At 49.0% G+C, this 72,089-nt stretch overlaps 1 protein-coding gene across 1 annotated transcript; it reads left to right on the forward strand.

The window, feature by feature from the left end:
* Positions 1-11,163: 11,163 nt before the first annotated feature.
* LOC123407381 (protein HESO1-like) lies at positions 11,164-37,898 on the forward strand. Its single transcript, XM_045100504.1, has 10 exons — positions 11,164-11,388; positions 11,774-11,805; positions 12,409-12,594; positions 13,549-13,728; positions 35,179-35,363; positions 35,477-35,572; positions 35,763-35,808; positions 35,935-36,041; positions 36,622-36,723; positions 36,810-37,898. The coding sequence occupies exons 1-10, from the start codon at positions 11,315-11,317 to the stop codon at positions 37,494-37,496; spliced, it is 1,695 nt and encodes a 564-aa protein (XP_044956439.1). The 5' UTR covers positions 11,164-11,314; the 3' UTR covers positions 37,497-37,898.
* Positions 37,899-72,089: the final 34,191 nt, after the last annotated feature.

Here is a 72,089-nt window from a genome sequence, read left to right on the forward strand (position 1 = left end):
CGGAGGGGGGCGGTCGGGGAGGAGGAGGGCGCGACGGTGGAGGAGAGGGCGGTGGTGGCAGAGGGGGTGGGGGTGGAGAAGGGGCGAGCTCCGACGGCGGTGGTGGAGGAGGAGGTCCCGGGGAGGAGGAGGGGGCGTGGTGGGGGAGGGGGCGTAGGGAGGAGGAGGGCGCAGGGAGGAGGAGGGCGCGCCGGTGCAGGGAGGAGGAGGGCGTGGCTACGCAGGGAGGCCGGAGGAGGGTGTGGCGGCGCCGGGAGGCTGGAGGAGGAGGGGGGTGGCGGCGCAGGGAGGCCGGAGGATGGCGTGGCGGCGCAAGGAGGCCGGAGGAGGAGGGGGCGGCAGCGCAGGGAGGCCGGAGGAGGGCGTGGCTGCACAGGGAGGCCGGAGGAGGAGGGGGCGGCGGCGTAGGGAGGCCGGAGGAGGGCGCGGCGGTGGTGGTGGTTTCAGGGGGGGTGAGAGAGAGGGGTGTGGGGTGGCCGTTAGGGGAGATGAGAGGCGCGTGGGGGTGGGGCTAACGGCCGTTAGGGCGCACCCTCTTTGCCGTCCGCCTCCCGACAGCACAGAGGAGAAAAGCGGACGTCAAAGAGAGAGGTTGTTAGGGGGAGAGAGGGGGTGCGGGGTGGGCCAGCCGAGCTCTTTGTCGTTTGCCTGAGTGATGTTTGCCGTGAGCCAGCTGACGGCAAAGAGCTAGCTGATGGCAAATAGTACCTTTGCCATCAGCCTTCTCTTTGTCGTCTGGTTTCTGGTAGCTAATGGCAAAGAGGGTCTTTGCCATCAGCCAGCAGACGGCAAAGAAGCAGCAGATGGCAAAATCTCTGATTCTAGTAGTGCTTGCTATATAATTCTCGTTAAAGATTTTTTGCAGGCAAGCTTCTCTCTAAATGGGAAGGTCCTTACATTGTTGAGGAAGTATATCGTTCTGGTGCCATCAAGATCAACAACACGGAAGGTAATTTTTCGAGATTGGTAAATGGGCAAAGAATCAAGCATTATATCTCACGTACTCCCATAAATGTTGAAAGCAATATTATCAATACCATAACTCCGGAGGAGTACATAAGGGATATTTATCAGCCTATTTCAGACTCCGAAAACGAAGAGGTATGTGATTCGGTAAGTAAACCGACTCCAAAACTTTTCCAGTAGGAATTTTTCTCCGTTTTGGAATTTTTAGAAAAATAGAAAAATTTAAAGTAGTCCGGAAAGCGCACGAGGAGGCGACAAGCCTGCCACGCGCGGGCCACCCCCTGGTCGCGCCTGGGGGCGTGTGACCACCTCGTGTGCCTCCCGGACTCTGTTTTCTTGCGGAGTACTCCTTTTGGCCGGGAAAAAATCATTATATATTCTCCCGAAAGGTCTGATCCTCGTATCACGCAATTTTCCTCTGTTTTCGTTTCGAGCCTGTTTCTGCCGCACATTTAGGGCAAGGATGTCTTATCAAGATTCAGAGGGGGCGAGCTATGTGGCAGATTACCTTCTAACCCCAAGACCTATGGGGACTTGGATCATTATGGTTGGACCACTGATGAGGAAGAAGATTATGATCCCAAGGGGAAGGAAGGAACAAGTTCCGATGAAGAGGAAGCTCCTCTACCTCAATCCGGAAACACACATGTGGAGTTCAAGAAGTCGAGCCTCCCTAACTCAAGGAAGAAGCCTAAGATTTTGTTTACCGCATCTCGTCTTTTACAGGAGAGTAAGCAAGAATTATGCCAAAGGGTGTTGAGGCTTGAAGAGGAAATTAACGATCTGAAGGAACAGAACTTTGTGCTCAAGAGGAAATTAAACAAGTTCAAGAACTCTGCAACAACTCCACCACCATCACCTTCAAAGTAAGACAACTAAGCACGTGTATGGGCAATCCCCTTGGCTTGTGCCAAGCTTGGGGGAGTTGCCCCGGTATCGTATCACCATCACATCTGTTGCCTTTACCTTTTCTTAGTTTGATCCTTTTTGGTTTTATCTTTCTCTAGTAGAATAAAGTTCTTAGCGTTTTAGGCTTGAGTTTTGCTTTGTGTCACCCCCGATGTATTCGAGTTCGTGAGTCAGATAATAAAGAGTGTTTTAGTTAAGGGCCTTGCTTCATGCCATGATCTAAAGAAAATAATGATAAAAGAACAAAAGCATGAAAGATTATGTAATGATCTTATGGGAAGTGATGGCTCCACATATAAAAAGAATGATGATTGAAACTTGTTGTGGGTGGACAAACGTAGACCTTGGTCATTGTTGCAATTAATCATCAGTAATAAATAAAGAGAGGTTCACATATAAATATATCATCTTTGGCACCATCTATGATTGTGAACACTCATTAAACTATTGCATGCTTAGAAGTAGATGTTGGACAAGGAACACAACATAATGAATTATGTTTGCTTGGTTCCGAACAATGTTATATGACTAGAGATCCCTTAGCATGTGACGATTGCTTCCACCTCATATCAGCTAAAACTTCCGCACTAAGCAGAGATACTACTTGTGCATCCATAAACCTTCAACCCAGTTTTGCCATGAGAGTCCACCATACCTACCTATAGATTGAAGTAGATCCTTCAAGTAAGTTGTCATCGGTGCAAGCAATAAAAAATGCTCCCTAAATATATATGATCTACTAGTGTGTCGAAAATAAGCTTTGTACGAACCTGTGATGAGGAAGACATAAAAGCGACAGACTGCATAATAAAGTTCTTTATCACAGGAGGCAATATAAAGTGACGTTCCTTCACACTAAGAGGTCACACATCAAAACCTCAAAAGTGCATGACAACCTCTGCTTCCCTCTGTGAAGGGCCTATCTTGCACCTTTAATTTTTGCCCTTGAAAGAGTCATGGTGATCTACACCAATTCCTTATTCCGCCTTTATCTTGGCTAAAGTCATATGCTAGGGAAAGATCTATATTCATATGTCAACTTGGAAGTAAGTATTCATGAATTATTATTGTTGACATTACCCTTGAGGTAAATAGTTGGGAGGCGAAACTATAAGCCCCTATCTTTCGCTGTGTTCGACTGAAACTTTGATCTCATGAGTACCACGTGGGTTGTAACAATTGTAGAAGACGAAAGGATGATTGAGTATGTGGATTTTCTTTACAAGCTCTTATTTGACTCTTTCTGATGTTATGATAAATTGCAATTGCTTCAATGACTAAAGGCTATTGATTGTTAATTCTCAATAAGGTTCTTGATCCATACTTTACTTTGTGAAGAAATTATCACCTTAGCATGAGAGATTATATGATGATATTATTGTTCTAATTATGATCACCTCTCTCTCTCTTGTTACGTCTGTATCTTGTTTTGTCGACACCTCTCTCTCTCTCTCTCAAAACATGTGGGCATGTTTATTGATCTTGGTTTCTGCTTGAGGACAAGCGAAGTCTAAGCTTGGGGGAGTTGATACGTCCATTTTGCATCATGCTTTTATGTTGATATTTATCCCTTTATGGGCTGTTATTACACTTCACGGTACAATACTTATGCCTTTTCTCTCTTATTTTGCAAGGTTTACATGAAGGGGGAGAATGCCGACAGCTGGAATTCTGGCCTGAAAAAGGAGCAAGTTTGAGATACCTATTCTCCACAACTCCAAAAGCCGTGAAAATCAACGAGGAATTATTTTGGAATTTATAAAAAATACTAGGGGAAGAAGTACCAGAGGGGAGCCACCAGGAGGCCACAAGCCTGCTAGGTGCGGCCTACCCCCTGGTCGCGCCTAGGGGGCTTGTGGGCAGGGCCCTCTGGCTCCCCTCTTTTGCTATAAGGAGGGTTTTGTTCCAGAAAAAATCGAGAGGAGGCTTTCGGGAGGAATCGCCGCCGCCACGAGGCGGAACTTGAGCAGAACCAATATAGAGCTCCGGCAGGGTCGTCCTGCGGGGGAAACTTCCCTTGCGGAGGGGGAAATCGTCGCCATCGTCATCACCAACACTCCTCTCATCGGAGGGGACTCATCACGATCAACATCTTCATTAGCACCATCTCATCTCCATACCCTAGTTCATCTCTTGTAACCAATCTCCGTCTCGCGACTCCGATTGGTACTTGTAAGGTTGCTAGTAGTGTTAATTACTCTTTGTAGTTGATGCTAGTTGGATTACTCGGTGGAAGATTATATGTTCAGATCCTTGATGCTATTCAATACCTCTCTGGTCATGAATATAATTATGCTTTGTGAGTAGTCACTTTTGTTCCTGAGGACATGGGATAAGTCATGCTATAAGTAGTCATGTGAATTTGGTATTCGTTCGATATTTTGATGCGTTGTATGTTGTTTTTCCTCTAGTGGTGTTATGTGAACGTCGACTACATAACACTTCACCATTATTTGGGCCTAGAGGAAGGCATTGGGAAGTATTAAGTAGATTATGGGTTGCTAGAGTGACAGAAGCTGAAACCCTAGTTTATGCGTTGCTTCGTAAGGGGCTGATTTGGATCCACTAGTTTAATGCTATGGTTAGACTTTGTCTTAATTCTTCTTTCGTAGTTGCGGATGCTTGCGAGAGGGGTTAATCATAAGTGGGATGTTTGTCCAAGTAAGGGCAGAACCCAAGCACCGGTCCACCCACATATCAAACTATCAAAATAGCGGACGCGAATCATATGAACATGATGAAAACTAGCTTGACAAAAATTCCCATGTGTCCTCGAGAGCGCTTTACTTCCTATAAGAGTTTGTCCAGACTTGTCCCTTGCTACAAAAGGGATTGGGCCATTTTGCTGCACGTTTGTTACTATTGTTACTTGCTACTTGCTACGAATCTTCTTATCACAACTATCTGTTACCGATAATTTCAATGCTTGCAGAGAATACCTTGCTGAAAACCACTTGTCAGATCCTTCTGCTCCTCGTTGGGTTCGACACTCTTACTTATTGAAAGGACTACGATAGATCCCCTACACTTGTGGGTCATCAATGGTCAAGTCAGTCGACAGATCCAATCCATAAAACGGAGTAAAGCTAATACTTATCATACCTGGCCGAGGAGGAGACTTATCCATGACGTCCAAGTCCATATGGTCCTCTCCACACCCGACAGGAGTCCACACCGAAGTAGCAGCACTGACGAGCAAATTACACTCGGTTACCAGAAACTTGGAAAGTCAAAATGGCGAAATGAAAAGGATAAATACTCACGCTGAGGCGACCGACACGACAATTCTCATTCGCGGCAAGGCCTTCCGAAGCTTGGGCGCGTCAGGCTTTGGCTGCTTCGCAACCTTCTTCGCAGAGTCAGTTGCAGCGGCTCGATCACGCTTCACATTTCTGCTGCTGGAGGCGACTGTTTTGCTCGGAGCAGCCGCTGGGTCGTGGCGTTGTTTGGATCGCGGCTCACGGCGTGGAGGAGGTTATTCTTCTTCTTCTGTGTCATCTCAGGCATTTTCGCTTTCTTCGTTATCATCAACATATTCACTCTCGGCACTGCCGCCTTCACTTTCCACCCCGAGATCAAACCGCTCCCCGTTGGGTACAGGAGAGTGCAAGTTCGTCCATTCCTACGAAGAACAAAGACAATAGAGTCAATCGGACAAGTATGTAGTAACTCGACGAAGACATGAACACAATCGGAAAAGATATTACATACTACTTTCCGCAGATTATTCTCAGCAGAATATGGCGCGACTCATTCGGATCCCACGGGGTTGTCGCAAGGCCCGTGATGCTCTTGATCCACTGTCTTACCGTTTCTTCAGAAACTTCCTCAGGGTGCGACCGAGTGGAATCCTCACAACCAGAGTAATGACACATGGCATGGTTCCTCTCCTGAAGGGGCTCGATGCGTCGATTGAGGAACGTCTCCAGCAGGTCCATTCCAGTCAGTCCATTCCTGACCAAGCTGATCACCTCACCCACCAACATCTCCATTCTTCCTTCTCATCCTCGAATACAGTCAGTATTCTAGGGGCAGTCGGGCGATCTAAGGTGAAAGGAGGAAGGCCAGTCGACATGTTCGGGGATGCGATATCATTGCAGTAGAACCATGTCGACTGCCAGTTTCGGACCGATTCAGGAAGGGTCATTTGGGGATAAGTGCTCCTACCCCTTTTCTGGATGCCTAAACCGCCACACAACTGGCTGACATTGGTCCGAGTGTCCCATGGATTCGCTTTTTTCACCGTTTGGGACCGAGCAGTGAATATGTGCTTGAATAACCCCCAGAGAGGAGGGGCAGCCCAGGAAACACTCGCACAGAGTGATAAACGCAAAAAGGTACGCGACGGTATTCAGTGGAAGGTGGTGAAGTTGTATCCCGAAGTAAAAGAGGAAGCCCCGGAAAAAAGGAGGTGGAGGCAGAGAAAAACCTCGTTCGACATGTGTGAGGAGAAGGACCCGCTCCCCCTCGCGAGGTGCCGGCTCAAGCTCCCCCTCCGGTAATCTCCAAGAGTTCTCGACCACCATCCCGTTCTCCATGATATCCAGGACGTCCTCCTTCGTCACGGTGGACGGGAGAAAATCCCCCTGTATCCACCCTGGCGGCACTGCAGCCCGACCTGGCTTTCTCCCCTTGCTGCCCTTCTTGGCGTGCTCGAGCTTGGAGGTTTTGCTCTTCGGCATGGCTGCGATGGTGAAGGAAAGCCTTAGCAAAGTTTGTGGGACGAAGGTGGAGGAGAAGCAAGAAGAGATCAAAGATCAAGGCGCAGCCGTAACCCTAGCCCCAGCCGCATTTATATAGCCGACTGACTGAGTCACCGACTGGTGGGTCCCCAGATCTCAGCTTATCCTGATATCAAAGGAGACGTGATGCATGGAGATGATGATGGCGCAATAATCGATGCGTCGTTACTCCACTTGCCCTGATAGTTGCGTCACCCCGTGAGGCGTGCGGAAACCAAAATTTCGAATCCCGTGAGATCCAGGCCTGCCGCAGTGATCCGTCATATCAAAAGATCCCGTCAGTCACTCGGAATAATTCCAAGCATCTAAAATCACTCGGGCACACTTCGCAACATAATCGATCAAGGCGAATGACGAAGATTTCAGTTGAGCCGAAGTTTTTATCAATCCTAGGAAAATGACCAAGGTCAGCACGACTCGACAAGAACTCACATCGACCCCTTCGTCACTCGAACCCTGATCCATTCGGGGGCTAATGATGGGGATATGTGTTGGAAATATGCCCTAGAGGCAATAATAAATTAGTTATTATTATATTTCTTTGTTCGTGATAATCGTTTATTATCCATGCTATAATTGTATTGATTGGAAACACAAATACATTTGTGGATACATAGACAAAACACTGTCCCTGGTAAGCCTCTAGTTGACTAGCTCGTTGATCAAAGATGGTCAACGTTTCCTAACCATAGACAAGTGTTGTCACTTGATAACGGGATCACATCATTAGGAGAATCATGTGATGGACAAGACCCAAACTATGAATGTAGCATATTGATCGTGTCATTTTATTGCTATAGTTTTCTGCGTGTCAAGTATTTGTTCCTATGACCATGAGATCATATAACTCACTGACACCATAGGAATGCCTTGTGTGTATCAAACGGCACAACGTAACTGGGTGACTATAAAGGTGCTCTACATGTATCTCTGAATGTGTCCGTTGAGTTAGTATGGATCTAGACTGGGATTTGTCACTCCGTGTGACGGAGGGGTATCTCGGGGCCCACTCGGTAATACAACATCACACAGAAGCCTTGCAAGCAATGTGACTAAGTGTAATTCACGGGATCTTGTATTACAGAACGAGTAAAGAGACTTGCCGGTAACGAGATTGAAATAGGTATGCAGATACCGACGATCGAATCTCGGGCAAGTAACATACCGAAGGACAAAGGGAATGACATACGGGATTATATGAATCCTTGACACTGAGGTTCAACCGATAAGTTACTAGGAGAATATGTAGGATCCAATATGGGCATCCAGGTCCCGCTATTGGATATTGACTGAGGAGTACCTCGGGGCATGTCTACATAGTTCTCGAACCCGCGGGGTCTGCACACTTAAGGTTCGGCGATGTTTTAGTATTGTTGAGTTATATGTGTGGTTACAAAATGTTGTTCGGAGTCCCTGATGAGATCACGGACGTCACGAGGGTTTCCGAAATGGTCCGGAGACGAATATTGATATATAGGATGACCTCATTTGGTTACCGGAAGGTTTTCGGGCATTACCGGGAATGTACCGGGAGTGACGAATGGGTTCCGGATGTTCATCGGGAGGGGGCCAGCCCACCCGGGGAAGCCCATGGGCCCTAGGGGTGGCGCACCAGCCCTTAGTGGGTTGGTGAGACAGCCCAAGTAGGCCCTATGCACCAAGGATAAGAAATCAAAGAGAAAGGAAAAAAAAGGAGGTGGGAATGAGGAGAAGGACTCCACCTTCCAATCCTAGTTGGACTAGGATTGGAGGAGGACTCCTCCTATCCCTAGTCGGTGCACCAAGGGGGCCTTAGCCCTCAATGCAAGTCTCCCCTCCCCTCCTCCTATATATAGTGGGGTTTTAGGGCTGATTTGAGACAACTTTTGCCACGGCAGCCCGACCACAAACACCACGATTTTTCCTCTAGATCGTATTTCTGCGGAGCTCGGGCGGAGCCATGCAGGAGTAGATCCTCCACCACCACCGGAGTGCCGTCACGCTGCCGGAGAACTCATCTACTTATCCGTCTTGCTTGCTGGATCAAGAGGGCTGAGATCATCGTCGAGCTGTACGTGTGCTGAACGCGGAGGTGCCGTCCGTTCGGCACTAGATCGGAGCGGATCGTGGGACGGATCGCGGGACGGTTCGTGGGACGTTCACAGGGCGGATCGAGGGACGTGAGGACGTTCCACTGCATCAACCGCGTTTCTTAACGCTTCCTGTTGTGCGATCTACAAGGGTACATAGATCCAAATCTCTTCTTGTAGATGGACATCACCATGATAGGTCTTCGTGCGCGTAGGAATTTTTTTGTTTCCTATGCGATGTTCCCCAACAATATGTACCTAGGGTAGAGTCATAGGCGTGATCTGAATGTCCTACCCAAGAGTACCTCATTATTAGGCCAAGGGTCACATAGAACATTCCAACTAGATGGACATGGCACCTAAAAAGTCACTCGGTACGTAAACACTTGGACTACACTCCCATCTACTCGACGACCTGTATCCATTTGGACGGATTCCAGTCGACATCAAAGACCAGAAGTCACCTACGAAGGCCAACGGACATACGTTCAGCCAATGGTCTTTAGTAGCATTTATTACTTGCATACGTTATCAGTAACGTATATCTTTAACTCATATTGATCGAGCCCTTAGATGTCGAGGCCTTGATGAGGGGTAGCGCACTCTATATAAGACACCCCTCCCTTCTAGCACAAGGGTTCGCACCCTCTGTATTACACAATCCACACTGCAAGAGCTCCCGAGCACTGAGACATAGGGTTGTTACCTACAAGAGAAGGGCCTGAACTCATACATCTTGTGTACAAGCTTGTCTTAGCTAGGACTCTGCCCTCTCCATTCGTACCCTACACCTCTACTATCAGGTTCATTCCCACGACATCGGGGTCCACCGGGAAGGGCCACCAGCCCCAAACTGCTACATGGGCCTAAAGGTGGATGGGAACTAGCCCACACGTGGGCCGGTGCGCCACCACAAGCAGCCCAAGGCGCAACAAGGGTTGGAGAAGGCAAAACCCTAGGCATGGGGAGGCCACCTTGGGCCTCAAGGACCACCCTAGGGTGCCTCCACCTTGGCCGCCACCCCAAGGGCCATCTAGGGTTGCCGCACCCTTAGGGCGGGAAACCCTAAGTGTGGGCACCCTCCTGCCTCTCCTCCTATATACAGTGAGGGTTTTGGGGCTGATTTGAGACAAATTTTCTCTCTCTCGGTGTCTCCCTACTCCTCCTCGTCCTCCGTAGTGCTTGGCGAAGCCCTGTCGGAGTGCCACGTAGCTCCACCGTCACCACATCGTCATGCTGCCGGAGCTCTCCCACAACCTCTCCTCCCTTGGACCGGACGCGCGCGAGACGTGCGATCCCGTTTGATCGAAGGTAGCCAGCATACCGTGACGTCCTTGTTCCCTCTAGATTTCATCTCTCTCCCATGTGCACCTCAAGTATGACCAGATCCCACTCGCTAGCGGTCCCCCCCCCCCGCGGAGCTGCAAGGGGCCAGTGGAGCCAACTCCCTCTCACACCCGGAGCCAACTCCCGAGCCAGTGTCCTTCACTCGATTTCCCTCTCTCAATTGCATATACTGCTGCTCCGTGAACAACCGAAGCTGCAAGGGGCATGGCTCGCGGAGTTGCGTCGGAGCTGCATCCATGGACAACAACGCACATCACTTTCTTTTGACGCATCTCGCTATGAGCTGCAACCAGTGTCGCCAAAAGCTACAACCGTCCGCTGGAATTGATGGAACCAGCAAGTAAAAAAGTTGGAACAGACTACTACCGGAGCTGCATTCACAAGCAATGGTCCGACGGCAGCGACCTGTTTGCTACAACCGTCGTCATTTTTTGCTACTACAGGCGAGTGAATTTGCTACATCCTTCACGGCGAGCTGCATTGCTACGACCCGATAGAGCTACAACCATGACGTAAAGATGCTACAACCATTTTTCCAATTTGCTACATCCGGCTTTGTTTTGTCGAAACTAGTTGAACATGTGCGCGACGGAGCCGCATCCATTGAAAAGAATGTTACAACCATAAGTTGTTTTGCTCGAAGAACGACCGGACGACCACACAAGGTCATCAGAGTTGCTACCACCGTGCTACATCCATGTTCAGCAGAGTCGCGTTCGCTACCACCAGAGCTGCGACCGTCATCACAAGGAGCTGCACCCACAGGACACGCTGCTGCATGCACGAAGACGATGAGAAATACAGGAGACTAGGCCGGTGATGGCAACGACCGACCGCGGGGGCGAGGACCGGTGGTGAGGGGCGGTGCTTTAAGGCCGGGCTGCGTCCTCGTCCATGGCGACGTGATGCTGTTTCAAAGAAGAAGACACAAGGGAAAGAAGGAGGAAGATCGTACGACTACGACTAGATACATCGTACGTTGTTGGTGTGACCGGCCCAAAATTTAGACCGACACGCGGGTGCGTATCAGTGATTTTTATGAAATACTTTCGTCCACGGGTGAATCGTGTCCATTTTGAGCGTTTCCGTTTCGCCTTCACTCGTGCTGAGCACCGATGTGACCGGAGCCGTGGGGTCCACCCGTCAGCGACTTGCTGGCTATTCGTAGGCTTTGCGGTTTTGTTGACCTTTCCACCGGTAACCTCCTTACCCTGCCCTGCCGGCTCGCCAGCGTCGCCGATCCCGCCGGCTTCCGGCCACCGACTCTCTCCGTCCCACTCCATGGCGTCGGCGACCGTTACGCCTCTTTCCGCGCCCGAACCCGACGCCTTAGCTCGCCTCGACAACCTTCCCCGGTCAGCTTCGGCCCCCTCTTCGCCCCCTTTGCTTGTTTATTGCCGTCCATATCCTGGATTGAATTTTGATGAGGCTTCCGTTTGTTAGATTAAATTCTAGCCAAGACTAAACTGTAGCCACAGGAAGGCAGGATTTTACTTGTTTGGTCTATAAAAAAAGTGTTTTTTACTTGTTTAATTAGATTCCAAGTCAGATTTTAGGTGAACTTTAGATACACTCTGTTATTTGAAACAAAGATGTGTCCTTGCGCTTGAGAAATTGCTGCCACGAGTTACTGTTATCATATACGGAGTATGAATATGTACTAGGTTGGTGAATGGTGATGAAGAAATTTTCTGTTCTGTGATGTGTAACGTGAACTTCCTTTTCTCTGGAATCCTGCAGGCCCAGCGTGGCAATTTCATGGGATACTCAAGGTACTATCTCTCTTTCTTGTGGCTCTCCGAAGCATAGCAAACGGAAGATTCTATTCAGTGTTCATCCTTTATTATCTATTTATGGAGTATACCGTGGCGGAGACCAACATGGGCATGTAATCCATCGTCTAGAATTATGTGATGCAGTTTGAAAGGCCTTCCTTCTGCCACTTTAGAAAGCCCTGTTAATTAGTCGGTAGGTCGGTCATGAACCCCAATTCTATTGGATGGTAAAGTACAGGCTGACGTATGGTATATCCTTTTAATTGTGTGGATCCAGTAGTATATACTAAAGTAGCTCATTAACTCATGGAATCTAACGAGCCATAGTAGGTTTGTTGTGCACTTATTTTAATTTTCTATTTTCCTTTGGCGAAGTTATTTTCCTTGTCGCTTCTTCAGACTTTCCAAGTATGTACAAATGTAATGTCTTTCCGTTTAAAGCACAAATGTAACCTCGCTGAGCATTGAAATTCCAAAACAGTTGGGGTGATATCTTTTAGCATACTTGTGACCTGCGATTGGGCCTTCAGCTGCATGATTTGCTGTTGCCATTTACATTAGGTGTGGTACCGTGTGATTTCAATTTTGGATTACGTGCAGCTCTATGCAAGCATGCGGAAACCTGCGAGTTGGGATCGGAGGCTTTCCTGATTGATCCCGCTCTGCTTCCAACCCTAGAAGGTCTACTTCTAGAAACATATGCTATGTTGCGCCCAAAGCCAGTTGACTATGAGCAACGACGTACTATGATAGACGTCTTCAACAAAATTGCCAAAGATATTTTTGGTAAGAGATGTTCCTGTCTGTTACCATTTGGGTCAATAAATTATGCTACTCGCCCCGATCCATATATTAATTTACGCTGCTTAAGCAGCGTCAATTTATATGGATCGGAGGGAGTATTGAACTTGCTCTATTTTCAATTATTACGCCTAATCGTTGTTAACATGTAAAATTTAGTACTCCCTCCGTCCGGAATTATTTGTCGCACAAATTGATAAAAAAGGATGTACCTAGAACTAAAATACATCTAGATACATCCATCCCTATGACAAGTATTTCCGGACGGAGGAAGTAGATATCTGTAGGGATTGGAATCATCACAATCATGCCTGGTTTTGTAGCTAATTTGCTATGAACAATGACAAAGTTAGTATTTATTTGCTGCTAAAAACGCACCTTTCAACAGTTTGGTCCTCTCCAACCTGTTTTAGTTGCACTTGGCCCCCCCTAATACATATTTTCTGGCTCTGCCACTGCTGGCAGTTAAGCAATGATGCAAATACTTAGGTAACAGTGTCTCACTGTTTCAGATACTTGCCAGCTAAGATGAATATGTGACAACTGTAGATTTCACCATGTACTTCATTTATGGATAGCTTATGCCTTGATGAGTTGATGTACTAGGAAATCTATTGGTAGGACATGAAGAGTCCTTTTGTTGTACATTATAGAGCATGAGGAAAAAGTACATTCTGAAGTCTGAACATACATCTTTTGTGCCTGTTGGATTAGTGGTATTTGGTTTTGATTTTTAAGTGTATTAAATTCCATCTGAGTCAACCTCTTCCTTGAGGTAGTTGATTAGTTAATGCCAGTACATATTCTCCAAATTTTTATATGTAACAGGCTAACACTATCCAGATATTATTCTTACTAGGAATGTTTTGTCTCCCATATGAATATATGACTTGCGTGATGGTGTGACCTCACCTATTTCTTGTTGATGTTTCATTTCAGGTAAAAAAGATGAATTTCCAGTTGTGGAACCTTTTGGGTCATTCACAATGGATCTATTTACTACTAAAAGTGATCTTGATCTCTCTGTCAACTTTAGCAATGATATGGATGGTCAATTTGCTCGCAAGGACAAGATTTCTGTTATTAGAAAGTTCGCAAAAGTCCTACAGAAGCATCAGAGTAATTACTACTGTCTTATCTATATATCTCTCCTAGCATTTGTATGTCCACTCATCTTTCATTGGAGATTCAAGTTTATTAAACATGCATTTATAAATTGTCATTCAATCTTATTTACAAAATTATGTATTGAACCTATAGATTTATAAAAGGGACGCAGACTGGCATAGCGATTGCATACATTATGTATGAAGATCTTGAGGTTGCCATAAATTTCTCTAAATGTACATAGCTACAGAAGTAACCGTAAGAGAAACTGCTCATGCAATAAAATGATGCTCATCTTCTACTTAGCTTGCACCGACATGTGTGGGCAACAGTTTTATGATGTATTATGGGCACTGCAATATAACATTTTCTGAAAGCACCACCACATAAACACTATTAGGTGCATGTCAAAATCGTTTTGAAGGAAAAATTCAGAATTGTAATCATGTAATGCATATGATTGACAACCTTAGTTTGGTGCCTACGTGAGTTTCATATTTAGCCCTGCAGAATGTTAATCTGGATTCATCCCGTTGAAAGCCAAAATGTTCTAAATGCAAAGTCGTTATACGCAGTAAGCTTGCCCTGGAATGTTTAGTTATTGCTGTGACTTTACTTTTGGTGCAAAAGGTAAGTGGGGGGGGGGTGATGTACTTGTTATGACCGGTACAACGTACCAACGGAGGAGGCCCAATGGGCAGGGTTAGTTACGGGCTTAGCCCAAGTTATCTTAGATATCTTAGAGTCCAAGTTATATTAGAGTCCAAGTTATGTTAGAGTCCAAGTTATCTAGGGTTTAGTGGAGGCTGTCCTCCTATATAAACACATGTACCCCTTCGATATTAAGCAGACAATAAACAGTATTCTGTTGTCGTCTCCCTCAGGAGACGGGAGCCCCAAACCCTAGCCGCCTCTCTCTCTCTCTCTCACGCCGCGCCGGCGCCCAACCGCCGGCGCCGGCGTCCCCAACCTCGCAGCCCGCACTTCCACCCCTACAACCTACGTCCGAGACCTGGTAGAACCCTAGCCTCTACCAATTTGGTATCAGGTAGCTTGGGTTCGAAGAGTTTGTCGGACCTTCTCACCACCACCGCCGCCGCCACCACCGCCTTCCCCGCCATCACGCAGCAGCCGCCGCCGCCGGCCACCTCGGGTCTTGCCGCCTCCGGTATCGCGGCCCTGGCGGCCGAAGCCGCCCCCGTCCTCTCCCCGCGGAGATGTCCTCGGCGATCCGTGACCTCACCCTGGCGGTCTTGAACCTCCGGACTTTCCTCCAGGCTCCATACGCAACCCCGCCACCACCGCCTCCGCCGGCGGCGCCCTTCGCGCCACCGCCCCCGGCCACCGTCGCGCCCCAGGGCCTGCCGATCACCCAGGTCCGGTGGCCGCCGTCCCCGCTACCGACGTGGATCGACACGTCGACCTACACGACGACGCCGCTATAGCCGACGGTGTTGCAGCCACCCGCCCCCACCTTCGCGGGGTTCGGCGGGTACACTGACCCGTACGCCGGGAGCTCCGTGGTGCCGTAGCACTCTCCTTTCGCCGCGCTGGGTCGTCACGAGGGCGCCTACGCGGCCTCGCCACACGTGCAACAGCCGCCCCGCTTCACCAAGCTGGAGTTCGCCACCTACGACGGCACCATCGACCCCCTGAACTGGCTCAATCAGTGCGACCAGTTTTTCAGGGGGCAGTGGACCATGGCGTCCGACCGCACGTGGATCGCCTCCTACCACCTCCGTGGCGCCGCCCAGCCGTGGTACTACGCCCTCGAGCAGGACGAGGGCGGGATGCCTCCGTGGGAGCGCTTTCGCGACCTCTGTCTCGTCCGGTTCGGCCCCCCATACGTGGGAGCCGCCTGGCCGAGCTCGGTCGCCTTCCCTTCACCACCTCGGTGCAGGACTTCGCCGACCGCTTCCAGACGTTGGCCTGCCATGCGCCTGACGTCACGGCTCGCCAACGCGCCGAGCTCTTCGTAGGCGGCCTTCCCGACCACATCCGCATCGACGTCGAGATGCGCGACCCCCAGGACCTGCAGACGGCCATATATTACGCACGCACGTACGAGCAGCGCGCCAACGACCTGCAGCAGGCGTTTCCGGGCCGCGACACGCGTCCCCCGCCCCGCCCCGGCGGCCGCCACCCCGACACGCCCCGCCCTCCCGGCCACTACTGCGGCTGCCCCCGCGCCGACACGCCCCTTCCGGCGCTTGACGTCGGCCGAGCAGCTCGAGCGGCGCCGCAAGGGCCTGTGCTTCAACTACGACGAGCCGTATGCGCCGGGTCATACGTGCGCCCGCCTGTTCTACTTGGAGACCGTCAACGATGCGGAGGTGGAGGCCCTCATCGCGGAGCTCGACGCCACCACACTCTCCAAGGCCGGCGTCACGACCTACGGGCCGGTCGATGCGACCGCCTTCGTCGTCTCCCTTCATGCCATGGCTGGCATCAAGACGGCAAAGACGATGTTGCTTCCGGTGACGATCAACGGGGAGCGTCTCACCGCGCTCATGGACATGGGTTCGACGCACAACTTCCTGTCCGGGGACGCCACGCGCCGCCTCGCACTCCAACCGGCGGGCTCGGAGAAGTTCAGCGTCACCATCGCCAACGGGGACCGCCTTGCTTGCCACGGGGTGGCGCGGCAGGTTCCCGTCCTCATCGGCGACGAGCCGTTCTCCATCGACTGCGTCGGCATCGACCTGGGCTGCTACGACTTTATCCTCGGCATCGACTTCCTGTCCACTCTCGGCCCCATCCTTTGGGACCTCCATGTGCTGTCCCTCATCTTTTGGCGCGAGGGCGGCCGTTGCGTTCAGTGGACAGGCATCGGCGGCTCCGGCGCCGCGACTCCGCAACTCCAGTTGATGGCGGCCGCACTGGAGGAGGCGCATCCCCTCCTGGCCGACCTCCTGCAGCAGCACAACGACATCTTCGATGAGCCACAGGGCCTCCCTCCCGTGCGGCCCTGTGACCACCGCATCCACTTGCTGCCGGACACGGCACCTGTCGCCGTGCGCCCGTACCGGTACCCTCAACTGAAGAAAGACGAGCTCGAGCGTCAGGTGGCGGTCATGCTCGCGCAGGGCATCATCCGGATTTTGACATCGCCGTTCTCTGTCCCGGTGCTCCTTGTGCGCAAGCCCGACGGCACATGGCGCTTCTGCATTGACTACCGCGCCCTCAACGCCCTGACGTCCAAGGACAAGTTCCCCATCCCCGTCGTGGATGAGCTCTTGGACGAGCTACACGGAGCGCGCTTCTTCAGCAAGCTTGACCTTTGCTCGGGCTACCATCAGGTGCGCATGCACCCCGACGACATCGAGAAGATGGCGTTCCGCACTCACCATGGCCACTTCGAGTTCCTGGTGATGCCGTTCGGCCTCTCCAACGCGCCGGCGACCTTCCAGGCCCTAATGAACGACGTGCTCAGCCCATACTTGCGCCGCTTTGTGCTTGTTTTCTTTGATGACATTCTTATCTACAGTGCATCTTGGGCGGAGCACCTACAACACGTGGCCATCATCTTCAACGAGCTTCGAGCGCATCGTCTTCACCTCAAGCGCTCGAAGTGCTCGTTCGGCACGACCTCCGTCGCGTACCTGGGGCACGTCATCTCGGCGGACGGGGTAGCGATGGACGCGGACAAGGTCGCCGCCGTCACCGCGTGGTCGACCCCGCGGTCACCGCGGGCGCTCCGCGGCTTCTTGGGCCTCGCCGGCTACTACCGGAAGTACATCCGGGACTTCGGCCTCATCGCCGCGCCGCTGACGCGTCTCCTTCGACGCGACGCCTTCTCCTGGGACGAGGAGGCGACTACGACATTCGAGGCTCTCCAGCAGGCGCTCACGACGGGACCCGTCCTCCAGATGCCGGACTTTGATATGTCGTTCGTGGTGGATTGCGACGCCTCTGGCATCGGCTTCGGCGCCGTCCTCCACCAGGGCGAGGGACCGCTCGCCTTCCTCAGCCGCCCCTTCGCCGCTCGCCATCACAAGCTCGCGGCCTACGAGCGCGAGCTTATTGGGCTGGTTCAGGCGGTGCGCCACTGGCGGCCTTATCTTTGGGGCCGGTCATTCCGTGTGCGCACGGACCACTACAGCCTCAAGTTCTTGCTGGACCAGCGCCTCTCCACCGTTCCGCAGCACCAGTGGATCAACATGCTCTTCGGCTTCGACTTCACCGTCGAGTACCGCCCCGGCCGTCTCAACACGGTTGCCGACGCCTTGTCCCACCGCGACACTGAGGATGTCGCGGACGACGTCGCCATGGCTGGTACTATCATGTGCATCCGCTCTGGGCCATCTTTCGCCTTCATCGACGACATTCACCGGGCAACTTCGACAGCCGCGGACGCGCAGGGCCTGCGCCAGCGCCTTGACGCTGGCGAGCTGGACGCGCCCTGGCGCTTGGACGAGGGGCTGCTCCTACATGGCCGCCGCATCTTCGTGCCCAACCATGGCGACCAGCGCCACCAGGTCTTGACCTTGGCGCACTCCGCAGGGCACGAGGGCGTGCAGAAGACTCTCCATCGTCTCCGTGCTGATTTTTACATCCCCGGTGATGGCGCGATGGTCCGCGACTGGGTGCGGTCGTGCGTGACGTGCCAGCGGAACAAGACGGAGACACTTCGACCCGCGGGTCTACTGCAGCCGCTGGACGTACCCTCCCAGGTGTGGGCGGATATTTCCGTGGACTTCATCGAGGGCCTTCCCAAGGTGGGCGGCAAGTCCGTCATCCTCACGGTGGTTGACCGCTTCTCCAAGTACGCGCGCTTCATCGCCTTGGGTCATCCATATACAGCCGCCTCCGTGGCGCGGGCCTTCTTCGACGGCATCGTCCGCCTCCACGGTTTTCCTTCGTCCATCGTCAGCGATCGTGATCCCGTGTTCACGGGACATGTCTGGCGGGATCTCTTTCGACTGGCGGGCGTGAAGCTCCGCATGAGCACGGCGTTCCACCCTCAGACAGACGGCCAATCCGAGGTGGTCAACAAGGTGATCGCCATGTACCTGCGCTGTGTTACTGGTGATCGTCCATGAGCTTGGGTGGACTGCTTGGCGTGGGCGGAGTACTGCTACAACACCTCCTATCACTCCGCCCTGTGCACCACGCCTTTCGAGGTGGTCTACGGCGCCCACCTCCGGCGATGCTCCCTTACGAGCCTCAGACGGCTCGGTCCGAGACGACGGGCGACTTACTCCGCACCCGCGACGACATTCTGGCTGAGGCGCGCCAGCGTCTTCTCCAAGCACAGCAGCTGGCTCGGAAGTACTACGATGCTCATCATCGCGAGGCGGAGTTCGCGGTGGGCGATTGGGTGTGGCTGCGCCTCCTCCACAGGACCACGCAGTCTCTGGACCCGCGCTCCAAGCGCAAATTGGGACCTCGCTACGCCGGTCCCTTTCGTGTGCTGGAGCGTGTCGGCACACTCGCATACCGCTTGGAGCTGCCAGCTGGTTCTCGCCTCCACGACGTCTTCCATGTCGGCTTACTGAAGGCCTACCGCGGGGACCCTCCTGCAGCGACGCCGGCCCTTCCTCCTACTTCGGATGGCCGCCTCCTTCCAGCTTCCGCACATGTGGCGAAGGTGCTGTAGGCGCAGCAGCGTCGCGGCGTCTGGCATGTCTTGGTACAGTGGACCGGCCTGCCAGAGGAGGAAGCGACTTGGGATAAACTCGACGATTTCCGCCAGCAGTTTCCAGATGTTCAGCTCGAGGACGAGCTGTTTGAGAAGGGGGGGGGAGAGATGTTATGACCGGTACAACGTACCAACGGAGGAGGCCCAATGGGCAGGGTAGTTACGGGCTTAGCCCAAGTTATCTTAGATATCTTAGGGTCCAAGTTATATTAGAGTCGAAGTTATCTAGGGTTTAGTGGAGGCTGTCCTCCTATATAAACACATGTACCCCTTCGATATTAAGCAGACAATAAACATTATTCTGTTGTCGTCTCCCTCAGGAGACGGGAGCCCCAAACCCTAGCCGCCTCTCTCTCTCTCTCTCTCACGCCGCGCCGGCGCCCAACCGCCGGCGCCGGCGTCCCCAACCTCGCAGCCCGCACTTCCACCCCTACAACCTACGTCCGAGACCTGGTAGAACCCTAGCCTCTACCAGTACTCATGCTATCAAAAGAATGTCAAATTAGTTTGTTCCTTTCACCCAGCTGTTCTGTATCTCTATGATCTAACTATTCAATTCTACTAATAATTACCACAACTTTGCTAATAGGAGGTGCATTGTTTCGATATAGAATCCTATATACCTGAGAGAGTGATCCCCATCACTTCTATTTATCTCAACATGCAACTATGTCACCGGAGGAGATCGTCGGACTATGTTTCCGCTGCCTTGACCACCGCCACCGCGTCCGGGACTGCACCAATGACATCCGCTGCAGGCGCTGCCTCACCTCCGGCCATGAATCCTGCGGCTGCCATGACTTCCACCGGAGGTCCGGCCGCACCCCGCCAGCCGCTCCCCCTCCCCCTCCCCGCGCCACCTCTCCGCCCCGGCAACCGCCTCTGCTCCCAGCCCCGGCTGCGCAAATGCCCACCGCTGCACCAGTGCGGGTCATCATGGCGCACTCCGTCGAGATGGAAGAAGTCGATGAGGTGCTCTCCCGAGCATTGGTCGCCTCTATCACGGGCAACAGGCTGTGGGTGTCCCCTAGCAACGTCTCTGAGCTGCTGTGCAGCATCTTCAAGCTTGAGGATGGCGACTTCACCGTCCACGCGCATCACCCTGAGGATTTTCTCATCATCTTCGGCTCCAGGACGTCCATGTATCGCATGCGAGGTGACCACTTCGTCAACTGCACGCACTTCACCTTGTCGCTCCGCCCATGGTGCAAACTCGCCCATGCTGGCTGCGGTGGGTTTGCATACCGCGTCGAGCTTGAGCTCCGCGGTGTCCCTGCCCATGCCTGGTACTTGGCGACGGCGGAGCACATCTTGGGGACGAACATCTGGATCGAGCGTCTCCACCCGTAGTCCAGCTCCCGTGCCGATCTTGCCATGTTTCGGCTTGCCGGCCGCACGCATGACCCGGCCAGGATCAGTCGCGCCGCCATGCTCGAGATCGTTGAGCAAATTCCTAGCCACACCGGCTCCTCCCCGACCGTCCGTACCCTCGTCTACCCCATCACCATTGCCCTCACCCGCTCGCAAATTGGCCACGCGTTTGCTCGCGGAACCCAAGCTATCGGCAACGATGGAGATGGTGACGCTGGTGCAGATCGCGGCCCCGAAGCAGACCTTGGCCCAGACGCGGGGCGCCATCGACGCCGTGGCCGCAAGCGCCGCCGCCACGACACACAGCCTGCGGGACGCGTCGACGGCATGGCCATGGACTCCCTGGCTTGGCACGCTGACCGCCGCTCCCTCTGGTCGGATGGCGTGGCCATGGCTTCCACCTGGGGCTCTCTCGGGGCGGCGGTGGCGCCGTCCGTACGCCGGGGCGACAAGGAGACGCGGCCCTGGCCGGGCATGCATGGGCCACGACGGCCCCGTCATCGTGCCCGAAAAGGAAAGGCGAAAAGGAACAAGAGGATGCTTTCGGCAGAGGCAGCTGGCCCTAAAGCTGCATGCCACACAGAAGCAGCTGTCGCCAAAGCTGCATGCAACGCAGTGGACGTGGGCCCTGCGGGATCCACTGCATGCTTGGACGCGCACGCTGCCACCACCCCATTGGGGGGGAACACCCCAAAACTCCACCACGATAGGCTCTCCGAGCCTCCTGTCGCGCGCGAGGACGCCTCTGTGGGGCTGCGGTTTGATTTCGCCAGCCCCAGCTGTCGTCGGGATCTGATCCCTGCCACCTCGGTCAGCGAAGTACCAGACTCCTTGCCGCCAGGGCCGCCCTCGCCAGCCAGCGTTGCTACTTTGTCGGGGCAAAGTGGAGCTTCACAACTGTCAGTGCCTTAGGCCGTTTTGGTGCCTTCTGTTGATCAGTCGGGCGACCCAGTCGCGCAGATCTCGCACCAGCCGCCATGCCCGTGCCCCCCACCAACAGCCCAGTACCACTGAGGGAGAATGGGCCTGCAGGGATGGCGCCCCAGCCCACCACTGAGGGAGAATGGGCCTGCAGGGATGGCGCCCCAGCCCACCGTGATCCTGGAACGGCCCATGACGGCCCACGACGATCGCTTCTACTCCCGTACGGGACACGCCTGTTGTCCCCGATCCGGACTCGCAGCGGAGAGCGCCTGCTGAACGTCCCCCCCTGTGCTCCACTCCAGGTCGCTTCGCCTCCCCACCGATCACCTTGCGCCGCTCCACGAATCGTGCCAACCCTGTTAGATCCTGGACACTTGGTGACTTCCTGGCTGCGGTCACCAAGCAGATCGAAGTTGCGTTGCTTGCGCCGGGGAAGAAGCCACGCCGGCACCTGAACTTCACTCCATGCCGTGGCCGCTCGGCTTGCTCTACATCTTCTACCACGAGAGCGCCACCTACAGCAGCACGAAGGGCACAAGTCCAAGTTTTTTAATCCTCAGGATCGTGGGCATTGACCAGAAGATCACGACCTCGGAGATGAAGGCGTACAATGGAACCTTTGCCGCGCCACTGCCGCTCTCTGTCATCTCGGCCATCGCCGCGCTTGTTGGCCGTGAGCTCCCCGCCGATGTGACTTCCCCCGCGGCGGTCCCCACGAACAGCTTTGCTGCCGGCGAGACTTAGACTTTTCAGGTTGCAATCTTTCCCCGTCGATCATGTTCTTCATGGATCACGGCACAAAGATTGTAACATGGAATGTCCGCGGGCTAAACGCCCATGCCCGACGATTTGTCGTTAGATCGTTGCTGGACACCATCGTGCGGACATTGTTTGCCTTCAGGAAACAAAGATGGCCTTAATTTGCTCGTCGGTGATTCTTGACACTCTTGGGTCTGAGTTTGATGAGTACGTCTTCCTCCCCGTGAACGACACCCGAGGTGGTATCCTCCTCGCCTGGAAAAGCAGGGTTGTGATCATCACTGACCCGGCTTTCTTCGCGAACATGCTCACGACAAAGATCACCATGGGCTCGACCCCACCCTGGTGTCTGACGGTGGTCTAGGGACCACAAGACGACACCGATAAAATTGCGTTCCTATAGGAGCTGCGTGACGTCTGTAGCAACTGCCTCGGGCCATGGATGATTTGCGGGGATTTTAACCTCATCTACCGCGACGAAGACAAGAGCAATGTCAACCTGAACAGGCGCATGATGGGGAGGTTCCGCAGGCTCATCAACGATCTCACGTTGAAGGAAATCTATCTCCACGGTCGTCGGTACACTTGGTCGAATGAGCAATCCCCCCCTCCACCCTCGTGCACCTTGACTGCACCTTGGATTGGGAAGACGCCCATGCAACATGCCACCTTCTATGCCTTGCATCGGTGGTTTCTGATCACAGTCCATTGCTTTTGGACTGCACCCTTGTCCCGGCTGTGCATCGCCGATTCCATTTTGAGGAATTCTGGCTACGTCTCGACGTCTTCCACTAGACGGTGACCGATGCCTGGAACTCTGTGCACGACGTTGACCCGTTCCGTCGTCTGATGCGCCGCTTGCAAGCCACGGCTAGGAAACTGACGAGCTGGAGCTCCCGTTCTGTCGGAAACATTAGAGATAAGCTAGCCATGTCGCGCGAGCTCATCTCGCGTTTTGACAAAGTTCAAGAAGACCGGCTGCTGAAAGCGCACGAGGAGTGGTTTCGAAAACAACTCAAGATTTCCTATCTCGGGCTGACCTCTATGGAACGCACGATCGCTCGACAACGAACTAGGATCGCCAGCCTGAAGGACGGTGACGCCAACACTAGATTTTTCCACCGGCAATGCTCCTTCCGCAGGCAGAAGAACCGGATCTCTGGCCATGCCGTGGACGGCCAGGTGCTATCCGAGCATGAGGGCATGGCGGAAGCTGCATATGCACACTTTGATGCACTCTTGGGCACTGCCAGCAACCGGGATTGCTCTCTCGACCTGTCCGAGCTCATCACTGTTAGGAATATGCAACTTGTATTCCCATGAGGCCATAGGCCGGTATATACACATGTACAGGTGGTGGACTATATGCAGGAAACCCCTTATATATTGGGATAAATACAAAAGGGTACATGACTTATATTATAACTCTAACACCCCCCCTCAAACTCATGGTGGATGAACAACACTGAGTTTGGAGAGATAAAAGCCATGTTGTGCTCTAGTCTGGGCCTTCGTCAGGAAATCCGCCAACTGTAACTCGGAAGGCACATACTGAAGAGCAATGACCTGATCCTGCACAGCAGCGCGCACATAGAAAGCATCAACACCAATATGCTTGGTGAGCTCATGCTTCACATGATCGCACGCAATGCTAATAGCACCTGTACTGTCAGATAAGAGCATAGTCGGTGTAGTGACAGAAACACCAAAATCCTGAAGTAACCACCGTAACCAAGTCACCTCTGCCGTCAAAAGAGTCATCGCTCGCAACTCAGCCTCTGCACTCGAACGGGAAACTGCAATCTGTTTCTTCGTCTTCCAGGCAATGAGAGAACCACCAAGAAAAACACAGTAAGCAGAAAGTGAACGGCGATCTGAAGGATCACTAGCCCACGTAGCATCCGAATAGGCCTGAAGCTGTAAAGAAGTGGAGCGAGGAAAGAATAGACGGTGAGAGATCGTGCCCCGAAGATATCGGAGAACACGGAGGAGATGACTATAGTGAACCGATGTGGGAGCGTAGACGAACTGACTCAGAATATGAACCGGATAAGAGATATCCGGACGAGTGACAGCTAGATAGACAAGACTGCCAACAAGATGACGATAACGCGTCGGGTCAGGCAGGGGATTACCATCAGTAGCACGGAGGTGAACATTGAGCTCCATAGGAGTCTCAACAATGCGCTCGTCAGTAAGAGCAGCACGAGCAAGAAGATCCTGGATATACTTTTCCTAGGATATAAAAAAGCCATCAGAAGTAGAAGAGACTTCAATCCCAAGAAAGTAGCGAAGAGGTCCAAGATCAGACATAAGAAACTGCTCACTAAGATGGGCCTTTACAAAGGCAATATACTCGGGGTCATTCCCAGTGATGATCATGTCATCAACATAGAGAAGAAGAAGAGTCCGACCACGAGGAGAAAGGTGAATAAACAATGCTGGATCATGAGCACTCGCTGAAAAACCAGCAGCAGTCACCACAGAGGCAAAACGCTCAAACCAGGCGCGAGGGGCTTGCTTAAGGCCATAGAGAGAGCGACGAAGACGACATACCATGCCATCAGGAACAAAATACCCAGGTGGTGGCTGCATGTACACCTCCTCACGCAGCTCACCATTAAGAAAGGCATTCTTAACATCAAGCTGAGATATAGACCAGTGGCGTGCAGAGGCCACGACAAGAAGCGTACGAACAGTGGTCATATGGGCCACAGGAGCAAAAGTCTCGTCATAATCACGACCATGCTCCTGCTGAAAACCACGAGCCACAAGACGAGCTTTGTGACGCTCAAGAGAACCATCGGAGCGAGTCTTAACCTTGTAGACCCACTTACAAGTGATGGGACGGACTCCGGGAGGAAGTGAAACAAGATGCCACGTACCAGTGCGTTCAAGAGCAACAATCTCCTCTGCCATCGCAAACTGCCATTCAGGATGAACAACAGCCTGATGATAGGAAGTCGGCTCAAGAACAGCAGCACCAACGGTGGGAAATCCAAGGCGATCAACAGGCGGACGAGGGCGAGAACGCAAGGCATAGGGAGGAAACCGGTGGGAGATGGTGGTAGCAAATCGACAGGAGGTGGAGAAGCAGAGGGAGCGGAACGAATAGGCAAAGGCTCGATGGGGTGAGAGGTGTATCAGGAAAAGTGAGGAAAGAGATATCCTCCACTGAAAAGGTCGAGGAAGATGGGTGTGGGTAGAAGGGACGAGACTCGTCAAAAGTCACATCCCGAGAGATACGCATCCGACGACCGATAGGATCCCAACAACGATAGCCCTTATGCTCATCACTGTAACCTAAGAAGACACACTCAACAGACTAAGCGGTCAGTTTGTTGCGTTCGCGAGGGGCAAGAAGAACATAGCAAACACAACCAAACAGGCGAAGCATCGAATAATCGGGAGAACGATAAAAAATACGCTCAAAAGGAACACCACCCTGTAGAGCAGCCGAAGGTTGTAGATTGATGAGATAGGTGGAGGTGGAGACGGCCTCAGCCCAGAAATGAGGCGGGAGAGAGGCAACAATCATCATCGCACGAGCCGTCTCAAGAAGGTGACGATGCTTGCGCTCGCCACACCATTCTGAGCATGAGCACCAGGACAAGAGAACTGAGCAAGTGTACCCTGCTCAGCGAGAAATCCACGCAACATCTTGGAGATATACTCTCCAGCAGAGTCAGTACGGAACACACGAATAGGCGTAGAGAACTGAGTGTGAACCATGGCAGCAAAACGCTTATAGATAGATAATACCTCACTACGAAAAGACATAAAATAGATCCACGTGTATCGAGAGAAATCATCTATAAAGATAATATAGTAGCGATGGTCTCCCTTCGAGGAAAAGGGAGCTGGACCCCAAACATCGGAGTGAACAAGGTCAAAAGGACGCTGAGATACAGTCTCGCTATGAGGATAAGGTACCTGAACCTGTTTACCAAGCCGGCAGCCCTGACAGTCTAAAGACACACCACCGGAGACGGATCCAAGAAGACCACGTCGGAATAAGGATGAGAGACGAGAGCCACATAAATGACCCATACCATGATGCCACTGTTGAAAAGAGCTGGTAGACAAGGCAACAAAGGAGGAGAGACTAGGTGCGGTGGCAGCGGATGGAAGGTGAAGCCAGTCAAGCTCCCAGAGACCCTGAGAGTCACGGCGCCGGGGGCCAGCACCAAGAAGAGCACCAGTGTGACGGTCCAGAACTGAACATGAGTCAAAGTCAAGAATGACCCGACAATCAGAGTCAACAATCTGGCCACCAGAAAGGAGCTGCATGGTAAGCCGAGGAACATGAGCAACATCGGGAACATGAAAAGATGAAGTGCTAAGAGTGCCTCGGCCAGTAACCGGGAGAGAAGTATCATCAGCAGTAAGAACATGAACAGGAGAATCAAGAGGTCGAGTAGATGACAGAGTGGATGAATCAGGAGTCATATGAAAAGATGCTCCAGTATCAAGAACCCACGGAGATGTACCTGCGTGTGTAGAAGGTGGTCTCACAATGTCAGAAGAGTCCGTAGCAGAACCAACAGAACCTGTCGATGAAGAAACAACAGATGGAGCTAGCAGACATTGAAATCGTCCAATCTCCTGCTTAGTCAGGGGCGCAATTGAAGATGTCGATGTAGACGCACCCGACAACGGAGAGTCGAAGGCAAGCAGCAGGGCGCGAAGTCGCGCAATCTCGTCCTCGGTGAAGTACACAACTGAAGTAGGCGGCGTAATGGCACGAGGAGAGAAGCAACCACCACCACCTGTGGAAGCCGCTAAATGTGGCGGGGTAGCATGTCCAGTATGGTCGGCAAAGACCGGTGAAGAAGACGAGGCCGTGTGCAGACAAGCACCAAGCGCCAAGGGAAGACGCGTGGACGAAGAGCAGTCCATGGAGTCATAGGCACCATGACAACCGGTGAAAGTCGCGAGAGGTGTCGGGGAAGAGCGACATGCACCGATGGAAGTCGTGAGAGGAGTCGGTGTAGAGCGACAATCACCATATGTAAAGCTCGCAGGAGCAACAGAAGAACTACCAGCACAACCGTCAGGAGTCACGGGAAGCAGGGGACTGCAACGTTGCGTGCTGGTGTAGACCTTTTTTTTTTGGGAACCGACGCGAGTCAGCAGATCAGATCGACCTGGGCAGAATCACCAGCAGGGCCGACGGCAAGATCCAGCAAGGCGCAGCGGAGCGCGGAGGCGGGGCGTGCGTAGCCGGCTAAAGAGCAGCACGAGCGTGGAGGGCCAACGCGTGGACTTGGCCGCGCGCGCCTCGCAGCGACGCAACAGTGACCAAGGGGCGGCGCAGGCGGCCGGGCAGACGTGCAGCGGCTGGAGGCGACGGCGGCTGGAGGCGGAGAAGAGCTCAGGACGAGCCGCCCCTGCTCAGATCGAGCAGCAGAACGAGCCGCCCCTGCTGCGATCGAGAGGAGATCGAGCAGGACAAGGCGGCGGCGGAAGATTGGGACGAGGCAGGCGCTGGCACGAGGAGGAGCCGCTGCCTGACGGGAACGAGCCAGAGGGGAGAGCGCCGGCGTGGAGCGGATCAACAGCACGAGTTGCGGCGTGCAAAAGTTAACCTAGCTCTAATACCATGTTTGGAATATGCAACTTGTATTTCCATGAGGCCATAGGCCGGTATATATACATGTACAGGTGATGGACTATATGGAGGAAACCCCTTATATATTGGGATAAATACAAAAGGGTACATGACTTATATTATAACTCTAACAATCACACCTTGCGATCTGAGCGACCTTGATGCTCCCTTCGACGCCGAGGAGATCTGGGACGCGGTCAAACGGTTGCCTGCACTCCAGGCCCCGACGGCTTTACCGCAGAATTCATCCGTGCTTGTTGGGGCACGGTGCGACAGGACTTTGTTGATGCATTCCAGCAGCTTTACGAGTTGAGGGGCCGCGGTTTTTGTAGCCTTAACCAGGCACCAGGCACTTATCACCCTCGTTCCGAAGCATGCGGATGCCGGATCGCTCAATGACTACCGGCCAATAAGCCTGATCCACCTAGTGGCCAAGATCTTCGCCAAAGTACTCTCACTGCGCCTCGCCCCCAAGCTGGATCGCCTTGTCAGTCGATGTCAGAACGCGTTCATCACTGGACGGAGCTTGCACGATAACTTCATCTTGGTCAAGCAGTCGGCCCGTCTCCTCCACCAGCTAGGGGCTCCGCGCGCCATGCTCAAGTTGGACCTCACGCGCGCTTTCGACTCCCTGTCCCGGCCCTTCCTCTTCGAGGTCCTGCTCCAACATGGGTTTGGGAACAGATTCTTGGAGTGGATAGCTATCCTCCTATCCTCGGCGAGCACACACGTATTGATGAATGGAGAGCCGGGACCCCCATTTGGCACTGGCAGGGTCTACGCCAAGGAGATTCCATGTCGCCACAGCTCTTCGTGCTCGCCGTGGACACCCTGGGAAGGCTCATCAAGCGCGCGATCGAGCTGGGTATTATGGCCCAATTACATCCCAGAAGATCTATCCCCGCGGTGTCACTGTACGTGGATGACGTGGTGCTTTTCTGCCATTGCAAGACCAGCGACATCATGGCTGTGAAAGAGATCTTGGCGCTCTTTGGCTGCGCCTCCGGCCTACGCGTTAATTACGCCGAGAGCTCTGCCTCGCTGCTGCATTGTGACTCAGACGAGGTGACGGAAGCACTCGCGCACTTGGGCTGCCCCATCTGGAGCTGCCAATCACGCACCTTGGGATCCCCCTTACGATCAGGCGACCTACAGCGGCCCAGCTGCAGCCACTCGTTGATGGGATCACCGGACGTCTCCCCGCTTGGAAAGCTGACTTGATGACAAAACCCGGGCGCCTGGCTCTGGTGAAATCTGTCCTAGGTGCCATCCCTGTCCATCAACTCCTCGCCTTCGTGCCGCTGAAAAAGACCCTAAAGCAAATCGAGAAGATCCAGCGTGGCTTTCTTTGGGCTGGGCGCGCAGCCGCCAACGGTGGCCACTGCCATGTCAACTGGCATCGCGTCTGCCGCCCTACCTCCCTCGGTGGCCTAGGAGTCCAAGACCTCGAGCGCATTGGCCTTGCGCTGCGGCTTCAATGGCTTTGGTTCTCACGCACCAACCATGACCGGGCTTGGCATGGCCTAGACCTGCAATTCTCGATCGAGGAAAGAGCGCTCTTCTTCGCCTCCACCACGATGATCATTGGGAGCGGCCCTACAGGCTTTTTTGGGAGGACCGCTGGATCAATGGGCAGTCAATCTCTGAGATCGCCTCTGACCTTTACAGTTGCATTCCCAAGCGTCAACGCAAGATCCGGACCGTCGCCAAAGGACTACAGGGCCACAGCTGGGCTGGCGACATTCAAGGGACCGTCGGCATCAACGAAATTGGCCAATACATTCAGGTCTGGCAGACAATCGAACATTTCGCCCTCTCAGATGCCCCTGACCAGCTGGTGTGGAAATGGACGACATCCGGCACCTATACGGCCCACTCATGCTACCTCGCCACATTTCAGGGCTCCACTACCTGCTTCGCCTGGAAGCTCATTTGGAAGAGTTGGGCATCGCCGCGCGTAAATTGTTTCCACTGGTTAGGTAACCTGGATAGGTGCTGGACTGTTGATCGCCTCGCTAGGCGGGGCCTCCAGCACCAGGCCCGATGCCCATTATGCGACCAAGCTCCCGAGACGATGCGCCACCTACTCCTGGAATGCCCTTTCGCCAAGCAGACTTGGCATGAGATTCTTGCCTGGCTCAGGATTACCACCGCAGACCAAGCGATGAAGGCACGCTCATGGACTGGTGGCTGCGCGCCAAGCAAAGCACACCTACAACGACGTGGAAAGGTCTTGCTTCCATCGCCCTCCTCACGCCGTGGATGATTTGGAAGATGCGCAACGAGTACATATTCGACGGTGCCCAGCCCCTCGTCCATGTCCTGGTCTCTAAGATCAAGGACGAAGCCGAACAATGGGCACGCGCTGGTGCCCGCGGCCTCAGGGTCATCATGCCAACCACCTGGGATGTACATTAAATTTATATTCATGTCCCTTCCTGAACTCACTCTCCTAGGAGGGTTGTAACCAAACTCTATCTTTTCAATGCAACTAGATGATGCCCCGCACGTTGCAGCGGGTACTTTGGTAAAATAAATGCGTAAATAATTGCTACAAAATAACCAAAACTAATATGAAGCACATATATGATTAAAAAATAATTTACAAATATGAAGCATATAAAAATATTTTTTTAAGTTGTAGCCAAATAATGTCAAATGTGAAGGCTGCACTACATTAGTATATGAAATCGTTCAACACATGTATTTTCAATACAAAATAGGATAAAAAATAATAATTTAGGACTAACATGCATGTATTGGTGATGTGACAACGTTGCATGCATGCATAAATAAATACACAAGGTGTAACTTGTACTAACATGCATGACTTGCTTGTGTGGCATGTTTGCATGTCTAGCAAAATTAGGTAATGGGTTCAAACTATTTAGAAATAGAAGATGAAGCGCAAAATCTCTTGTGTTTTCTCGAAAAAAACCCCGACCATTACAATACTTATATTCCATATTTATCTTATAAAATCTATACAATAATCAAATATCCATGTTCCAACTTGATCAAATATATAGCAAATAATTCCTGCAACAACATGCGGGGTATCATCTAGTTCCATCAATACCTGGGGTCATAATTTATTATGTTATAATGTCCAGTTTATGTAAAAAATCATCAAAGGTTTTAATTTTTATTCATTTCTTGGCGGATGAGACGACCGACGCACCACCGCCACCGGCGGCAACTGGGGACACGGCCACAGATTCTACGACGACGGCATGCGTCGTCTCTCTCCACGCCCTAGCCGGCATCCGTGCTGAGCGGACCATGTTGCTGCCGGTGACGCTCCATGGCGAGCAGCTGGTGGCCCTGCTGGATACGGGCTCCACTCATAACTTCCTGCCCGAGGCAACCATGCGTCGTCTAGCTATTCCGACAACGGGCGGGGAGCGCCTTCGGATCACGGTGGCCAACGGTGACCGCCTCCAGTGTCATGGACTCGCCCGCAACGTTCCCATCACCATCGGGGGCGAACACTTTTCTATTACCTGTGCAGGCATCGACCTCGGCTGCTTCGACTTCATCCTCGGTGTGGACTTTCTCCGGACCCTCGGGCCCATCGTGTGGGACTTCGACGCGCTCACGATGACATTCTGGCGGCTGGGCCGCAAAATCCGGTGGGACGGCATTGGGGGCGCTACGCCAGCCGTGCCACATCTCCAGCTGGCCGCCGTATCCTCCGAGGCCGAGCACCCTCTGCTGGATCCCCTTCTGCAGCAGCATAGCGCCCTCTTCGACGAGCCACGGGGACTTCCACCTGCTCGGGTGTACGACCATCGCATTCACCTTGTGCCGGGCTCCACTCCCGTGGCGGTGCGGCCTTACCGCTACCCTCAGCTACAGAAAGATGAGTTGGAGAGACAGTGTGCCCTTATGCTCGCAGCGGGCATCATCCGGATCTCGACGTCACCCTTCTCCGCGTCGGTGCTTCTCGTCCGCAAGACAGACGACACGTGGTGTTTCTGCATCGACTACCGCGGCCTGAACGCGCTCACGCTCAAGGACAAGTTCCCGATACCGGTGGTCGACGAGCTCTTGGATGAGCTTCATGGGGCGCGCTTCTTCACCAAACTCGATCTCCGGTCGGGCTATCACCAGGTGCGTATGCATCCGGACGACATCGCCAAGACGGCGTTTCGCACCCACCGTGGCCACTTCGAGTTCTTGGTGATGCCTTTCGGCCTCGCCAATGCCCCGGCGACCTTCCAGGCCCTGATGAACGACGTTCTGCGACCCTACTTACGGCGGTTTGTGCTTGTTTTCTTTGATGATATTCTTATCTTCAGCGCCACCTAGGCCGAGCACATCCAGCACGTCGCCATCGTCTTTAACGAGCTTCGGGCGCACGACCTCCACCTTAAGCGCTCGAAGTGCTCGTTCGGGACACCTACCGTTGCCTACCTCGGCCATGTCATCTCGGCCGACGGGGTGGCTATGGACGCCGACAAGGTGGCAGCTGTCTCCGCCTGGCCGACGCCTCACTCGCCGCGGGCTCTCCGCGGGTTCCTCGGCCTCGCAGGATACTACCGAAAATTTATCCGGGAGTTCGGGCTCATCGCGGCACCTCTCACGCGGTTGCTCCGCCGCGATGCTTTTGCCTGGGATGACGAGGCGACAGCGGCATTCGAGGCCCTCAAAGGGGCCCTCACGACGGGTCCCGTCCTCCAGATGCCCGACTTCGACCGCCCGTTCGTGGTGGACTGTGACGCTTCGGGCGCGGGCTTCGGCGCCGTGCTTCATCAGGGCGAGGGGCCCCTTGCTTTCTTCAGCCAGCCTTTTGCTCCGCGCCATCTTAAGCTGGCGGCGTACGAGCGGGAGCTCATTGGCTTGGTGCAGGCCGTGCGCCATTGGCGGCCGTACTTGTGGGGACGGGTCTTCCACATCCGCACGGACCATTACAGCCTGAAGTTCTTACTGGACCAACGGTTGTCGACTGTGCCGCAGCACCAGTGGATCAGCAAGCTCTTCGGCTTCGACTTCTCCGTCGAGTATCGTCCGGGCCGCCTTAACACCGTGGCCGACGCGCTGTCCCGTCGCGACTCCGATCTCGCTCCTTCCACCGACGAGTCCGCTGGGGCGTCCCTGTGCGTCCGCTCCGGGCCGACGTTCGGCCTCTTCGCCGACATTCGCCGCGCAACTGCAACAGCCGACGACGCCGTTCTTCTCCAGCAGCAACTCACGGCCGGAGACCTGGAGGAGCCTTGGTGCTTCGCTGACGGACTGCTTCTCCATGGGCGCCGGATCTTTGTTCCGGCGCATGATGATCTCCGTCACCAGGTGTTACAGCTCGCCCACTCGGCGGGTCATGAGGGTGTGCAGAAAACCCTACATCGTCTTCGCGCTGACTTCTACATCCCCGGCGATCGCGCCCTGGTCCGCGACTGGGTTCGGTCTTGTCAGACATGCCAGCGCAACAAGACGGAGACCCTGAGACCGGCTGGGTTACTTCAGCCCTTGGAGGTGCCGTCTCAGGTCTGGGCGGATATTTCCATGGACTTCATCGAGGGCCTCCCCAAGGTGGGCGGCAAGTCGGTCATCCTCACGGTGGTCGACCGCTTTTCTAAGTATGCCCACTTCATCGCGCTCGGTCATCCGTACACGGCGGCGTCCGTGGCCCGGGCCTTCTTCGACGGCATCGTTCGCCTACACAGGTTCCCAGCTTCGATCGTCAGTGATCGGGACCCAGTGTTCACGGGACATGTCTGGCGCGACCTCTTCAGGATGGCGGGCGTCCAGCTCCGCCTGAGTACGGCATTTCATCCTCAGACGGACGGTCAGTTCGAGGTGGTTAACAAGGTCATTGCCATGTATTTGCGTTGTGTGACAGGTGATCGGCCTCGAGCTTGGGTGGACTGGCTCTCTTGGGCGGAGTACTGCTACAACACTTCCTATCACTCCGCCCTTCGTGCTACGCCGTTTGAGGTGGTATATGGTCGTCCACCCCCGCCTATACTTCCGGTGGACCCGGAGACGGCTCGGACGGAGGTTGCGGGTGACCTTATCCGCACCCGTGACGAGATGCTTGCTGAGGTCCGTCAGCGTCTCCTTCAGGCCCAGCAGCTGGCCAAGCACTACTACGACGATCACCATCGCGAGGCGGAATTCGCCGTGGGTGATTGGGTGTGGCTGCGTCTTCTCCACCGCTCTACGCAGTCACTCGACCCGCGCGCGAAGCGAAAGCTCGGCCCTCGCTACGCTGGGCCCTTCCCTATCGTGGAGCGCATTGGGAAGGTGGCCTATCGTCTTCAGCTGCCAGACCGCGCTCGTATCCACGACGTCTTCCATGTGGGGCTGCTCAAGCCTTTCCGTGGCGAGCCACCGGCGGCCCCTCCGGCGCTTCCTCCAACCGCCGATGGTCGCATTCTTCCGGAACCAGCCAAGGTGTTGCAGGCACAGCTTCGACGTGGAGTGTGGTTCGTCCTCGTTCAGTGGGCGGGTCTTCCGGAGGAGGAGGCTACGTGGGAGCAGCGTGAGGAATTCCGCCAACACTATCCAAACTTTCAGCTCGAGGACGAGCTGTTTGCGCAGGCGGGGAGAGATGTTATGACCGGCTTGGTCTATAGCCGGCAGAGGCCCACCGGGCGTTAATATTAGGGGCTTGGCCCGCAAGTTATCTTAGGCAAATTATTTTAGGAAAGTTATCTTAGGCTCGAGTTATAAATACTAGTTGTAAGACATCAATTGAGATCAAGCAATAAAGATATTATCTTCTGTTGCCCGGCTCCCCAAGGAGCCGGAACCCTAGCCACCGCCGCGCCCAACCCTAGCCGCGACGGCGCCCTCTCGCCGGCGCGCCCGCTCCAGCCCTCGCTCCCCTCCTCCTTGCCCATACAATCTACGCCGGAGGCCCGGTAGGAACCCTAGTCCTACCAGTTGTCTTCTTGTATAAACTGCAAGATATGACATGTCCAAAAATGTAAAATCAGAAGAATTATAATTGGTTATATTGAAAAAGTTTCTTTCGGGGTGAGGCTGCCTGTCATTTACAATTTAATAGCATCAGCATTGCTTGGACAGATGTCAGCAAACTGTTTAGTCCATTTCGTGTTGGGCATGTGACCAACTGCTTATTACTCGAAGCCTTTTGTTGCTACTGTCAATGTCGTCCTTGCTTCTTATCTTTCTTGTTTGTCAATTTCAGGCCGTGGTCGTTGTTATGGGGTATTACCTGTTGTAAGTGCTTTAGTTCCTGTACTGAAGGTTACTGATAAGGGAACTGGGGTTGAATGTGATATTTCAGTCGAAAACAAAGATGGCATGTCAAGATCGATGATATTTAAACTTGTTTCTTCAATTGATGAAAGATTTCAGATACTTTGTTATCTGGTATTTCAATCCTCTGTCTTGATGTTTATTTTTGGAAAATCTTACTACCATCATGGTCCCCTTGAGGTTATCTATCTAAAAGATATGACAATCATTTTCTGTTTATTCTGTAGATGAAGTTCTGGGCTAAGACACATGATGTTAATTGTCCCAAAGATCGAACGATGAGCTCGATGGTAATTATCTCCTTAGTTGCTTTCCATTTACAGGTAAAGTGAGATTGTTACCTTTATTTGATTTTCTGTTCAAACTTCACGATTGGAGTACATTGGATATAGCTTGGCTGTTGTATACAATTTTCCATTAGAGGGGCCCAGGCTGAGACTTGAGGCTTAAATATTTTTCTTTTTGAAAATAAATAAATTAGTGCACTTATGAATTGTAAAATATTGAGTGCAGACCCGGCATCCTCCAATATTACCTGCATTTTCTGGCTTACTGAAAGGTACCTCCTCTATTGAAGTACATGTATTTTTTTTAGCTCTTTGCAACTACATTTGCTGTTGTCATATTTTTATCATCTGATTATTGATTAAGAACTAACAGTCAGATATTTTATGCCCTTTTATAGATGGTGCAGACTTTGCAAGTGTTCAGAGAAACGTTGTGCTATTCAAGGGGTTTGGGAGCACTAATAAAGAATCTGTTGCTGAACTTTTTGTATCACTAATGAGTAAAGTGAGTTCTTTATAGTTTTCTTCAATTTTTGATAGGAAGATATCAGGTGCAAAGCACAATTTGGTGCACCTATGCTTTTTTGTCGATGAATGTATTTTGACAATGTTCCTATTGTACTTCCAGTTTTAAGTGTAGCCTTGGCCCCCTGCAGCAAACCTCTCCACTTGATCTTAACTCCAGCATGTGTTCAGCCTTTAAACTCACCTGACCCTGCTGGAATGGGATGACACTGTTCAGTTGAGCTATGACATTGTTGTCATTAGCCATTCAGAACATTTTCCTGTGAAATATAGTGATCAAGTAACCTGATTATTCAATATAGTGACCCTCCTCAGAGAACATGATTAAACCACCTGATTCCATCCTGCAGTGTATAGCTTTGTCCTAGTTCAACTCACAGCTGTTTGTAGCTCCTTTTTTTCTGGCTATGTGCACGTGGCTACGTATGGGCACCTTGCAGAAAATAAATAAAAATGCAATTGTTCATTCATGCAACATAGCTCGCGTCCTAGTTTCATTGTGGCCTCATCTTGACTTTTCAATGGTTAACATGCTCAAAATATACTCTTGTCTTGTGCAGCTAGTAGCAGTAAAGGATTTATGGGAGCAAGGGCTTTGTGCCAGCAATTTTGATGGATTCTGGATCTCGAAGACCTGGAAGAGAGGAATTGGTAACTTGAGTGTAAGTCTCATGTGAATCCGGATTGTGACTTTTCAACAAATCCTGCAGAGCATTTTTTATTTGATTTGATACGTTCCTTTTTGCAGGTGGAAGACTTCTTGGACAGATCTCAGAATTTTGCCAGATCAGTAGGGAAGATGGAGATGCAGAACATCTGTGAATGCCTAAAGGATACTGTTTCCAAATTGACTGATTTCTTTAGGGGTAACATTGATGCACCAACACTGAAGATCCTCATTTTCGGGGCGTTAAATCAGGATGTGCCAGTCAGCCACCCCAGTCCAAAACATGTGAAGAGTAAGAGGAAGAGGGACTTGCGAGATGACCCTGGAAACAGTGAGAAGCAGCAAAAGAAAGGGAAGCACGCCGCACAACGTGGCCATGCTGCTAACAGCACTGCTGCTATTTTACCAACTCCCACTGTATTTATGCCTCCACATGTGCATCAAGTAGGTTCTACCCAACCATTTAGTCAGGTTGTGCATCCGTCTCAGCTTCCAATTCCTCCTCAGCTTGCCTACGGGTTGCCACAAGCACACTTTCATCCAACTCCTCATATACTAGGACAACCTTATGGTAGTTTCATCTACTCGACGGATCCTGGGATTCGACTGCAGCAGCAAGCCCAGCATATGTTTGTTCCTTTGCCGGTCCACCAGCCAGTGATTAATAGGTCGTTTCACCCCCATGGTTTCAACAGGGCGCATCAGACCCAGTATGATGACAATAGCTGGTTACCTTACGGAACCAATCCAAATTACAGGAGGGTATGACAAGTGCAGCAGCTTGAGTTGGGCGGCGTAGCTAGCTTATCGGTGGGAAATTGTGGTGTTGATCTGTTGTAGAATGAAATGTGCATTAGCATTCATGTAACAAGTAGTAGTTTCGTCCAAAGTGACAGCGAAAAGGAAACCGAAAGCATTTCTATGTTGGTCTGCAGTGAGCAGATAGTAAGGTTATTCTAGACTTGGTAATTGCTCAGTGTTGAAATATTTTTGGTTAGGAGCCTGGGTGAAGATTTAAGATGGCCAGGTAGATAGCACTGCAGCAAAGAACAAACTAGAGTAGCCACTGCTAATTGTTTGCCCATGAATGTTTTGTAATGAATTAATCTATGAGTTCATATGAAGCAACTATTGTAATGAAGCTGCATCAGCTTGATTGATTCTATGCTATCACCATCCTCACTATTGTCATTGCATCACCCTCATTATTGTCATCGCAGACAAAACTAATGCAGTTACAGCATTAGCTAATTTAGTGTTTTTTTCAATCTAAGTAATTTAGTGTTAATCCATCTGCAATCTGGGAGAAGGACAAGACTGGTCGAATATGCGTGCAATTTGCGGCTAGCTAGCTAGCTCGTTGGTTATCAACAAGACAACAAGTCCATTACCTTTTTCTTTTCTTTGAGAACAAATCCATTCCGCCCGTTGTATGCATAATCCGGCGGCCCACCATAATTGATAGTCCGATCCAGACGAAGACGACGATAATTGATAGTCCGATCAAGACGACGAGAAAACTTCACGAGGGGTTAGATAGATTCATCCAATGTAGCCGAAACATGGTGCTTTCCAACGAAAGGGACACATACTTAGTGCCCGTGTCGTGTTAAGTCAATAGACATATGAAAGTCTTGCCTTTCAGTAGCTCTCTTGTTTTTGGTCCTGAAGATACAAAACACGTGTTATTTCTGTTAGTAACAAAAGAAATGATGTAACTGTCCCTCTCTTTCATTGATAGTGATGTTTATATACAAGTTTGAGAGACGCGATCAAAGGACGCGTCCGTTACAGACATATGTGATGGTTAGCATTAGTGCTAACCGCCTGACAGATAACAAGGGGAGATTTACCCCATAATTAACACAGTTAATTAATTTTAACACTCCCCCTAATCTATACTTGTTCATATAGCATCATCATCTTGAAAAGCTCCTCAAAAACCCTGTGGAAAAAAATGTGAGGAGATATGTGTATGATATGTTGCCAAAACTCCTTCAAAACCCAGTAGGGAAAAATAAGGAGAAAATGATGCAACATATAATCATTATTGCCTCTTTTAACTCAATATGAGAAAACTCATAGAACTAAGAGGACAATAAATATGTCATGTATGCTTCCCTAAAAACCCCGGTGTGGAAAACTGAAAGTATGACATATGATCTCATGTTGATATTACCTCATTAAAGACCTTTATGAGAACCTGTATAGTAAATTCATGAAGGGAAAAAGAGTATAATACGATGCATTGAACATGAACAATTCAGAAAGATACTCCCTGTGATTCTTGCAAATTTCAAAGCCGTCATATACCAATTCCGTGAACATAGTTCTGGAATGTAAAAGTTGGTAGAGACTTTGCAAGCAAATCAGTCACATGATTTGATTTGCAAGATATGCAATATAGTGTTATTGCTTATTGTGAAACATGTTTGCATCCGGACAACACAAGAAACATTATCGTTGAGATTATAGTTGGTGGATGTAGCCATGAGGACTATTTCACAGACTCTTCATGAGAGGGCTACCACACCTAGTAGGAACACCAAGCTTGTCTACGATCCGACATAGTTGGGATCTAATCGATGTATCCAATGATATCGGTGTTCACATTTGTGTGAAACTGAAAAACTAGGACAAGATGTTTAATGCTTTGGAGATATCGAAAGATATTCTTGAGTACCAATCAATTGTGTTTGGTGGATCCAATGACATTATGGAACATTGAGTCCCAATATCTCATTTCCATCATCTCTTGGTTTATATAGATCTTTCTCTACGTCTAGAGAATGAACTACCATGAGAGTTATGGATGGATAAGATTTGTCTATAATGAATTTCTCCAATATATTTTGGATATAGATAACATAGTATACCATAATGTATGAATGAAGGTGCTCAAGTGTAGTAACGGGCGGTATTTTGGTTTACCCAAATCCTCCATTTTAGACTCCGTCATTTAGATGATTACATGTGTCGTCATTGCATACACACAAACATGGATAATCATCACTGTAGGAGTAATCCTTGTGCACAAGGAACTCACTACGTTGGTTGTACCATATGTACCGACAACAATAAGTCGTATGGTGACTTACTGATTTTTACACAATATATGTTGCGTTCGCATTTCGATTCAGAAGTGAGATTCTACCAGGAATCAATCATATATGTCTAAATCTAGTGATCCACATGGATATGTGATCTATACATCTATCATCTGCATATATAGTTGATTTTGTACCGCTGTGACGCCCTCAATTTGATCGTACGCTAATCATACACACAAATGCGTATGACCAAGCTCAAGGACTCACGGAAAGATATCACAACACAACTCTAGACACAAATAAAACATACAAGCTTCATATTACAAGCCAGGGGCCTCGAGGGCTAGAATACAGAAGCTCGATAAACACACGAGTCAGCGGAAGCAACAATATATGAGTACATACATTAAACATGGGGTGCCTTAGAGAAGGCTAGCACAAAAGATACAACGATTGAACGAGGCGAGGCCTCCTGCCTGGGAGCCTCCTAACTACTCCTGGTCTTCAGCGGCCTCCACGTAGTAGTAGGCACCGTCGGGGTAGCAGTCCTCGTCGGCGGGATACTCCATCTCCTGGGCTCCATCATCTGGTCGCAACAACGGATCAAGGGGACAAACGGGGAGCAAAGCAACGGTGAGTACTCATCCAAAGTACTCGCAAGACTGACATCAGAACTAAGCTAAGTATGCATCAATATCAAAGGAAGGGGTTTAAATATGGACTAACTACAGCAATGTGAGAAAGAGAGGGAAGGCCTAGTCCTATCGAAGACTAGCATCTTCAAGGGTCTTGCAGCAATAAACGAGAGTAGAACAAGATAACACAATTAATAGTCGTATTGTTGCAGCAATATTAATATGAGGTCACGCCCACAGATCCTTCCTCGACTCCCTGCGAGGATGCAATCCCAGAGCAACATTCCAGTTAAGTAACAGTTGTAGTTGTATAAGATCGGGGCATAACTCCAAGTCGTCCTGTAACCGCGAACACGACTATTCGAATAGATAAGTTCTTTCCCACAGGGGTGCACAACATATTCCCCGTCACACTCGATAAACTCTGTCCGGGCACACTTTTATGGGTCATGCCCGGCCTCGGAACATCGACACGTCGCAGCCCCACCTAGACTCAACAGAGAGGCCAGCCCGCCGGTCTAAATCCTAAGCGCAGGGTCATGGGCCATCACCCTTTGCACTCCTGCACGATGCGTGGGTGGCCGAGGTCAGTCCTAGCACCCCTTATTACAAGAGCGATGCCTATTCGGACCACTCGGCCGCGCGCCGCTCCATTGCTGACGTCTGAAGAGGTTCGGCTGATACCACGACGTCGAGTACCCATAACTTCTCTCACGTAGACGGTTAGTGCGTAATAAGGCCTTCCGACCAACCGAGATCAAATACCCAAACCCATTAACATTTATTTAACTAACCGACACATCCACGCTGGAATCCACCCGCCAAACATTATTCATCAATGTTCCCAGTAACACGGTCAAGTAACCGTGTGGTTGTAACATCAGAGGGGTTCTGAGGTATCACCCTCGTTGGATTCCGAATGATGTAACCGTCAAGGTGGACTTAGAGGAATCACCCTCGAGGGTCTCACACTTGAGGGGTTGCATGACAAAGGCATCGTTGGGAGTGGTGAAGGAGGAATCACCCTCGATAACCATGACCAACTAGCTACACTATAGAGGTATCATCATGAGTACTTGGCGAGGTGTCACCCTCGGTACCCGATAGTAGCTCTGCAGCGTCGTACAACTAAGGGGGTGTAAGTGCTGTGTTGGGTCTTGGCTTGTCAATCAGGGATCAAGACTTGATGATAAAAAGTGGGGCAACTGGACTAAGGGGGCAAAGGGGATGACTGAGCCACCTATACTAAGCAGTTAAAGTGCGATACTGAAAGTAGCAGTTCATCAATATTAGGCTATGCATCAGATATAGGAACTAACTACAACAGTAGCAAAATTCTAATGCAAGCATGAGGGAGAAAGAAATGGGAGATATAGGAATGATCAAGGGGGGTTTGCTTGCCTTGTTGCTCTGCGGCAAAGGGCTGCTCGTCAGGAGGGTAGTCGTACTCGGCAACAGCGTCAGTCTCGGGGTCTACCGGTAAGAAGAGGGGGGGGGGGGAGAAACAACAAATATAACACCGATGCAAACAGTGAGCATGACATGTCAAAGAAGGGTTAGGCATGAGCTAACACAGTGCTATCCATCATAGACGGGCCGGGAAAAATATTAGATGATATTTCCCGGGTCTCTTTCTAGTACCGGTCAGACGAAAAATGGTGGAAAATTTCCACGTTTGCTATGCTAGGGGCGCGAGATAGACGAACGGATAGCGTATCCAGGTTCGTCTCGTTTTGCAGATGAACTTTCATGTTCCAAAATATTTTCATCTGACTTACGATTTATTTATATTATTTTTTAAAGTTTTAGTAATTATTTAGGAATTAACAGATTTAATTAATTCAGATATTTCAATTATGACATGAGGAGTCAACAGTAACTTTGACTGATCAAATATGACAAGTGGGTCCCATGTGTCATAGGCGCATTTACTTTTAGGGTTTAATAAATATTTAATCAGGTTAATTAGTGGGGTGGGACCCAACTATCATATACTGCTTAGGTTAATTAATTAACAGAATCAAATTAACAGTTTTACTTAATCGTTAATTGGGCTGGACCCACATGTCATTTTCCTATCAACTTAACACGTATTAAAACTATCTAATTACACTAACTGAATTAATTAACTAATTAATTAATTTATTTATTACATATTATTATTTTTATATATTTTTATATTTTTTTATTTCAACATGGGGGGTGTGGGGCCTCCTTTCATTGGGAGGGGGGTTGGCCCCACATGGTAGGGGCCCATCGGCCACACACACACATATTCTGTACATAATTTTTATACACATACAATCATACATACACACATATTTTCATACATATACACACACATTTATACATATATCCATTTATATCCTGTTTTCCTTCTCTTCTTTTCTCTAAACAATCTCAGGGGTTAATCCCCTCCTCCTGATTAGCAGGAGGGAACACGACGCAGAGGCGAGGTGGTGGGTGCGAGTACGGGGCCGGCGGCTCGCCGGAATGCGGGGAACACGGGGTGGAGAGGAGGAGCCTTAGGGCTCACCACGGATGTAGTTGAAGCAGTGGCTTGGGGAAGGTCGGGGAGGCCGACGGGGCCGTGGTGAGGTGGTGTAGTCCGGCGAGGCGGGAACTGACTGGTGGGGAGCCGGTGGTGCGACGGTTGGAGGCGACCGGAAGGTGGCGCTGGGAGAGGAGGAGGCCGGGGGCCGGCCGTGGATGTGCTCGGCCGGAGGAGGGCCCGCCGTGGTGGTGGTGCTGGTCGGCCTCCCCAGCGAAGGGAGAGGGCGAGGAGTTGAGGAGAGCGGAGGGGCTCGTAGTGGAGGAGGTGGGGCGCAGGTGGCTGGGGCTCCGGTGACGGAGGCGGCCGGCGGGGCGACGTGGGCGACGGGGGAGCTCCTGGCGGCGGCGGATCCGGTGGGGGGGGGGCACCTAGCGGCGGTGAGGAGAGGTGGTGCGGGCCGGCACTGGTGGCGACGTGGGAGGGGCTCGATGGGGTGGGTGGTGGTTCGGACGATCAGAGGAATGAGGGGCTCGGTGGGGATCTGGGCTCGAGGGGGGTTGTGCTGGTAGCGATGGGAAGGAAGAGCGGGAGCGAGGGGTTCGAGTGAGGGGCTGGGAAGCGCTCGCTCGTGGTGGGGGTTGGTGGCGCGGGAGGGTGGCTAGCGGCGCTGCTGGGAGGGAGCTGCGGGGGTGGGCTAGGGTTTGGGGGTTTTTATACCCCGAGGGTATGGTGGGGTGAGTGGCCGGCTGGGTTGGTTGGCCTAGTTGGGCCGAGTTTTTTGTTTACAACTTTAGTTTTATTTTAACCCTTTTGTTTATTTATTTCTTTTATTCTTTACTGCATTTTATTTTTAGAAAATATTAATCATTATTTATTTGCTACAACTGGAACATTTTAGTTTTGATAATTGGGGATTTTTGTTGCTTTACTTTATTTTAAAATTTGAATTTGAATCGGTTTGAAATTACCTGAGATTAACAATAGTAATCCGGGTGATGTGGCATCATTAGCATAATATCACTGTAGCTTAATTACAGAGATTAGTGTAGCAAAATATGAGGATGTCACATCTGTGCCCTACTAACAAGAATTCTCGTCCCGAGAATTAAGAGGTCGAAGGAAAGAGCTCGGGGTAATCCTCACGAAGATGATCCTCGCGTTCCCAAGTGGCTTCATCTTCAGAATGATTTGGCCACTGCACTTTAAGGAACTTGGTGACTTTGCGACGAGTCTGACGTTCAGCCTGATCGAGAATTCGGACCGGATGATCTTTATAAGAGAGGTCTTGTTGCAGCTCAAGCATATCATGATCCACTGCTCGAATAGGATCCTTGAAGCAGCGACGGAGCTGAGACACATGGAAGACATCATGAACCTGAGAAAGGTTCGCTGGCAGTTCCAATTGATAAGATACTTTTCCACGCCTTTCAAGAATAGTGAAAGGACCAATATAGCGAGGAGCTAATTTGCCCTTGATCCCAAAACGGTGTGCACCTCTCATTGGTGTGACACGAAGATAAGCCTTTTTGCCAGGTTGATAGACCATATCTTGATGATGACGGTCATACTGACTTCTCTGACGAGACTGAGCAGCCTTCAGATTCTCGTGAATAATGCGGACTTGATCTTCAGCATGTTGGATAATTATCCGAACCGAACAGTGATCGTTCCATTGGATGGTGGCTCTGGAATATCATACGAAGCCAAGTGTAAAGGATACTTTGGAGTCAAAAGATGTACATGAGAGTCAGGTTTCGAGCCTGTGGAAGTTTGGGTTATGGGTCCACCATATGGGTTACGAGTAGGCAAACCGTTGACATCTTATACGGTCTTGATAGCAAGACATGTCAGAGGATAACCTGTCAGTTTTGTTGGTAACACTGTCGGTACCAAGGGCCGGGGACGAATAGAACCATGTTCCTGCTCGTTGGAACGAGGCGGACCAATAGGCAAGGTCCTAGTACACCGGCGGCTACCGGAATGTTATCCACAATAGTAACAGGGTCTTACTGACAGAGTTGTACAACAAGGTTTTTACCTAAGCAGGGAATTACCACTGCTTAGATAAGTTAGATTACAAGAAAATGTCAAACAGACCAATGGAAAGGAAAAATGTGTTCACACGCAAGTATTAGAGTATACCTTTCCCAAGGCATACAAAGCATGGTATACCTGATAGGGCATCAAGTACATAACCGTTTAGTTGAAGGGGCGAGGAGAATCATGATACTTACCCATACAAAATCGTTTGGATAATTGATCAAGAACATTTTAGCATGACACTTCCAATGTTCTTGTAGACAATTGAAGTACCACATTTGTGCTTCGGGGTAGCATCGACATGGTCATCAGGTAAAGGTCAGACTTTGGGAACACGAGGGATCCATCCGGAACAACTCATAAAATAAGCCTTACAATTTCCTCATGGAAGAATGGCGAAACTTACTGAACAAGATACTATAACAATAGGTCCTTCGGCTCGATGTGCTAGACAAGACATCACCGTACCAGGTTAAATAAAGACCAAAGTTATAATTATTGGGAAATGTTCCAACCATCATATATGCCCAAGATTCAGATCTGATTGGTGTCGGGACACCTCAGACTCAAGATGCGTGAGAAGAAAAGATGAAGATGCAAGATTCTCATGATATGAGCTACACAAGCAATTCTTGAATCATGAGTTCGATTGTAAGCCATATGAACACAATGTCAAGACATTCGTGCCCACATAGAATTCTTACGTATAAATGCAACTAAGTTCTCATTTGGGAACCATCATCGAGGATAACAAGGTTCTATGTGTAAGTCTGGATTAGCTCTTATGAAGGAACTTCTTTTCCCTCGATCAAATCAGGCAGTGACTTCGGGTGCTAAGAGAAGTTATATGAAGTGAATATAGCAAATCTTCAAAACATATAACACTTCGCACATGCGTAAATGATTTGGTATTTCCCGAGAGGAAGCGAAACAAAACTTTCACATATTCACGGCGGCAAGATTACACGTGAACTTTGGGAAAAACACTTCTTCTATCAAACATATCCTTCATGAGCTAGGCACAAGGATAATTCTTTCAAGAGCTTCATCGTGGAACATGGAGAAGTTGAGGGTGTGGCTGATGGGCTCAACAACAATCCCTCAAGATTTTGATAGGGATGAATTTCCAAAATTATAATATCAAGGAGATAGCATTTGTCAAATCAAATGGTATAATGTCGTATGCTCGAGGGAACAACTACAATTAAACATTGGTCAAAGGGTGCACTCGGAAATACTGAATGAGTAGCACGACCATTGCTAGAATGGTGAGTCGACATCTGGCACACCAAGAATGAAACTACCAGTCATTAATCTTCAAAACGATAGGGTTGTCAGAAACCCGAGTTCACTTGTCGGTATTCCGGTTTGAACAATATGGGACCAAGAAATGGATGGTGATGGCGAGAAGTATCACTTATATCAATAACTACATAAGAGGTGCAACAATTCTCACAATATTATTGACATAAAAAATGGTAATACTCCAAGGTAGAAGATAACATAAGCTGAACTAGCAAGGAACTCAAAGGACACACAAAACATGAACACGTTTGTGTTGGAGGGAAGGCAACAAGGATGTCGATGATAATACAATTCATCGAGGGGAAGGGATGGTATTTCTCAACATGCATTCGATTGATACCCTGCAAGAGCTCAGAATGCTGATGATGATCACGACACATTTGTCGAGAAGCTTCACGAAGATGTAATCGATTAGTGACGACATCAAGCAAAGGAATGGTGAAGCTAAAGGTTGTCGGAAACATAGTTAAGATTGCTAGCTCAGAATCAAAATTGCCTTTGAAAAGAACCAATATGATGTGGAAAGCTCGATGTGATCTTAACGCACAGTTGGAAATGTGTTCCAGAGATGGAGGACATAGATATCATGGTCAATCTCCAATATGACGATGATGATGTAGGTTAACAACTTGGAATGACATGATCGAGTACAAACTCGTAAGCAAAGAAGATTACTAAGAGTTGTTGGATCGCAATGCGTACTCGGTTCAGTTATCGGTATCCTTGAGTGTCCAATGACTCAAAACACGAGGAAAACTGGAATTAATGAAAACATCATAGTTGATGAGGAGCTCACAAGAAGTTATATAGCTCCGTGATATCCTCGAGCTACAAGGGATAATACTCGGAGGTAGATCAACATTAAGGCTTGGACCGATGTATTGATCTGAAGAAGACAAGTACTTTAACTCGTGTGAGAATGAAATCAAGGTAGGACAACATGGTCGGAACCACGATTGCAAAGGGCAAGATCACAGATACCAGATTAAACCACAGAATGAATGATTATTGATATGAGAAGCTTCTATGGTAATATCAACGTCGTTTCCATGGGAAAGAACACAAAGTTCAAGGTCGACTCCCACTTCATCAATGCATCAGCTGCCATTTTCTCATCGCCTTTCATTAGGTTGTAGCTTTGAAAGAATATTTGGCAAAACAACAGAAGAGTAAGACTCATGAAAACTCGTCAGATCATATTGTTTTAGGAAGGCATAGGTTCAACCCACCGGGGCTTCTTAGGAACATATACCACAAACTTCAAGAGTAATTAACACATGCTTGACAACAAAGCATGGCCGACAAAAGCATAGGATACAATCTATCAGAGGGAGAAAACACAATTTACCAATGGCATTATGTATCAACGGAACAATATCACAAGAATTATTTTGAATGTAAAGGATGATGTCGGATAATAACCCAACGATGGATATGACTATCCATAATGGACCTCATGTGAGTATCGGTACTCAATGAGAGGGAGATAGAATGCAAGGCATCGGATTATAGAACATCTGAAAAATATCGATACTTAAATACCAAGGAATTTATGATTTCCAGGTTGGTGTATCAGATTCAGATGCTCCGATCAAATACAAGTAAGCTGAATGGACTTAGTTGGACAATCAATCAAGGTTGATTTGCTGAAAACAAGCTCATGTGGGGAAAACATTTGAGCCAGAAGATAACTTACAAGGATCAACTAATGATTTGTGTGCAATCACACACATGTAGAATCTATAAGCTCAAAGGACAATCACAGAGGATTTAAATGATGGTTGCTAGACATATGGAATTAACCATAATGCAAGCAGGTGAGAAATGTCAAGCGCAATGGGCTACTGAGGATTTCGGAAGATCGAATAGCAATTCGAGGGACTTACGAAACCCACGACAACTGATGATGGACGAATCCCCGATAAGATAATTCATTGCATCTCGTAAAACAAGAGCAATTGGAAAAGAAAGTATGAACGACATTTGTATGCAGTCATCCATAAGGGTTGACCGAGGAAGGGAAATCGCAGAAGCGATGAGCACCAGCTCTCCAGAGAACATCAGAGAGTATCTTCGGAGTCTTCTGAGGAACCAAGCCATCATCTGGAATTGAGGGGGTTCTACGGGAGGAAGTATTTATGAGAACCTAGGGTTAGAGTTAGTAAATTTTTTAACCCGAAAGAGAAGAGAGAGTAGAACCCAGAGTATATAAAAGGACTAAAAGATACTAATACCACCCAATTGAGATGTGGGCCCATAAGCCACAAAATCAAGGTTAGTATGTTTTCAAGTACTAGACTCAACTTCGGCCAAGGAGTTGGAAAGGGGGCTACCTACAGACAGTCGGCTCTGATACCAACTTGTGACGCCCTCGATTTGATTATACGCTAATCATACACACAAATGCGTACGACCAAGCTCAAGGACTCACGAGAAGGTATCAAAACACAACACTAGACACAAATAAAACATACAAGCTTCATATTACAAGCCAAGGCCCTCGAGGGCTAGAATACAGAAGCTCGATAAACACACGAGTGAGCGGAAGCAATAATATCTGAGTACAAACATTAAACATGGGATGCCTTAGAGAAGGCTAGCACAAAACATACAATGATCGAACGAGGCGAGGCCTCTTGCCTGGGAGCCTCCTAACTACTCCTGGTCTTCAACGACCTCCACATAGTAGTAGGGACCGTCGGGGTAGCAGTCATCATCGGTGGGATACTCCATCTCCCGGGCTCCATCATCTGGTCGCAGCAACGGATCAAGGTGACAAAGGGGGAGCAAAGCAACAGTGAGTACTCATCCAAAGTACTCGCAAGACTGACATCAGAACTAAGCTAAGTATGCATCAGTATCAAAGGAAGGGGTTCAAATGTTGACTGACTGCAGCAATGCGAGAAAGAGAGGGGAGGCCTAGTCCTATCGAAGACTAGCATCTTCAAGGGTCTTGCAGCAATAGATGAGAGTAGAACAAGGTAACACAATTAATAGTCATATTGTTGCAGCAATATTAATATGAGGTCACGCCTAGAGGTCCTTGTTCGACTCCCTGCGAGGAAGCAATCCCAAAGCAAGATTCCAGTTAAGTAACAATTGTAGTTGTATAACATAGGGGCACAACTCCAAGTCATCGTGTAACCGTGGACACGACTATTCTAATAGATAAGTTCTTCCCTATTACAAGCGCGATGCCTATCCAGACCACTCGTGCGCGCGCCGCTCCATTTCTAACGTTTGAAGAGGTTCGGCTGATACCACGACGTTGAGTACCCATAACTTCTCCCACGTAGACGGTTAGTGCGTAACAAAGCCTTCCGACCAAACCAGGTCAAATACCCAAATCCATTAACATTTTAATTAACTAATCGACACATCCATGCGGGAATCCACCCGCCAAACATTATTCATCAATGTTCCCAGTAACACGGTCAAGTAACTGTGTGGTTGTAACATCAAGGGGGGATCCGAGGTATCACCCTCGTTGGATTCCGAACGATGTAACTGTCAAGAGGAATTACCCTCGAGGGTGTCACACTTGAGGGCTTGCACGACATAGGCATCGTCAGGAGTGGTGAAGGAGGAATCACCCTCGATAACCACGACAGATTAGCTACACTACAGAGGTATCATCATGAGTACTTAGCGAGGTTTCACCCTCGGCACCCGATAGTAGCTCTGCAACGTCGTACAACTAAGGGGGTGTAAGTGCTGCGTCGGGTCTTGGCTCGTCGTTTAGGGATCGAGACTTGATGATAAAGCGGGGAAACTAGACTAAGGGGGACAAGGGGATGACTGAGCCACCTATACTAAGCAGTTTAGAGTGTGGTACTGAAAGTAGGAGTTCATCAATATTAGGCTATGCGTCACATATAGGAACTAATTACAACAGTAGCAAAATTCTAATGCAAGCATGAGGGAGAAAGAAATGGGCGATATAGGAATAATCAAGGGGGTGTGATTGTCTTGTTGCTCTGCGGCAAAGGGCTGGTCGTGAGGAGGGTAGTCGTACTCGGTAGCAGCATCAGTCTCGGGGTCTACCGGTAAGAAGAGGGGGGAAGAAACAATAAATATAACACCGATGCACACACTAAGCATGACATGTCAAAGCAAGGTTAGGCATGAGCTAACGCAGAGCTATCCATCATAGACGGGTCGGGAAAATATCACGTGATATTTCTCGGGTCTCTAACTACTTCCGGTGAGACGAAAACGGTGAAAAAGTTCCAAGTTTGCTATGCTAGGGGCGCGAGATAGACGAACGGATAGCGTATCCGGGTTCGTTTTGTTTTGCAGATTAACTTTCATGTTCAAAAATATTTTCGTGTGACTTACGGCTTATTTTATATTAATTTTTCATTTTTTATTAATTTTTTAGGAATTAACAGATTTAACTAATTCAGATATTTCAATTATGACATGAGGAGTCAAAAATAACTTTGACTCGTCAAATATGACAAGTGGGTCCCATGTGTCATAGGCACATTTATTTTTAGGGTTTAATAAATATTTAATCAGGTTAATTAGTGGCGTGTGATCCAATTGTCATATACTGCTTAGGTTAATTAATTAACAGAATTAAATTAATAGTTTTAATTAATCGTTAATTGGGCTGGATCCACATGTCATTTTCCTATCAACTTAACACGTATTAAAACTATCTAATTACACTAACTGAATTAATTAATTAATTTATTATATATTATTATTTTTATATATTTTTATTTCAACATGGGGGGTGTGGGGCCTCCCTGTCACTCGGAGGGGGGGGGGGGCGTTGGCCCCACATGGCAGTGGCCCATCGACCACACACACACAGAAAACACACACACACATATTCTGTACATAATTTTTATACACATACAATCATACATACACACATGTTTTCATACATATATACACACATTTATACATATATCCATTTATATCCTGTTTTTCTGCTCTTCTTTTCTCTAAACAATCTCAGGGGCTAATCCGCCCTCCTCTTGACTAGCAGGAGGGAACACAACGCAGAGGCGATGTGGTGGGTGCAAGTACGGGCTTGCGGCTCGCCGAGTTGCGGGGAAAATGGGGTGGAGGGGAGGATACCGAGGGCTCACCGCGGATGTAGTGGAAGCAGCGGCTTGGGGAAGGTTGGTGAGGCCGACGGGGCGGTGGCAAGGTGGTGTAGTCCGGCGAGGCAAGAACCTACCGGTGGGGAGCCGGTGGTGCGGCAGTTGGAGGCGACCGGAAGGTGGCGCTGGGAGAGGAGGAGGCCGGGGGCCGGCCATGGATGTGTTTGTCTGGAGGAGGGCCGACCGTGGTGGTGGTGGTGGTGGTAGGCCTCCCCAGCGAATGGAGAGGGAGAGGAGTTGAGGAGAGCGGAGGGGCTCGCGGTGGAGGTGGCGGGGTGCAGGTGGCTGGGGCTTCGGTGACGGAGGTGGCCGGCGGGGCGACGTGGGCGGCGGGGGAGCTCCGGGCGGCAGCGGATCCGGTGGGGGGGGGGGGGGGTGGCCCCGAGTGAAGGCAAGGAGAGGTGGTGCGGGCCGGCGCTGGTGGCAACGTGGGAGGGGCTGTATGGGGTGGGTGGTGGTTCGGTCGATCAGGGGAACGAGGGGGCTGATAACCCACAAGTGTAGGGGATCGCAACAGTTTTCGAGGGTAGAGTATTCAACCCAAATTTATTGATTCGCCACAAGGGGAAGCGAAAGAATATTCTCAAGTATTAGGAGCTGAGTTTGTCAGATTCAACCACACCTAAAATATTAGTGTCCGCAAGCAAAGTATCAGTAGCAAAATAGTATGATAGCAACGGTGTCAGAAAAGATATGTTGACGGCAGACTATTCCTAACTGTTGTATCAATGGCGCCAGTAAGTTGCACATGGACGGGGAACTATTCTTCCCCAGCAATGGTGTCGGAAAAGGGTCTTGCAACAAGTAACAGCAAAGGAGCAATTAACAGCAGTAGTGACAGCAGTAGCAGCAAAGTGGCCTAATCCCTTTTGTAGCAAGGGACAAGCCTGGACAAAGTAATGTAACAAGGACCAGTAGTAGAAGACTCGTAGGCAGTGGATCGGTGATGGATGAGTATGACGGATGTGATTCATCATGTAACAGCTATAACATGGAGAGATATGTAACTAGCTCTCATTCGTCAATCTAATGTAGGCATGTATTCCGTATGTAGTCATACGTGCTTAGGGGAAAGAACTTGCATGACATCTATTGTCCATCCCTCCCGTGGCAGCGGGGTCCTAATGGAAACTACGGGATATTAAGGTTCTCCTTTCAATAAAGAACCGGACCAACGCATTAACACTTGGTGAATACATGAACTCCTCATACTATGGTCATCTCGGGGAGTGGTTCCGGCTATTGTCACTCCGGGGTTGCCGGGTCATAACACATAGTAGGTGACTACAACTTGCAAGATAGGATCTAAAACACACATACATTGGCGACAACATAATAGGTTCAGATCTGAAATCATGGCACTCGGGCCCTAGTGACAAGCATTAAGCATGGCAAAGTAGTAGCAACATCAATCTCAGAACATAGTGGATACTAGGGATCAATCCCCGTCAAAACTAACTCGATTACATGATAGATCTCATCCAACTCATCACCGTCTAGCAAGCCTACGATGAGATTACTCACGAACGATGAAGAGCATCATGGAATTGTCGATGGAGGAAGGTTGACGATGACGATGGCGACGATTTCCCCTCTCCGGAGCCCAAAACGGACTCCAGATCTGCCCTCCAGATGAAGAACAGGGGGTGGCGGCGCCTCCGTATCATAAAACATGATGAAACCTTCTCTCTGATTTTTTTCCGGGCGAGACGGAAGATATAGAGCTGAGTTTGAAGGCGGTGGTGCCACGTGGGCCCCACAAGCCCTCACGGCGCGGCCAGGGGGTGGCCGCGGCCTGTGGGCTTGTGGCCCACTGGCACACCTCCTCCGGTGGATCTTTGCGCAGGTATTTTTCTTTTATTTTAGAAAAATTCTTTGTAAATTTTCTGAACATTCCGAGAACTTTTATTTCTACACAAAAACAACACCATGGCAATTGTGCTGAAAACAACGTCAGTCCGGGTTAATTCCATTCAAATCATGCAAATTAGAGTCCAAAACAAGGGCAAAAGAGTTCAGAAAAGTAGATACGAGGGAGACGTATCAACTCACCCAAGCTTAAAGCCTTGCTTGTCCTCAAGCAATTTAGTTGACAAACTGAAAGAGACAAAAGAAAAACTTTGACGAACTCTGTTTGATCTTGTTGTTGCAACTATGTCTAACTCATATCCAGAGTTTCAGCAAGATCACAAGCAAACTACATAAGCAAATGACATCTAGGTCTCACGGTAAACTCATATCAATAGCATAATCAACTAGCGAGCAAATAATAATAAGCCTCAAACGTCAACACTTCAATCAAAACAACATGAAGCAGAACGAACAGATGGTATCTCACTAGCTCTTTCTGAGACCGCAAAAACATAAATGCAGAGCACCTTCAAAGACCAAGGGCTGACTAAACATTGTAATTCAAGGCAATGAAGATCCAGTCACAGTCATACTCAACACAGTTAAAAGCAAAGCACAGAAATGACAGAGGTGCTCTCTAATTGGTGCTTTTGTAAGAGGAGGACGACTCAACATGAACATAAATAGACAGGCCCTTCGCATAGGGAAGCATTGATTTGCAGAGGTGCCAGAGCTCAAGCTTTGAAAACAAAGATAATAATTTTGGGTGGCATGCTTTCATTGTCAACGCAATGACTAAGAGTTCTCAACATCTTCCACGCTACACATGCTATAGGCGGTTCCCAAACAGAAAAGTAAACTTTTGACTCCCCCACCACCAATCAATCACACTCCACGGCTAGCCGAATCCTCGGGTACCGTCCATACCAACATCAATCCCGGGGGAGTTTTGTTTGCAATTATCTTTTCGATTTGAGAATGGAACTGGGAATTCCAATTACCAGCCCCGTTCTCGTGAATGATAGTGAATAAATACATATCAAGGATAACACGCCTAGAATGCAAGATACCAATAGTCCCCTGTCACTACATGAGCGGCTCGGGCATGCAAAACAGATTATTTCTTGAAGGTTTAGAGAGTGGCACATGCAAATTTACTTGGAACGGCAGGTAGATAGCGCACATAGGTAGGTATGGTGGATTCATATGGCACAACTTTGGGTTTATGGAAGTGGATACACAAGCAGTATTCCCGCTTAGTACAAGTGAAGGCTAGCAAAAGACTGGGAAGCGACCAACTAGAGAGCAACAACGGTCATCAAAATGCTTTGAGATTAACCAACATTGAGTGCAAGCATGAGTAGGACATAAATCACCATGAACATGAACATCATAGAGGCTATGTTGATTTTGTTTCAACTACATGCGTGAACATGCGCCAAGTCAAGTCAGTTGAATCATTCAAAGGAGGATACCATCCTATCATACTACATCATAGTCATCTCAACATTCATGTGTGCAACCAAGACAAACCATTATAATCTCCTAGCTAAGTAAGCATGGCATAAGCAACTATGATCTCTAAGTTGTCATTGCAAACATGTTTCTCTCACAACAAAGCTGGACTAGGAATAGTGAGCTAGTCATATTTACAAAAACAAAATAGATCGAGTTCATACCAGCTTTTCCAGGCTCAGTCACTTCATCATATATCGTCATTATTGCCTTTCACTTGCACGACCGAACGATAAGAGCAATAATAAGCGTGCTCATGCATTGGACTAAAGCTGTAATCTGCAGGCAAACACAAAGGAGAAGACAAAGTAATATGGCTCTTTGAAAGCTAAACAGGTATGCATGCAAGAGCCACTAAACATTGTAACCATGTTCTTCTACCTTGAACCAAAGAAAAAGAAAACTATCTACACGGGAAAGCTCCCAACAAGCAAAAGAAGAAAAAGAAAATCTTTTTGGGTTTTCTCAAACTAGACAGACACACAAAAAGAAAACGAGAAAAGGAAAATAAACTAGCATGGATGATACAGTGCCAAAGTGTGAACACCGGCTAACAAAGTGAAAGCATAAGCAAGAATGTAAAGTCGGTGAGAACACGTACCCCCCAAGCTTAGACTTTTGGCCTAAGTTGGTCTACTCCCAAGGATGGTCTTGGCGAAATTCAAAATCATAATGGGGGTTATACGGGAGCGCTGCAGCCACTGCCTGAATAGCTGCCTCACGGAGACGAGCAACCTTTGTGTCCCTCTCATACTCCTCTGCCTCTCCTCTGGTTATGTAATATCTCCATTCTACCTGAAAGCCAAAGAAGGCAGGAGCAGGAAGGGTAATATGGAAAACACGCTGCTGGTTAAATATCAAACGGTATAGGAGGGATTCATCATCACTCTCAAGGAACTGGTAGTGTGTCAAAGCGACGCAGTCAAGGAAAGCTGTATGGAGCGGGCGATCTCCTTCGCGGATGGGTACTCCCAGAAAATTTGCTATGCGAGTGGCATAGATCCCACCAAAGAAATCCCCTTCATTAGCATTCTTATTCAGCCTCCTTGCTATTATAGCTCCCATGTTGAAGCTTTTGTCACCCATCACTGCGCTCTTATGGATACTAAGGCCGGGTGCGCAGAGGTGACAATGCTCAATCTTGCCATTAATGCATGTGCCTATGAATAGGGCAAAATAATGCAAGGCAGGAAAATGAATACTCCCCATGGTAGCTTGCGTAATGTCTCTAGTTTCTCCAACAGTAATACTAGAGCAAAAATCTCTAACCGAAGATTTAGGAGGATCATTGAGGCTACCCCAAATAGGTATTTTGCAAATTCTATTGAAATCCTCTAAATCCATGGTATACGATTTATCATAGAGATCAAACAGTACTGATGGCTCACGACCAGCTGAAAATTTGAATCTACGAACAAAAGAGGCAGTGAGAGCAACATACTGTTCACATTTATCGGAGATGAATTCTTCGAGTCCGACGTTGTGAACAAGTGCGTCAAACTCATCTTTGAAACCTACCTCAATCATAAATTCACCAGAAGGCCATTCACATGGTTGTACATGCGCGTCCCTTGGTTGGTAAGGATCAGGCTCCCGAATCGCAAGACGGGGACCTCTCTTGCTTGAGGAACCATCATGAAAGTTTCTCCTGAACATCTTCCTTTTCTGAAAATTTTAGTGACCCAAAGGAAAAATGAACAAGGCTCAACTAAACTCGTAGCAACTACTCCCACAAGTGCCTAGAGGCCATATTACGCATCAAAACTACTTGGGACCAGCTAAAATCAGCATGCAAAGTTCAAGAACAAGGTCACCAAGGCAGCAAAAATACGCGAAGTATAAGGCACTAGAGCAAAAACTAATTGGACCAATGGAGGAGTCACTTACCAAGGAGTAATTTCCCCAAAACAGTTCGGAGAACGGTGATTTGAGCAAAGAGATCGAAAATCCTAGCAAGAGGAGCAAGAACACGGGTTTGAGCTGCGAAACGATTTTTTCTGGAGGTAGGAGTACCAGATGAGAGCAAGAATGAGTGGAGGGGGTGCCTATGGGCCCCACAAGCCTGGGTGGCGTGGCCAGGGGGGTGCTCGCACCCCAAGGGCTTGTGGCCCACTGGTTGTCGGGACCCCGATCCTAAGTCATAGGAATCCAGCCTGTAACACATCGCATCTCTTTGCGGTCTCACGCACGGTTAACTCCACGGCTGCAGCCTTACCTTAGCCGGGACCGTTTGCGTCTTTTGACTCACGTATGCAATAGTGTCGCTAGCATTCCAATGTCAAAGAACCCGGATCGACAAGTCTAGTCACAAACCAAAGTGGCAGTACCGCACAAGGACAGGCATACATGACCCAACAAAGCAGGTGTCAGTCACCAGCGAGTGTAGACGAGTCGTAGCAAGCTACAAGGACTCCATTACATCGCATGACATTTCCCCAAAGGGGACAGACACAACAGCTAAGAAGGACACATGACGGTCAACCAATGTGTCCGGAGCAGTAGCGAACTACCAAGGCTCGTTGGATCACAAAGGGGCATTTCCTTGTAAAGAGTGCTACTAAAGTTCACGACTAGGTAATCGAACCCCATACATATCAAGTACGACACACGTATGCATGGCCTACCGATATGTATAGATACATCGATGGAATCACAACATAACCATAAACATACAAGCTTTATTTAAGAGGCTCGGAAGAGCCACACACATAATATTACACACAGTCATTCAGTTACAAGCCAGCGGAAGAGTTTAAACTGTCTGAGTACAGATAGGGCAACTAGAAGGCACATGGCCTGACTATACTACAGATCCAACGTAGGGCCAGATCGTAGCTGGGACACCAGCTACTCGTCGTCGTCGATGTCTACGAGGAACCCTCCATTAGGGTCATTAGCAACCTCTGCAACATTTATTAAGCAAACATGAGTACGAAGGTACTCAGCAAGACTTTAGGATATCTAACTACTCATGCAAGGTATCCAAAGAGTATTGTGGGGTTTCATGCGGAAAGCCAACATCTGACTCGTGGCTAAACAACTTGCATTTTTAAATAATTTTGACAACTTGATTTCTCGCACACGAGTCCACTAACACCACAACAATACACTATCGTGGAATTATTCCGTCTCCATACGGAATTGCCGTCCACGACACTCACGCTTATCTTGACAATTTTATGAGTAGCCATTGAAGTTATCTATGAACAACATATGTCTCCAAGTTGTCCATATCCGCGGACGGGGCTATTCGAATAGATCATAACCCTGCAGGGGTGTACTTCATCACACACGCTCTCGCCACTTATTTCCATGTGCACGTCATGCACCTCGGCAACCTTCAAGCGGAAGCCCAACGAGGGAGTCAACCACGACCGTTAACCACACTAGTACCTAGTCTAGGTTTATTGCCTATCTGAGAGTAACCCGTACGGAAGTCCGGCCGAGGTTTCCGCCACGGCCTCAAACGATGTGCGCAGGGTTCCCAAGCCCACCATCCGGGTGCCACTTGGTACACCGTGCCACTGCCTACCGCATCACGGCCCACCTCTCAGGTCAGCACCATGCACGGCCTCCAGCATTACTATAAACACTAGAAACTACTTGCAACTCCTGGACCGAGTACTAAGCGATTAATAGGGCGAGCGGGGTCATATTTCAGGGCCCAGCATGTGGTAGTATCTAGTCTTGGATTACATACACGGAACTCAGTTCCTAAGGACGGTTCCAATGAAACAACCCGCCATGTACTCCTACACAGCCTTTCACCGGTACCTTTACCAAATTAGGTTCAACACACAACCTTTGCTTACCTAACACATTCTCACAATTCTGTTCATCTCCCAGATGACAGACCATACACAACTCTAAGCATAGCATGCATAGCAGGATAAGGCACAACATAACTCAAGCAACTATCAGGTATGCTAGGTTTCAAGGTTCGGCTATTTACTGTGACAAGGTTAGGTCATGCAAAGGAAGTGGGTTCAACTAACGTGGCAAAAGCATTTAAAGCATTTGATCCTAATGCAATAAATAAGTGCAGGAGCAAGAACATGGGATTTATCGGGATGATCAAAATGGTTGCTTGCCTTGTTGCTCAGAGGAGGGACAATATCCGTCAGAGTGATATTCCGTGGAATCCGGGGGTGCGGAGCCTACCGAAATGAATGGCAACAATCAATAACAATCATATGCAAACAAGATGATGCATGAGCATGGCATGAGAATGCAAGGTGATAAACTATTATAATCAACATGTATTAGGTTTGAAGTTGATTTGAATCACATTCAAATATCAATTCAAACGAGGTATTCTCGGATACCGATTTAATTGATTCGACCTGATGCTCAGATCAACTTGATGTTAGCATGCATGAGATGTCATGTTAAGGTACTGGTTTGTTATTAGGACAATGTTTGATCATGTCATTCATAATGAAATTTGAATATTTTCCAAATTCCATTTATAAAATATTTATAAGAATTGACTTATTTATTAATCTACACGTTTGGGTTCTATAACTTTTTCAAACATGAATGAAAATAGCATATTCAGATTCCTTGAATTTTTCTGATACTTTTTCATATATAAATTATTTTCATTGGAGTTACAGATTAATTTCTATGAATTTTTGAAGTTTTAAACATTTCTGGAATTATTTTTATACTGGAAAATACTTTTACTGCATGAGCATGACATCAGCAGGTCCAACTCGCCGTTGAAAGTCAAACCTGACCAGTGGGACCCACTGGTCAGTGTCTCTGGTCAGTTTTAGATTTAATTTAAACTTAATTAGCTGATTAATCTTACTGGTCCCACATGTCATTGGCTTATTAACTTATCTGATTTATTTTTATTATTTCTAAATTGTCCAAAGGCTGGCCCCACCCGTCAGTGGCTCAGGCCAGCTGAGATCCACCGGCGGCGAGGATGTCCTCGCCGGCGGGGAGCCTCCGGCGACCACCAGAACGGCGGAGGGGCTCGGAAACGGCGCACAGGGGGCCAAACGCTGCGCGGGGAGCACCAGAAGAACGACACTTCTCCCGCGGCTCCATTTCTGCACTTAGATGGGGCTGAACTGGCCGGGGATGACGCCGGCGACGAGCTTGGCGGCGGCCAAGGTTCGGGCGTCATCGGGGTCTTTGATTCAGAGGGAACTACGCACGGTTCTTAGCTCCTACAGCATCTACACGACGGCGTGAAGCTGCTAGTGCCCTCGGAAGGACGAGCTGATCACCGGAGGGTTACCGGCAATGAGCTGCAGCGGCGGATCTCGTCGGGCTCCGGTGAAACTAGGCCTAGAGGAGGGTATCGACGGGGAGATCTTAGGGGAAATGACCACATGCTCACGGGGAGTGCAGAGCAGGGCTTAGACGGCTCGGGGAAGGGCTGAGGGCGACGAATCGAGCCAAGCTCGCCAGCGGCCGAAGGTTTAAGACGACGGTGCCGTGGGCGTTGCAGGGCTCGGGGAGGCTTCGGCTTCTGCAGGGAGGACCAGATCGATGAGGCGGAGCTAACGACGCACTCAGAGAGAGGATCCTATGGCTAGGGGCACGGGCAGCTCGAGCTGTGCTCGGGCTCCAATGGCGGCAGAAGGAGGGAGGAGAGATCCGAGAGGAGGGGGGAACTGGCGCTGGGAATGGATAGCCACGAGCTCGGGGAACTTATCCCCGAGCTTGCCAGCGCGAGGCAGCGGCCAGGCAGGCACACAGGTGCGTGGCCGTGCCGGAGTACGCGGCGGCCACCTCCTGCTGCCCATTGGCGGGGGAGGAAGACGACAGGAATTGCTCGGCCGGGCCAGGTTAGGCGACAGGTAAGGATTTTTCATTTTCTTTCTGTTTTTGTTTTTGTTTTGCTATTTCACTGATTTTCTATTTATTTCAACTCCCAAATAAAATGTAAAAGCTATGTTAAGCACCCTAGAATATTTGTTGGAATATTTCCAACCATTTCCAGAGTTTTCAACATTTTTGAAAATTTAAAGTTTCTGATTTCAAATTTAAAACCTGAAACCAGTAGCTTTTTGCATTTAGTTAAAATACTTAAAGTGTCAAGAAAATGGTATTCTTCATTGCTCATTTACTTTCATGATTTATCAGAAAGTTTGAACTTTTCTTGAGGCCATTTTGGATTCATTGATTTTAACTAGTTTGAGAATTCCTTTATTTAAAGAAGTGGCTAGGGTTTTTGAGCTTTCCTTCATCACTTCCTTTGTTATTGTTGAAATTTTCTTAGATGCAATGCAAAGAAGACATGAGCACAAGACTAACTTGCTTAAGGTGTCAGGGATGTGACAACTTTTCCTTCATCACTTCCTTTGTTATTGTTGAAATTTTCTTAGATGCAATGCAAAGAAGACATGAGCACAAGACTGACTTGCTTAAGGTGTCAGGGATGTGACAACTCACCCCACTCAAAGGAATCTCGTCTCGAGATTTAGAAGTCGTCGGGAATAACACAGGATACTCAAGTCGGAGACGATCCTCTCTTTCCCAAGTTGCCTCCTTTTCAGAATGATTTGACCATTGAACTTTAAGAAACTTGAGGTTTCGACGTCGAGTGGTACGCTCAGCTTGATCAAGAATTCGCACGGGGTATTCTCGATATGAAAGGTTATCTTGGAGATCAAGCGTTTCGTGGTCCACTTCACGGATAGGATCTGAAAAGCAACGCCTGAGTTGCGAGACGTGGAAGACATCATGAACCTTGGAAAGATGCGGAGCAAGTTCCAACTGGTAGGCAACTTCTCCTCGTTTGGCAAGAATGCGAAAAGGACCAATGTAACAAGGAGCCAACTTGCCCTTGATACCGAATCGATGGGTACCCTTCAAAGGTGTAACCCGAAGGTAAGCCTTCTCGTCAAGTTCAAAGGTCACAGCCTTATGATGACGATCATATTGGCTCTTTTGACGAGACTGGGCTGTTTTCAACTTTTCACGAATAATGCGAACCTGCTCTTCTGCATCGTGGATCATGTCCGGGCCAAAGAGTTGCCTCTCTCCGGTTTCTGACCAATTAAGAGGTGTTCGACATCTTCATCCATAGAGAACTTCAAAAGGGGCTTTGCCCAAGCTTGATTGATAACTATTGTTATAAGCGAATTTGGTGAATGGAAGGCACTTCTCCCAATTCATACCGAACGATATAACACAAGCTCGGAGCATATCTTCTAGGATTTGATTCACTCTTTCTACTTGACCACTTGATTGGGGATGGAAAGCAGTGCTAAAAGATAAGTGAGTCCCCATGGCATTCTGAAAACTTTCCCACAAGCGAGAAGTAAAGATACTCCCACGGTCCGAGTTAATCTCCAGGGGAACACCATGAAGAGACACTATTCGGGAGATATATAACTCTACTAGCTGGCTAGCTGTTATGCTCTCACGAACAGGAAGAAAATGAGCCACTTTGAAAAGACGGTCAATGACCACAAAGATAGCATTATTTCCTTTCTTGGTCTTGGGAAATCCGGTAATGAAATCCATGCTAACTTTATCCCATTTCCATTCAGGAATAGCTAGAGGTTGAAGGGTGCCAGCAGGCCTTTGATGTTCCGCCTTAACTCGATGACAAACATCGCAGTTAGCAACGAACTCAGCAATTTCTCTCTTCATCCTAGTCCACCAGAACCTCTGGCGTAGGTCCTGATACATCTTAGTACTACCGGGATGAATGGTGAGGGGAGAGTCATGGGCCTCCTTAAGGATTAACTGCCTTAGATGTGGGTTCTTAGGAACCACTAGATGATTCTGAAAGAACACAACACCTTGATCATTCATGGAAAATTCTTTAGCGTTTCCGCAAAAAATATTCTCCTTGATCCGTGATATACCCTTGTCACGCTTTTGGCCAGGTATAATTTGATCCTTAAGAGTAGGCTTCGCCACCAGGGTAGAAAGGAATCCTTGAGGAACAATATGGAGATTCAACTTCCGAAAGTCCTCATAGAGATGTGGTTGACCTTGTTGTAGTATCAAATTGTTACAATAAGATTTACGACTTAGTGCATCGGCCATAACATTGGCCTTCCCCGGGGTGTAATTTATCCCTAAGTCGTAATCCGAGATCAACTCAACCCACCGTCTTTGCCTGAGATTCAAATCCGGTTGGGTGAAGATATATTTCAGACTTTGGTGATCAGTGAATATTTCGCAACGATTACCCAAAAGATAATGTGGCCAGGTTTTTAGTGCATGGACCACAGCTGCAAGCTCAAGGTCATGTGTGGGATAATTATCCTCATGCGGACGCAACTGTCGAGATGCGTAAGCGATCACATGACGATCTTGCATGAGAATGCAACCTAATCCTTGTCGCGAGGCGTCGCAATAGATAACAAAGTCCTTAGAAAAATCTGGTGGTAGCAACACAGGTGCGGAAGTCAGGCGTCTTTTCAGTTCCTGAAAACTATGCTCACACTGTGGTGTCCACTCGAACTTTTTATCCTTCTTGAGGAGTTCAGTTAGAGGCTTTGCAACCTTGGAGAAATTCTCGACAAAGCGGCGACAATAGCTCGCTAGACCAAGAAAACTCCTAACTTGCTTAACCGATTCAGGTTGAGTCCAATCAAGGACAGCTTGAACTCTCTCGGGATTTACAACAATACCCTTACTAGAGATTACGTGTCCTAGATAGGTCACTTTTGGTAACCAGAATTCACATTTTGAAAACTTGGCATAAAGGCGATGCTCTCGAAGTTTCATCAATACCAGCCTTAGATGCTCGGCATGTTCTTGTTCGTTCTTCGAGTAGATGAGAATATCATCGAGGTATACCACGATGAATTTATCCAAATACTCCATGAAGATTGAATTCATTAGACGAGAGAAGGTGGCTGGGGCATTGGTTAAACCGAAAGACATGCCGGTGTACTCGTATTGGCCATAACGAGTAACAAAAGCCGTTTTTGGAATGTCCCCGTTCTTAATCTTGATTTGATGGTATCCCAACCTCAAATCCATTTTGGAGAAGACTGAGGATCTAGCGAGCTGATCGTACAGATCGTTGATCCTGGGGAGCGGATACTTGTTCTTTATGGTGACCAGATTAACTGGTCGGTAATCTACAACCATCCGATCTTTTCCGTCTTTCTTCTTGACGAAGAGGACGGGACAAGCCCAAGGAGAAGAGCTAGGACGAATGAAACCTTTGTTCAAGGCCTCATCTAGTTGCTTCTTAAGTTCGGCTAGCTCCAGGGGTGCCATCTTATAAGGTCTTCTGGCTATTGGGACAGTTCCCGGAACAAGATCTATCACAAACTCCACATCTCTGTCAGGTGGAATTCCTGGCAGTTCCTCTGGAAAGACATCCGGGAAGTCACGGACTACCGGAATGTCTTCAAGTTCCGGAAGAGGGTTGGCATTTAGGGAATAGAGTTGGCATTTGGCAACTCGAGTAGAGACATTTACTATCTCCCCCGAGGGATGGGTAAGCTGGACATTTCTAGAATGGGTATCAATCTTGGCATAGTGTGCTGACATCCAGTCCATGCCCAAGATGATATTAATATCCGAAGATTTCAATGCTATCAATGAGGCTAGAAAAACTAGCCTGTCTACTAGAATTTCATTGTCATAGGTTATCCTAGAGGTTTGCCATTTACTACCAGGAGTCTGGACAACCAATGGGATTGGCATATCACAAAAAGACATGTTATGCAACTGTGCATAACTTTCTGAAATCAAGGAATGAGAAGACCCAGTGTCAAAGAGAACGGACGCTGGGTGATGATTAACAAGAAGCGTACCCAGCATGACGTCGGGATCCTCTGCAGCTTCTTCTGCTGACACATAGTTCACACGGCCACGTGCAGCAGTTGCCTTCACATAGTAAGCTTTGCCCGACGGACTTTCCGGGTTGCTTGGCACCCACATTCTGAGGACACTCACGGGAATAGTGCCCTGGTTCTCCACACTTGTAGCATATCACTTGATTGGCATATGGTGCAACATTGCTAGCTGGACCACCATAAGATTTTGCTGGAGGGTTGGCCTGATTCATCTGAGGCGCCACGTAGGATGGCCTCGGAGTGTATCTTGGCGGCAGAGAACTGTTCGGAACCCACAACATGCGTTTTGGAAACGCGGAACCAGAAGACGAGCCGAAGTCACGGGAGTGATTCCTTGTGGCTTCGAAGTCAGTATGACCAGTCTCGGCATTGATCACCTTGTTGACCAGAGCTTGAAAGCTTGCACACTCGTGGAGGCGCAGATCACGACGAAGCTCAGGGCTCAGACCCTTACGGAACCTTGCTTGCTTCTTGGCGTCAGTAGACACCTCCTCTGTTGCATAGCGGGCGAGGTTACCGAACTCGCGGCTATAGGCATCCACAGACAACTTGCCCTGAGTGAAGGCACAAAACTCCTCTCTCTTTCTATCCATCAGGCCCTCTGGAATATGGTGCAGACGAAAAGCTGCACTGGAGTCTGCCCATGTGGCTACTGGTTCAGCGGGACGCATAGCTTCAAAGTTCTCCCACCACAGATTGGCGGGTCCTTCCAGGAAATACGCCGCAAAGGTTACCTTGTCGGCCTCAGACACATTCGCAGAGCGAATCTTGCGTGAGATGCTGCACATCCAGTCATCAGCGTCGAGGGGATCGACGGAATGATGAAACTTTGGAGGATTCAGCTTCACAAAGTCATTGAGGGACACTGCAGCATTCCTAGACTGTCGAGCCGTATTCTGCTCAATACGCTCTAACAGTCGGTTGGTCTCCCTTTTGTTTCTCTCTGCCTCAAGCATCACTTCCGCCAGAGAAGGCGGGTGAGGCAGGTCTTCCTGCGACGCTTGACTACCCTCGCCTTGCTCATGAGCAGGGGCACGGTTCAACCTGGTGAACACCATCCTGACAAACAAACTCACAGCTTAGACCAATATCATATCAATACTAGCTATGGATTAAGAATGTACTGAACACACGGAATGCGGAAATGAATATCCGAACAGCATGGTAACAAGCAACTGCTATATATACACCATGGTTCATACACACCCTTACATAGTTCAGTACAACCTTAACCGAAGAGCAAACTACTGAAATTATGAAACTACTCATCAGAGGCTTACAAGCTTCCTATACATTATTTATCTAGGCCTCCGGAATTCATTTCACATTACAGGCATACTTCACAAGTCACGCAGGACTGTGAACGTACGGCTACTACCATACTATCCTTCTGCTCACAGCTCAGGCATCCGCATAGAACATCTCATAGAGATTACCTCCATGACCTGGAAGCTCAACCTGCAGATCAGGAAACACTCTAGCCTGAGAACCCTGGGATCCATAAGGACACGGATGTGGCCTTGGTCCCCTGACTGGTGGTAAGAGGGGTCCTCGAAGAGGTGTGACTCCTCCTATAGCTGGCCAATCAACGTGAGCCGGAAGATGGGTCCTAACAGGGTTCAGCATCTCCATATCTCCGTACCCTGTCTGGACTACCGGTGCCAGCTGCGTCAAAGCCATCCACAAGCGGGCACGGGTAGCATAAAGCTCCATGCGGAGAGCACGAGCATCCCTGTCTCTGTTCTCTAGCATCTCAACAGTGGACTGCAGAAGTGGATCCTCCATAGAAGAATCAAAATAGACTCCACTGAGGTATCCCTCTTCACCAGTCTGAGAGGCCGGAACATAGCAGAACTCTGAATTCTGCAGCAGTGCATGTCTCGCTCTCATAATGGTCAGCATTGAATAGGCAGCATCTTGTACTGCCATGTCAACAGTGACTCCCAACCCATAGGACCAATGGATTGGCTCCTCAGCTCCAGGGTAGTCTGGAAATACCCTAACAGTGCAGATGTACTGGCTCTGGTTGAAGTCTCGGTATTGTTCCTCCATTGTGTACTCGGGGTACCAGCGGTAACCGCACACCGACATCACCCTGACCAGCATGGCCGTATGACCCGGCACATCAATGCACCTGGTCAGACGTACCACCTGATGAGAAGGACGGCCAGGCATCTGTAAATAGAGAGTAATGCAAAAAACATTAGAGCTCCGAATGCAAAATTGGGCAGCATAACGGCGGTAAATGCTCAAAAACAAATTTTGAGACAACCCAAAATGGAATAGCATAACCACTCAACTATCAAGTTCAACTCTCTGGTCATCAAACTTACTTCCTTTTTCTTAGGAAAGAAAGAAACCCAATATCTCTTGACTCGTAGTCCTATAATCTACCGATCAGAAACACGAGCCTAGAAGAAGATGAGTAGCCTAGTCCTTAATTCCCGCAGAAAAGACGAGGATGACCAGAATAGAATAACTTGAGAAGAGAACAAGAGTCTTACGTTCCCTTCCACAAACAATTCCCTTATATATAACTAGAGCAATTCTAGACTCAACTTCGACCAGTTTGGCTTATTAATCCTACAGTCAGTCAGGCTCTGATACCAACGCTGTCGGGACCCCGATCCTAAGTCATAGGAATCCAGCCTGTAACACATCGCATCTCTTTGCGGTCTCACACACGGTTAACTCCACGGCTGCAGCCTTACCTTAGCCGGAACCGTTTGCGTCTTTTGACTCACGTATGCAATAGTGTCGCTAGCATTCCAATGTCCAAGAACCCGGATCGACAAGTCTAGTCACAAACCAAAGTGGCAGTACCGCACAAGGACAGGCATACATGACCCAACAAAGCAGGTGTCGGTCACCAGCGAGTGTAGACGAGTCGTAGCAAGCTACAAGGACTCCATTACATCGCGTGACATTTCCCCAAAGGGGACAGACACAACAGCTAGGAAGGACACATGCCGGTCAACCAATGTGTCCGGAGCAGTAGCGAACTACCAAGGCTCGTTGGATCACAAAGGGGCATTTCCTTGTAAGGAGTGCTACTAAAGTTCACGACTAGGTAATCGAACCCCATACATATCAAGTACGACACACGTACGCATGGCCTACCGATATGTATAGATACATGGATGGCATCACAACATAACCATAAACATACAAGCTTTATTTAAGAGGCTCGGAAGAGCCACACACATAATATTACACATTAAGGGTCTCACGACCCATAATAGAAGTCATTCAGTTACAAGCCAGCAGAAGAGTTTAAACAGTCTGAGTACAGACAGGGCAACTAGAAGTCACATGGCCTGACTATACTACAGATCCAACGTAGGGCCAGATCGTAGCCGGGACACCAGCTACTCGTCGTCGTCGATGTCTACGAAGAACCCTCCATTAGGGTCATTAGGAACCTCTGCAACATTTATTAAGCAAACATGAGTACGAAGGTACTCAGCAAGACTTTAGGATATCTAACTACTCATGCAAGGTATCCAAAGAGTATTGTGGGGTTTCATGCGGAAAGCCAACATCTGACTCGTGGCTAAACAACTTGCATTTTTAAATAATTTTGACAACTTGATTTCTCGCACACGAGTCCACTAACACCACAACAATACACTATCGTGGAATTATTCTGTCTCCATACAGAATTGCCGTCCATGACACTCACGCTTATCTTGACAATTTTATGAGTAGCCATTGAAGTTATCTATGAACAACATATGTCTCCAAGTAGTCTATATCCGCGGACGTGGCTATTCGAATAGATCATAACCCTGCAGGGGTGTACTTCGTCACACACGCTCTCGCCACTTATCGTCATGTGCATGTCATGCACCTCGGCAACCTTCAAGCGGAAGACCAGCGAGGGAGTCGGCCACGACCGTTAACCACACTAGTACCCAGTCCAGGTTTATCGCCTATCTGAGAGTAACCCGTACGGAAGTCCGGCCGAGGTTTCTGCCACGGCCTCAAACGATGTGCGCAGGGTTCCCAAGCCCACCATTCGGGGCCACTTGGTACACCGTGCCACTGCCTACCGCATCACGGCCCACCTCTCAGGTCAGCACCATGCACGGCCTCCAGCATTACTATAAACACTAGAAACTACTTGCAACTCTTGGACCGAGTACTGAGCGATTAATAGGGCGAGCGGGGTCATATTTCAGGGCCCAGCATGTGGTAGTATCTAGTCTTGGATTACATACACGGAACTCAGTTCCTAAGGACGGTTCCAATGAAACAACCCGCCATGTACTCCTACACAGCCTTTCACCGGTACCTTTACCAAATTAGGTTCAACACACAACCTTTGCTTACCGAACACATTCTCACAATTCTGTTCATCTCCCAGATGATAGACCATACACAACTCTAAGCATAACATGCATAGCAGGATAAGGCACAACATAACTCAAGCAACTATCAGGTATGCTAGGTTGCAAGGTTCGGCTATTTACTGTGACAAGGTTAGGTCATGCAAAGGAAGTGGGTTCAACTAACGTGGCAAAAGCATTTGAAGCATTTGATCCTAATGCAATAAATAAGTGCAGGAGCAAGAACATGGGATTTATCGGGATGATCAAAATGGTTGCTTGCCTTGTTGCTCAGAGGAGGGACAATATCCGTCAGAGTGATATTCCGTGGAATCCGGGTGTGCGGAGCCTACCGAAATGAATGGCAACAATCAATAACAATCATATGCAAACAAGATGATGCATGAGCATGGCATGAGAATGCAAGGTGATAAACTATTATAATCAACATGTATTAGGTTTGAAGTTGATTTGAATCACATTCAAATATCAATTCAAACGAGGTATTCTCGGATACCGATTTAATTGATTCGACCTGATGCTCAGATCAACTTGATGTTAGCATGCATGAGATGTCATGTTAAGGTACTGGTTTGTTATTAGGACAATGTTTGATCATGTCATTCATAATGAAATTTGAATATTTTCCAAATTCCATTTATAAAATATTTGTAAGAATTGACTTATTCATTAATCTACATGTTTGGGTTTTGTAACTTTTTCAAACATGAATGAAAATAGCATATTCAGATTCCTTGAATTTTTCTGATACTTTTCATATATAAATTATTTTCATTGGACTTACAGATTAATTTCTATGAATTTTTGAAGTTTTAAACATTTCTGGAATTATTTTTATACTAGAAAATACTTCTACTGCATCAGCATGACATCAGCAGGTCCAACTGGCCGTTGAAAGTCAAACCTGACCAGTGGGACCCACTAGTTAGTGTCTCTGGTCAGTTTTAGATTTAATTTAAACTTAATTAGCTGATTAATCTTACTGGTCCCACATGTCAGTGACTTATTAACTTATCTGATTTATTTTTATTATTTCTAAATTGTCCAGAGACTGGCCCTACCCGTCAGTTGCTCAGGCCAGCTGAGATCCACCGGCGGCGAGGTCGTCCTCGCCGGCGGGGAGCCTCCGGCGACCACCAGAACGGCGAAGGGGCTCGGAAACGGCGCACAGGGGGCCAAGCGCTGCGCGGGGAGCACCAGAAGAACAACACTTCTCCCGCGGCTCCATTTCTGCACTTAGATGGGGCTGAACTGGCCGGGGATGACGCCGACGACGAGCTTGGCGGCAGCCAAGGTTCGGGCGTCATCGGGGTCTTTGATTCAGAGGGAACTACGCACGGTTCTTAGCTCCTACAGCATCTACGCGACGGCCTGAAGCTGCTGGTGCCCTCGGAAGGACGAGCTGATCACCGGAGGGTTACCGGCGACGAGCTGCAGCGGCGGATCTCGTCGGGCTCCGGTGAAACTAGGCCTAGAGGAGGGTATCGACGGGGAGATCTTAGGGGAAATGACCACATGCTCACGGGGAGTGCAGAGCAGGGCTTAGACGGCTCGGGGAAGGGCTGAGGGCGACGAATCGAGCCAAGCTCGCCAGCGGCCGAAGGTTTAAGACGACGGTGCCGTGGGCGTTGCAGGGCTCGGGGAGGCTTCGGCTTCTGCAGGGAGGACCAGATCGATGAGGCGGAGCTAACGACGCACTCAGAGAGAGGATCCTATGGCTAGGGGCACGGGCAGCTCGAGCTGTGCTCGGGCTCCAATGGCGGCAGAAGGAGGGAGGAGAGATCCGAGAGGAGGGGGGAACTGGCGCTGGGAATGGATAGCCACGAGCTCGGGGAACTTATCCCCGAGCTTGCCAGCGCGAGGCAGCGGCCAGGCAGGCACACAGGTGCGTGGCCGTGCCGGAGTACGCGGCGGCCACCTCCTGCTGCCCATTGGCGGGGGAGGAAGACGACAGGAATTGCTCGGCCGGGCCAGGTTAGGCGACAGGTAAGGATTTTTCATTTTCTTTCTGTTTTTGTTTTTGTTTTGCTATTTCACTGATTTTCTATTTATTTCAACTCCCAAATAAAATGTAAAAGCTATGTTAAGCACCCTAGAATATTTGTTGGAATATTTCCAACCATTTCCAGAGTTTTCAACATTTTTGAAAATTTAAAGTTTCTGATTTCAAATTTAAAACCTGAAACCAGTAGCTTTTTGCATTTAGTTAAAATACTTAAAGTGTCAAGAAAATGGTATTCTTCATTGCTCATTTACTTTCATGATTTATCAGAAAGTTTGAACTTTTCTTGAGGCCATTTTGGATTCATTGATTTTAACTAGTTTGAGAATTCCTTTATTTAAAGAAGTGGCTAGGGTTTTTGAGCTTTCCTTCATCACTTCCTTTGTTATTGTTGAAATTTTCTTAGATGCAATGCAAAGAAGACATGAGCACAAGACTAACTTGCTTAAGGTGTCAGGGATGTGACAACTTTTCCTTCATCACTTCCTTTGTTATTGTTGAAATTTTCTTAGATGCAATGCAAAGAAGACATGAGCAGAAGACTGACTTGCTTAAGGTGCCACGGATGTGACACTGGTGCACCCCCAGACAGACTCTTCGTCTCAGAATTTTTCAAAAATTCCGGAAAAAAATCATACTTGATTTTTAGGACGTTCTGAGAACTTTTATTTTCGGGGTACTTTTCTACCGGACGCTAAAACAGAAAACAGGGAAAACTGAACTAAATCTATCGTTTTTCTTCTAAGCAACCAAAAGTGAAAGCTTGGAACAGAGGTTTGTGACTCCTCGATTCATCCATCTCATGGTCATCGAAAGAAAATCCGTCAATGAGGTTGATCAAGTCTCCTCGACAAACCTTTTCGAATCGCAAAACAGAATGGCGAATTTTCGAATAGTCACTAGGTCACCTCAATGCGGATGTGTATCTCCCCAACAAGAAAATCATACTTCATCTTGACACGAGGAATAGGGCATTCAAAGCTCCCAATAAGAATCGATGAAGTTTTCTCGATAGCATTGATGCAATGTACTCGATATTGTTTCTTCAGAAAGTGCACCGTATGCTCATTACCGTTGACATGGAAAGTGACATTGCCTTTGTTGCAATCTATAACAGCCCCTGCAGTGTTTAAAAAGGGTCTTCCGAGGATGACAACCATGGCATCGTCCTCGGGAATATCCAAGATAACAAAGTTTATTAAGATAGTGACG

This window comes from Hordeum vulgare, chromosome 7H (genome assembly GCF_904849725.1).
Source record: "Hordeum vulgare subsp. vulgare chromosome 7H, MorexV3_pseudomolecules_assembly, whole genome shotgun sequence".
Taxonomy (NCBI): domain Eukaryota; kingdom Viridiplantae; phylum Streptophyta; class Magnoliopsida; order Poales; family Poaceae; genus Hordeum; species Hordeum vulgare.

Coding starts and splice junctions, on each gene's coding strand:
- LOC123407381 (XM_045100504.1), top strand. CDS start 11,315: ATGGCGTCGGCGACCGTTACGCCTCTTTCCGCGCCCGAACCCGACGCC. Junction 11,389..11,773: donor CGCCTCGACAACCTTCCCCG/GTCAGCTTCGGC, acceptor GGAATCCTGCAG/GCCCAGCGTGGCAATTTCAT. Junction 35,809..35,934: donor ATTTTCTGGCTTACTGAAAG/GTACCTCCTCTA, acceptor GCCCTTTTATAG/ATGGTGCAGACTTTGCAAGT.